Here is a 55,354-nt window from a genome sequence, read left to right as displayed (position 1 = left end):
GAAATATTATTTTAAAATATATTATATTTTACTTATAAGAATGTGGCTCTTAAAATAGTTGATTGATTTTCCATTTGACTTCCATGTATTTCATAATCTTCTAATACTATTCCTTTACAACTTTCACTCCTCTTTATAAAACTCTTTTAAGAAATTAATTTAAGTGTTAATTTTTATTATTTTTATTTTTAATTAATTTTGCATAAAATAGATCGAAAATAGATAAAAGAATGCAGAAATAGAAGATAGGAGATAGAACATGTTTGGTATAATGAGAATGGAAGAAGAAAGAAATAAGAGGTATAAGTTCTTCTATTAATTTTAATTTTTTGATAAACCGTTTTCATATCTCTCTTAGACGATAATTAACGATTCTGGTTTATATAATTTACTGTGATCTTATTTAGAGAAATCCATCTCTTAATATTTGGGAGAAAGGAATATGTTTTTAATTGTTATATAGAAAAAATAGAAACAAAATCCAACAAATGATGATAGAACGTCCATAACTCATCTTTGGCTATCACTAATTTGGGTTTAAATAAATAATTTTTTTTCTTTTTCTATTTCTTTTTCTATTTTTCTTAAACTAATATTTTGACCCTAGTATGTTTTTATTCGTTCTATTTTTAAATTTTAATATTTTCCTTTCTTTATTTTGTAATATATGTTAAGATATGTCAAATATTGTATTAGCTATAGTTCAGGTATTATTATATTTGTGAGTAAATCTGTGCAAATTTGTGTAGATGAGGAATCTCTTGTATGTATATATATATATATATATATATATATATATATGGTACCCTATTCTTTGAAATAATACATCAGTATTATTTTTTACATCTTTTCTATATGGTATCAGAGCCAAACACCGACATCCTGTATAATATAGGAAGAGGTGCTTCTTTATTTGAATATTTCTGATGGCACCTTTCGATAAAAATCAATCGGAGAAACTTGATTTTGGGACTTCCGCTGCTACCTATGCAGTGAATGTTGTTAGCCAATTTATGCATGATCCACGAAAGCTTCATATGGATGCTGTTGAGAGGATTTTGAGATATTTAAAATCCACTCTTGGAAAAAGAATTTTGTTCTCAAATCATAGAAACTTAAAAGTAGAAGGGTATATTGATGCAGATTGGGCATGTTCAAAAGATGATAGAAGATCTACCTCTGGATACTTTACTTTCGTAGGAGAGAATCTTGTAACTTGGAGGATTAAAAAGCAGCATGTAGTAGCAAGATCTAGTGCTGAAGCAAAATTCAGAAGCATGGCACTAGGTGTATGTGAACTTTTGTGGATTAAAAATGTGTTATCGGCTATAGCAATTGCTCACAATCCGGTGCAACATGATAGAACAAAGCATGTGGAGATTGATAGACATTTCATCAAAGAAAAACTTGAAGCTGAAATAATTTCCTTTCCTTTTGTAAGATTAGAATTGCAGTTGGCTGATGTTCTCATTAAATGAGTGTCAAGCAAAGTGTTTAATGAGTCTCTATTCAAGTGGGGAATGTGTGATGTACATGCACCAACTTGAGTGGGGGTGTTAAAATATGTCAAATATTGTATTAGCTATAATTTAGGCATTATTATATTTGTGAGCAAATCTGTGCACTCATTCCTTTAATAGATGATGAATTATAGCACTCTTGTATGTATATATATGTTACCCTATTCTTTGAAATAATACATCAGAATTATTCTTTACGTCGTTTCTATAATATATTTATTCATTCTTACAAAAATAAAGTTTCTCTCTGAATAAAATACACATTGAGTCCATCCACATTCTTTATTATTTATTATTAAGTTTGTTAAATGTTTTGTGATTTACACTAATGTTTCTTTTCATGCATTTTCTTTTATATACCTTAAAAATTTGTAGTAAATCTTAATGAAAAATATTATGGACAAATTTTTTTTAGAATGAATTCTACAACATATTAAAAAAAATTATCCATAATTAGATTACATGCTAAAGATAGAATTTTAAAATTTATATAAAATAATGTATATAAATTAATTGATGTATGACCTAATTTTAACCTACAGACAAAAATCTTATGTTTTCTTGTTTTTTCGAAAAGATCTTGTGGAGAGGATAGGTTAGATATATTTCATCAGTATCTTCTCTGCGCTCTTTGTATCTCTTTATAAATCAAATCTAACATTTATATTTATTTCTTTGACAATCAAAATTATTAGCACTATGACAAAAAGACTGAGGTTATAAACAATAAAAAATCATCCAATTGGATCTCTTTACTGTCATGTTTCAAAATATGTGATTAATTTAAAATATATGAAGAATTAAAATATATAACCAGATGATCTCAAGAACCCTCTGTGTCGAACCTCCTCCTGTTCCTCTCTGAACTCCTCCTGGATCTCTCTGCCGTCTGTATTTCGGGGGTGGGGGTACCTGCAGGCACTCCGACGCTCAAGTCAGAAAGTGATTGATATGAGGTGTAATTGCTTAGTGAGAAAAGCGTACCTTTACCTGTTCATTAGGTCTTAATTTATACTAATTTCTTAATGGACCTGTTATTATTATTTGCGGACCGTTCGTATTCGAGGATCGATTCTTTCCCTTTCCGACTGAGGTTGCATGCATCAGTTCTTTCCTTATTGGCTGAGATTGTTCTTCTGTGTCTTTGTTAAAGATCAGCTCTTTCCATTCTAAGATTTGTCCGTCTGTACTTTTGTTAAAGATCAACTCCTTCCTTTTTGGGGTTTGGCCGTCTGTACTTCTCAAATATCAACTCCTTCCTTATTTGGGGTTTGCCCGTCTGTACTTCGCCAAATATCAACTCCTTTCTTTTTGGCTGAGATTACGCGCTGCTCCTCTGTACCTCTGCACCATAATCCCATATTCTATGTGTCACATCATTGGGCTGGGATGTACACAGTCAAAAGGGACCGGGATATATCCGTCCATCACACTTATTGGGCCCCCTGTGTTGTGTTGGAGAAAAGGTGAAAAGCAGGTATCGGCGTTCGGGGGAGTCGAAACCCTTCGAGGGGCTGTTATTAGATCGATGTTCAGTGCTTCCTCCAAAATTCTGGCTCTGTTGGACACAAGGGGGGTGTACCTGCTGTATTTCGACTGCCTAGAGTCTTTGAACCTATGGCCGGATCGGGGAGCTAACGTTCGCTCTCTATCATGGTGCCTATTCTCCTGTGTGTCTAATCGAGTTGTATTGTGGAATTCTTTTAGTTGCTCCACCTGCATGAATTTGGTGGCCCTGGTCCGAAGCTCATCCAGATTGTTCACGAACTTCTTGCATAGACTGTCAACGAAAGGGCCAGGCTTTAGTGCTGTTATGAGGTGGTGCATGGTGACCTCAGGATTCAAATTAGAGATATTCAAGAATATCTTCCATAATTGTTCCATAAATTCCCGCAGAGACTCTCCTTTTTCCTGTCGTATATTTACCAATGCTAGAGAAGTAAGATGGTGTGGCTTACTGGTGGCGAACTGTATGCCAAAACGTGTGGCCAACGTATCGAAACAATTGATAGAGTTGGGTGGTAATCGTGTGAACCAATTGAGTGCAGGCCCTTTTAGGGATGTTGGGAAAACACGACAGAGGATTGCGTTATCCGAAGTGTACAATCCTGCTTGGGTGGTGAAGACGTTCACGTGCTCCTCTGGATCAGTAGTGTCATCGTACTGGTTCATAGTCAACCCCTTTCAGCGCGCGGGAAGTTCCACTTCCATGATCCCGTCCACGAAGGGGTGGCGTCTGGCTGCTCTGGGCCTTGCTTCTGTTTGGTTGGTGGTGGTTTGTACTCGGGACTCGTCTCGTCCGGTACCGTCCCCTCCATCTTCATTGCTACGGGATTCCTCCCTTTGTGGGGGATTCTGCTCAATTGGGCGAGAACTTCCCCTCGTGTTTTCGGGCAGCACTTGCCATTCGTCACACTAGATTTCCCTGGTGAAAAGACTTGGGTTTGATTTTGGTATTGTAGCGGTGCTGGGCTCTCAACTTGGTGTATGGGTCTTTCTCTCAAGCTGTCTGCGTAGCATTTGCGCGCAGTTGGCTGGTCTACATGTACAGTGACTATGTCTCCCGAAATTGACGGAAATTTTATAGCTAAGTGATATGTGGATATCACCGCACCAAGCATGTTCAACGAAGGTCTCCCTAGAAAAATATTATAAGAGGTGTGAGCGTCAACAATAAGGTATCGAATTTTTACCGTTCGCGTCGTTCTCCCTGCTCCGAATTTGGTGAACAAATCAATGTAGCCCTTTGTATTCACTCGCTCCCCTGAGAAGCCCATGATCGGCTCCGAGTATTGTTGGATTTCTACTTTCAAAATTCTTAACTTTTTGAAAGTGTCCCAGTACAGGATATCCACTGAACTATCCTGGTCTACCAAGGTTTTACTTATTGCAAAGTCTTCAATCTCCACTAAGATCACCATTGGGTCATCGGGCTGGGGGTCAATGGCTTGAAAATCATCATCACAGAATATGATGGGTGGCATGTGCCGCTAGGGACATGTAGATACGACATTGACATTTTGAATTGCTCGGACGTACTTTTTCCTCGCGGACATAGTGGCTCTGCCTCCTGCAAAGCCTCCTGATGTATAGTTGATCACCCCTCTCAATGGCTTCTCCCTCACATCATGTTCATCATCACACGACAAAGAATTGTGTCATCTGAAGTGTACAACCCTACTTGGGTGCTGAATACGTCCACGTGCTCCTCTGGATCAGTAGTGCCATCGTACTGGCTCATAGTCAATCACTTCCAGCGTGCAGAAAGTTCTACCTCCATGATCCCGTCCACGAAGGGGTGGCGTCTGGCTGTTCTGGGTCTCGCGCATGTTTGGTTGGTGGTGGTCTGTACCCTGAATTCATCTCGTCCTGTGTCGCCCTCTCCTTCTCCATTACTGTGAGATTCTTCCCTTTGTTGGGAATTTTGCTCAAGTTGCCTTCGCAACCGCTGGTTCTCCGGTTCATCTCTCGTTGCATCTCCACTGCTATTGTATTTTGATCAACTGCTGCTCTTGTCGACACCATCCTTCTTGAGAATTGTTTGGCCCCACGGTGGGCGCCAATGTTCCGATTTCAACCCAAGTTCGTTTGGCAGCCATCGTTTAGGAACAACCACCGCATTCCCGAGGTATTGTTCGCTTTGGAGAATTTTAGCTCCGTCACGGTTTTGTCCTTAAAAGGCACCTCATAGGGTGGAAGGAGGTAGGAGTATTGACTTCTAAGCGATGTGGGACTTATTGGGTGTACAGGAACAAGCCCCCCAGTCGAGGGCAAGGGAAGTTGAAGGGGGAGTTGTCAGTCCCCACGAAGCTAAAATGCTCCAAAGCGAACAATACCTTGGGAATGCGGTGGTTGTTCCTAAATGATGATTGTCGGACGAACTTGGGTTGGAATCGGAACATTGGCGTCCACCGTGGGGCCAGACAATTCTCAAGCAGGATGGTGTCGACAAGAGCAGCAGTCGATCAAAATTCAGTAGCAGCGGAGATGCAACGAGAGATGAACGGCCAGTTGGAGAAATTAAGGCGCAAGAACGAGGAAGAGTTAAACGCCCTAAGAGAGGAGAACCAGCAAATGCGAGCGCAAATTGAGCAGAATCCCCACAAAGGGAGGAATCCCGTAGCAATGAAGATGGAGGGGACGGTACCGGACGAGACGAGTCCCGAGTACAAACCACCACCAACCAAACAGAAGCAAGGCCCAGAGCAGCCAGACGCCACCCCTTCGTGGACGGGATCATGGAAGTGGAACTTCCCGCGCGCTGAAAGGGGTTGACTATGAACCAGTACGATGACACTACTGATCCAGAGGAGCACGTGAACGTCTTCACCACCCAAGCAGGATTGTACACTTCGGATGACGCAATCCTCTGTCGTGTTTTCCCAACATCCCTAAAAGGGCCTGCACTCAATTGGTTCACACGATTACCACCCAACTCTATCGATTGTTTCGATACTTGGCCACCCATTTTGGCATACAGTTCACCACCAGTAAGCCACACCATCTTACTTCTCTAGCATTGGTAAATATACGACAGGAAAAAGGAGAGTCGCTGCGAGAATTTATGGAACAATTTGGGAAGATATTCTTGAATATCTCTAATTTGAATCATGAGGTCGCCATGCACCACCTCATAACAGCACTAAAGCCTGGCCCTTTCGTTGACAGTCTATGCAAGAAGTCCATGAACAATCTGGATGAGCTTCGGACTAGGGCCACCAAATTCATGCAGATGGAGCAACTGAAAGAATTCCACAATACAACTCGATCAGACACACAGGAGAAGAGGCACCATGATAGAGAGTGAACGTTAGCACCCCGATCCGGTCACAGGTTCAAAGACTTTAGGCAGCCGAAATACAGCAGGTACACCCCCCTTGTGTCCAACAGAGCCAAAATTTTGGAGGAAGCACTGAACACCGATCTAATAACAGCCCCTCGAAGGGTTCCGACTCCCCCGAACGCCGATACCTGCTTTTCACCTTTTCTCCAACACAACACAGAGGGCCCAATAAGTGTCATGGACAGATATATCCCGGCGCCTTTTGGTCGTGTACATCCCAGCCCAATGATGTAACAGATAGGATATGGCATTATGGCACAGAGGTACAGAGGAGCAGCGCGTAATCTCAGCCAAAAAGGAAGGAGTTGATATTTGGCGAAGTATAGACGGGCAAACCCCAAATAAGGAAGGAGTTGATATTTGAGAAGTACAAACGGTCAAACCCCAAAAAGAAAGGAGTTTATCTTTGACAAAAGTACAGACGGACAAATCTCAGAATGGAAAGAGCTGATCTTTAACAAAGACACAGAAGAACAATCTCAGCCAATAAGGAAATAACTGATGCATGCAACCTCAGTCGGAAAGGGAAAGAATCGATCCTCGAATACGAACGGCTCGCAAATAATAATAACAGGTCCATTAAGAAATTAGTATAAATTAAGGCTTAGTGAACAGGTAAAGATACACTTTTCTCACTAACCAATTACACCTCATATCAATCACTTTCTGACTTGAGCGTCGGAGTGCCTGCAGGTACCCCCATCCTCGGAGTGCAGACGGCAGGGAGATCCAGGAAGACTCTAGGAAGGAACAGGAGGAGGTTCGACACAGAGGGTTCTTGAGATCGTCTGGTTCCACACCGAAATAGTATCGATCAGGTACATATAATATTTTCATCTTATCATTTAAAAAAACAAATATTTTTTTTATTATTTATCAATATAACTATCTAAAAAGGAAGTTTAAAAATAAAAATAATTTATCAAAATTTAATAAAAAATTGAGTCACGTAATTATTTGAAAGAAAAATATATCATAATCAAGTTATAATTAAAAAGTTATTATAGAATTTTTTTTTTCTTTCTTATATTCACAAAATAATTAATATAAAAAAAATTCATGAGATAAAAAAATACTATTTATTAAACTAATATTTTAGTAGTATACCAAAGATAGTAACGAAAAATATATATGATAAATAAGAATAAATAATATGAGTTTGTGTCTAACTTCTTATTTTTCTTTATATAAAAAAAAATATATGTGAGGAAGAGAATTTGTGAAATACAAAATTTATGTCTAACTTCCTAATTTTCTTCATAAATGAAAGAAGACATGTGAGTAAGAGAATATGTGAAAAAAAAGAGAACATAACAAATATCTCATTAAATTTATTTATTTTTGATTGTATTTAATTTTATGTTATATTATTTATCAACACTAAATATTATATTTTATAAAAAAAAAGTGTACCTATTTTAATCTTCACCAATACGATATATATATATATATATATATATATACTAATTTTAAATTTTTTTTAAAAAAAATTAGGAAAGTCATAACCACTTAGATGTAATTTGTTCTTATTAAAAATTTAAGTATGAGTTAAAAATTAAATAATGAAAAAACTGAATGATATGTATAAAAATATAAATTGTAGAAGTTAATGTTCCAAATCTTAAATTTTAAAAAAATTATAAATGTTTAGTTTAAAAATTTAGATAAAATATATTTTTAATTTCTAAATTCATATACAAAATTGTTTTTCTTTTATTCATATTTTAATTTTGTTCATATTTTAAGTTATTATAAACTTCAGAATGAATAAATATATTTATTTTTTCTAATCTGGTGAAGTTTTTATGTTAAATGATAATTAAGTTATTTACATTACTTGGCATGTTAAGATATTTTAAACATTATTCAATTTTTAAAAAAAAAATTGACATTATTGAATTAAAATAATTATATTCAATTTGAACATGAAAATAAATTTTAATTTCGTATTCAAAAGAATAAAAACACCATTAATCCTTCAAATTTTGTCTTGAAGATACTATCATGTGTCTTGTACGTTCAACTTTTGTATCATTAATAATTAATAATTAACATTCCCTGAATGTTTTCTTAGAAATTTCTCAAGAGTAGTGTGTCTGAAAAACACAACCATAATTTAGCTGTTTGCAAAAGGTTAAAGTATATTTTCCTTGTGTATGTAATAAGAGATATATTACTGCAATAACAATTATTCTTTAGGGTGAATTATAGTGAATCCTTCCAATTTTCAAGCAGATTAAGATGCAGAGATTGATCGGAGACATATACATCATCCACAGTTAAGGAAATAGTTACTTAATTTACAGCTTACAGTGGCAGAAGAAAAAGCATTAGCAACATTTTCATCTTGTTCCTCTATAAACAAAGTCAAAAGTCTCTAGGATCAACAAATATCACTGGTGAAGAGGATCTAGAAGTGAACCAATCAGAATTTTGAGAAGAAGCCTTGTGAAGATTCTTAATGCACCACATGTCCTCTGCCCATGAGAACTTTCTCCAATGTGGGACTGCGTCTCTCACCGGGTCCCTTTGGCCCAGTTCAGCCACAATGGCCCCACAACCACCACCATCTCTTCCCATGTTATGCACAAATGCACACAAACACTTCATCAGTTGAGCACCACACTTTCCCTCCATGTGCAATCCATACACAAAATAAACCCCAAATGGCCTAAAAACATCTGGGAACGAAGGTAGCCTTAGCCATGGCATCCATTCATCCAACAACCTCGTACCTACGCAGCACGCATGTGCCAATGGTGACACACCCTTCACCTGCAACTTAAACACATCTTTGGTGTTCCACACGCTCAATATGGCGTAGCTTGGAGGGAGAATGCCCCTTTTTGGATCACACTTTGACAAGTGCTTCTTGGGGATGGCCATGAAGGTCCCCAGATTCAGCTTGTTGCACAAGATCGAGTCTTTGTCTTTTGGGTAAAATTCTGAATTTGCAAACATTTTGTCATACATGGAGCCTGCAAGGCGTGGTGGAAGACGAAGCACAGCAACATTGGAGCTGATTGGTTTGTAGTGAGCATGCACAGGTTGCACCAGAATGGTTAGAGTCCTGAACTTTGAGTAGCCACATTTTTTTGTGAACAGATTCACCGAAGGCTCGTTGGTACAATCAGTTGCCATATATGCATACTTGGCCCCTTTTTGCTTGCACCACTCTTCTAAATGTTGAACTAGTTTTGTGCCAATGCCAAATCTCCTGCATATGCCAAGATAAGTCTTTTGAGTTTTACTTATTTTGTTGCCTCATCAAGCATCAGAACATTTATACCTACTGCTTTTTGGTCTCGGTGTGTTTTTATCTAGAAATAGATATGCAATTAAAAGTGATGATGAAACGGAAATTAAAATGAGGGTGGATCATGAGGAATATTTGAACTGAATGGAAAAGTAAGGTTTGTGTGGACCTTGGTGTCTGGATGAAGAACTTTGTACGAAATTCAGTGAGATGGTTGAATATAAGAATAAGACATCATATCCAATTGCAGTTTCTTATTAAAGTAGTCTTAGTGGATACATCATACATGTGTCAATGACAGGCTAGCTTAACCATACTTTTTTCACCTTTCCATGATACGAGGAACATTGCCTTCTCTTTATCTTAGAATCTAATCCTCCACCCCTTCTTTTTTTTTTCTGATTTTTTAGTTTCCCTTATTTTATAAGGCCCGAATGAGATTAGAACCAAGAAAGCACACAACTAGCTGAAGAGAAAGGGATTAGAACCAATGGCAAACAGAACAGAAGCAAAACCAGTTTCATAACTGACTTTTGCTTTTACAAGTTGGAGGAAAACTGATTATGACTCCTCCTTCTGGTATTTTATTTATCTGAAACAAACACATGCACATTAACATCAAAAGTACTCACTCTTTTGATGACTTTAATGTGCAGTGTGCAGAAAGAGATTGAAGCAAGCAAACCAATAACATGAGCAGAGTGGAATAGAACCTGTGCCGAGGGGAGACTCTGAGCCCCAAAATATAGGCCAGTTTTACATAAACCGAATTCCCTCTTGTCACTGTTTTCACACACCCCCTTATCACCCCAACAACTTCTCCTTCTTCTCCATATTCTGCAACCTGTTATTTTGACCAAATGCAACATTCATTAGCCTTTCTCAAAACCAGCAACAGATCTATCTGAAAACTATAAATCCCACTTCAGTTTTAAAGGAATGCATGCTGATTATCACACAATTTCAAAGTGTGAAACTGATATTATTCCAAACTCTCATATTTTTTGTGCTAAAATTAAAGTTGAAGACAGTGTAAAACTGAAAAAACTGAAAAGCAATGAGATTTTTAACTAGATTTGTAGCTGGTTACTTACGAGCATGACATGCAATTGAAAGTGACGGATTCGGCATATGGGGTCTCCCATGAGGTCAGTGACAAGAGATGGCTTTCCACTCTGCCCAACTTCACAAAGCCTCTCAAGTTTCTCTACTGCCACCTTATGTCTATCTTCATCATATTCGTTTACCACAAGCAATGGCTCCATCACTGTCTCTGATGGTGATTTTGGATAAATTTCTGCTGCTATCTTTAGAGACATGGTATAGATATAGATGATTAGAACAATCAGTAGCAAGCAAAAGAGAAAGAAGATCAATGATTATCCCTTGCTTCTTCTCACTTGTGCTAGCTTCTATCAGCTTTCGATGCTCATCTCTCTATCTGTATGTGCATATATACATCTTAGAAGCCCCAAGAATATGCATACGTGGCACCTCCCCAAAGTTTAGTGGACCTTGTTCTTTTGGCAAAAATGAAAAGAAAAGCATGGAAAAAAAATCTAAACTTGTATTCTGTTATTTCTATTCCATAATTCCATAATTCTATAATATTACATCATGTTCATATCTTCTTTTGTTTGTAGTGCGTGATCCAATACATCATGTACATATTGAAATTAAATATGCTCTGGTGCGCCTGTACACTTTTTGTGAGAGATAATAAACCACATATTATTTTCGATCACTATGCAGAGGGTTGAACTTTCAAATTTATTCAGCATTCACATTAAATGTGCACAAGGGAGAGAGAACTAACAATGATAGGTGCACTAACCAGTCTTCGCATTCACAATGTGATACATACACCCATATGAGGATAATGATGTCCTAATAATGATAGCAATAACAACAATAACAACAATGACAGCAATAGCAGTTTAAGGTAAAGTTTATCTGCAGTCAAATGTAGTGTCCTAACTATTGAATAATTGTCCCTGGTTCCTAATACAAGAGTAGTTATGTCATGACTTATCCCTATCCAAAGAAAAAGGCTCCACTCAAGGTTTGTTTTGGAATGATATCAAAGTATGTGTTTTTAGATGAGAAAGTGTGATTTAACTGAGTACAGGGTTACCATCTGTGTCCTCTGTGGTTAGTTCTGTCTTGTTATTGTTATTGATATTGAATGAAAGAAGAGTGGTGTGGTGGGTCATTGAGTGTGTCTTTAGAATCATGATGGCAAATGTTGTGCAAGATTCGCCCAGGTGTTTGAAAACTAGAAGCCTGAAGCATACACAAAAAAAGGCCTTATCTTATTACTTTCCTTTCACCAATTATTGGGGGAGGTGGCATAGAAAGCATGCCTTTCACCACGTTTTTGGTGAACATGTGGGATGCTACTGTGCGGCTTAAAAGTGGGGTTTTGATCACCATCATCATATGCACATATTGAGCTCTTTTTTCAATTGAAACCGTACCATTCCTTTGTTTGTTTATGTTCTAAAAGAATGGTGCCAAGTGTTGTGAGAGAGAACAAACAAACAACTCTTTCAATGGCTACGCACGTCCCTAGAAGCTTCATTCACCCCAAGCCAAGCCCATATCTTATTAGCTGATGTGTCTTGTTTCTAAATTTGGATGAAGTTTTCTCATTCATAACTGCTACACTGTGGTCCAATTGTACTGCAACTTACTTGTTAAGGAATGCAAAATTTAATCTAAAATTTTCGACACTTTGAGTCCTATCACTGGAACCACTTGCTCCAAATGATACATGCAAATGGTACAAAAGCTAAAAAGAACTCTCTCAACATCAAAAACAGAGTGCTCTGAATACAGAAGAAAGCTATGCATATACCAAGGTTCTGATTGGACTTGCATGATCAATGCACTATCACCAAAATGAGAAGCTGGTCAAGATAGAGTTGCAAATTCTGATTTGCCATATTAATAATCTATCCAAAGCATATACTTTGACATGAGGAAGTTGTGTTCTCTGTCCTTATACCAACAAAATCCTCAATCATCACTGTTTGTAACTTTGGTAATTCATAATGAAGGGTTTGGTAAATGGTCTCTTTTCTCTGTCCAACTTTTCAGACCATTATGTTTCATTCTTCTTCACACTTTTAGTTTTCTTCAATTTTCTCTCCAAAGGTTAACATCAGAGTCTTAATCTGAAAAAAACAAACACCTTATTATCAAAGCTACACGTATGTTCAAGTTTTGAGGCCATGGTTGCAGAAATTTGATGCCTAGAAAACATAGAAAAACTGATGTGACGCCATTAATGTTGCATATGACCTGCCTGCCATATCTTTGATACTAATTTTTCTTGAAAATATGTTTTCCAACAATTCTGTCAAAAGAAAAAAAAAAAACAAGAGTCTCAATCGAATCAATTTTATTCTTATTCTTTTCATGAAATGATTTTAGTAAAGTGGTGAATATGATCGAATTTGTATGAACACGCAAAGTTTACTTTTTTATCAAATTGAAAGCAAACCATATATACAAAAGGGGTTTGAGCATGAAAAATTTTCTACTTTAGGTATAATTTTAGCTTCATTCTTAGAATAAATGATTATTCCAAGAAGACATATTTTCTCTTCAGACAAATTGGTTAAAGTTATACAAGATTCTAAAAAAACAAATTTCTCAAGAAATAAAATATAGTTAAATAGATATTTAAACATTTTTCAATTACAAATTGTATTTTATATATTATCTATTTATTCTTAATAAATCTTCCAAAAATAACTGGTTTTGCATTTTTTTTTAGTGAAAATAGAGACAAAATAACATCATTATTCAATATATACTTTCAATAATATAAAAGTATTCCATCCGGTCTTGACTATAAACAAAATTATAAATCATGTTAATTACGAAATTTAATTAAGTATTTAATTTTAATAATCACATTTAAAAGATGTTTTTTTTGCCTAAACTGTCTTTTATTAGAAAAATAAATATTAAAAACAAAACCTCAGTGAAATGTGAAAGCATTAATTAAGATTAGCATACAAAACTTGTCGTACTTGTATTCAAATTTTAAATAAATAATAACTTTGTAAAGTTTAAGGAAACAATATGAAAGTACGAAACTAGATTTCTAGAAAAACCTTAAAAAATCTTCTGTGTAATCGTTGCACCTCTGTTACTACCAGATACGAATATATTGTAGTCGAGAAAATAAATTATATTCTTCTATCAGTATTTTGCTTAATTAAAAATTGATTAATGATTGAGATTCACGCAGTGGAAAAAATAACTGCAGGAAAATCTTGATCCGTTGAAACCAGTTTCACACAGTCACAGGTTTGATTAATTTTGATTTGTCTGTGACTCACCGTAACAATGCGTAATTGATTACAACATCAAATACGTTCTATTCGTTTCTATTTTCTGAGATCAATGACCTGCATAATTATATTGACTATATTCTCGTGTTCGTTCTTTGAGTAAATTAAGTTTAGAAATTGCAATAATTTTGGCACTCACCAATCTTTGCTGAATATAAGATTCAACAAAAATTAACATCAGTAATGCCTAAGTGGGCGCGGCTGCAGAGGAATTTATGCAAATTCCTTACAAAAAAGAAAACCAACTTTACATTATTAAATTTCATGGTTTATGTGTTGATTAGTTTTTCTTCGATATATTAGACTCTCGAAATCTCGCATAGAATACAAATAAGAAAGTTAAACAAGAAAAATTCATAAATTTATTGGTATAAAGTTTTAGATTGAAAATAGTGTTAATTTTTCGTAAAAACCAGACCCATGTTTTATTTGTCTTGTCTCAAAAGATCTGACAACCCGATCAGTATTAGAACTTCTCGAAAGATTGAATATTTCTTGAAAAAGTCTTACATCAACTAAAAATAAAATCAATTCAAAGTAAATAAGTAGGTACAAATTTTACTTTATAAATCAGTTGTGTATTTCATCGGCTATCGAACCATCTGGAATTATGAAATAAAGCTAAATTTATAATCCACTTGTTGAAAAGTGGAAATTTTCTCACCACAAACAATTCAAATTGCTGAAGAAGAAAAAACAAGATCAAATCCACAAGAGAAGTTGTTCCGATTAGCCTAATAAGAATAGGTGTGGGTGAGTTAAAGAGGCTATGATGAGTGAATCAAATCTTCCATAACAAAACAAAGGACACATAAGAGGTGTGCATGTTCAAAGAATGAGGCACTACATAAAGTAACATTCCAAATTAGAGATAGGCATGCATCTAGTTTCTATGTTCACATTAATTAGTAAAACACATGAAATTATTTACATTGTGTTTAAACAATTAATGCTTAGCTTCCTTTAAGTTGTGGCGTTTGGCATCACATGAACAAGGTGGTCCTTCACCTAAAAAGTAGGGAAAATATAAAATAAAAATTAAATAGGGTTTATCCCTAATCATTATACTAACCATACATATAAAAATATTCCCCCATTAGTCAAAAAGCAAGTTTAATATTGAAAGTGTGAGAATTAGAAGAAGAGGTACACTTAGGTAAATTTGTGTAGGGATGCATACCGACAATACTAACCATATAAAAAAATGTTAACTAAAGCAAATACCTTAAGTTATAATATTCATATTCATATAAATATATGATGATATTTTATTATCATCCAGGTTACGTGGCCTCTTATCATTGGCCTTCTCGTCCTAATGCATATAAACAATTAAGAATGTCACACTGCTTTTATATGAGTCATGAGTTAATTATGGAATAATAAATATATTCTTTTAATTTAAAGTACTTGATTATGGTTCTTAATATTTTTATATAAAGTCTTTAAAATTGAGAAAATTATACTACACTCTCATTTTTTACTTTCTGACGTGGTTTAACGTAGACCATTGATTCTTTCAAAAAAAATACAGTGATATATTAATCCATGACCCGTACTAAGTCATGTCAACCAAAAAATAAATGATAAAAGTAAAAAAATGAAAATTATAATATCATTATCTATTAAAATTAAACGAGTTTGTTTATAAAGAGAAGTGCATTTTGTAAACTCTAGTTCGTTATTTAGTATTTTTCTGAAATATTAATCCATATTATTTATTTCTCAAAATTTATATTTTCTTTTCCGGTTCCTTGTAATATCAATATAATAATTTATATTTAATTAGTAATTTAGTCTTTCTATTAATAATTAAAATCAACAAGTGTATTTAAATAAATGGAATTTGCTGAATAGATTAATCCACACAGCTTGAAAAAATGAAAATAAATTAAAATGACTATGGTTGAATCAATTGCTTGCATCAAGAAGCTCTCCTAGTTATTATCGTGACTATAGCTTATGGAGTCTTTTATTTTGCATAGATTTATGTGCTGTTTGTTGGGGACAAATGTAAGTAAATTTAAAAGACAATTACTAAAGTATTTGTGATATATATATATATATATATATATATATATATATTGAAATATCAAACCATATTAAATTTATTATATGTTTTTATTTTATTGTGTGTTTTATTTTTATTTGTGAATGTATTATTATATTTATCTATTGTGCAATTATTCTCAGCATATATTATCATTCTTATTTTACTATATACTCATTATAACATAATTAAAGAAGTCAAATAGTACAAATATAGAACAAAGTAAGCTCCTAAAAAGGGTGATGTGGTGTCGATTTTACATAGGCTAAACTTGTGATGGGAATTGTGCAGTTAAATTTTAGTTTTGATTTTTTTTTCTTATACTTTTAAATTCATCAATTTAATCCTTCAACTAATTTTTGAAATAAGTGTTTTCAATTTGTATGTATACTTTAACGTAATATTTATTACCGATTACTTATTAAAAAAACTAAATTCATATATATTTTAAAAATATTGAGGATTAATTAATTAAATATTGAAATGAAGAGACTAAAACCGAGTTTCACCACAAATACAATAACCAAAATCATATTCAATCTTAGTTTTTAATTTCGACCCTCTTGCTATCGTGATCTTTGGTCTTTTTTAATAATATCTAGAAAAAAACAAATCCTAAAGCATATCTTAGGAAAAATCTTATATTAAGTGAACAAGCTAAAATCAAGTCATAAATTCTAAAAACAACTCTAAACCCTAAACACCAATATTTTGATATTATATTTTTTTTACTATCATTTGATATTTTTTCATATTTATTTACCTTTTTTAAATATAAAAAGTTATCTTTTTTAAGATTATTTTATTTTTATAAAATTTGTTAAATAATTGTCAAATGGTGTTGAATAATTTTTTTCTTTAATTTATATTTTGATCTAGTTCATTTACCACCTTAGAGTGAGAATATATTAATGAGATGAAATCCATGAAACTTTGAATATAATCCATTAGGTTAGGATTCTAAAAAATGCATGCAAGTTTAAAAAAAAAAAAATGATTTGTTTAGTCTTGGTTGAATTAAAGTGCCCCATCTTTATGGCCTTCTTTTGAGGACTTAATAATTTGAGTGATGCAAATCTGCATTAATCATAAACACAAATATGGTTGCCGAAAGCCATTGATTCTCGAAAGCCACATTCCAAAATAAGATATATTTATTTCCTTTGTTTTAGTCACATTATTACTATTTGCTTACGTTCTTATCACTTTTATTGCCGCGCATGGCATCACAAACGTAGCAGTAGCAAAGGTGGTCCTAGACCTAAAAAATAATTAATGTACAAAACAAAGTGCTAAATCATTACTCATGTATGTAATAATTTCTTTGTAATAAAGTAATTAAAATAAAAAAATTATATTAAAATTCTCATTTTTTTACTTTCATCGTTTACTTTTTGACGTAATTTAGTATGAATAATTGATTATTTAAAAAAAAAATATAATGATACATTAATCAATAATTCATATTAAACCATATCAAAAAGATAAAAGTTGATAAAAAAATAAGAGTCATAGTATCATTGTTCTTAAAAAAAAATATTCATGTCATAGTATACTAATAAATACCAATATCTGTATCATTAGTTCAATATTTAACTAATGTACAATGTCTATAAAATATTTTTATTACAATAATAAGAACAACTTGAAAAAAAAATTGATAAGTTGTTACAAGAAATATCATATTATTTACTCCATTGTAAAAAAAAGAAAATTATTTATACCGTTTCTTTACATATATTTAAAAATTAAAAATGATAGTAATAAGAAAAAGAATATCATGAGATTCTATACTTATTTATGGAAATATGATAGATCAAATCCATGTTTTAAGAAAAAAAGTGTAATGCATTTTAGTCATAGACACATATATGTTGGTATTATTGTCTTCTCCATATTAATGTTATTGAAAATAGTTTTTCTTATAGAATGGTCAAACAATTGTTAGATTTTCCGCGAAGGTGTATTTCTAATTATTTTTATTTCGGTATAATAGAGGTAGCTGTAATCTTCTTTTAACTTTAACATATAAATGATAAAGAGATTATTAAACTATTTTTTTTACTTAATTAGTTTAGAGTAATTATATTGTATTTATGTGTAAAATGTATGATATTATTATAAAATAATAAATTTTATTCATTGCAACAAGTATTAATATATTATAACAAAACATAAATTATAGTTTTAGTGTAAGTGTTTTATTTTTAATCATTTTATTTGAATTCTGTTAATTATTAAGATTGCTACATATATTTGTTAAAGTAAAAACCATTATTAAGACTATAATTTTTTGTATTACGTTAATACTTATATTAATTATTAACCAAACTATTTATCTAATTTCTTTATATAAAATAATGAAAGTTCAATTTAAGAATTTAAGCTGTCATAAATTTCTTTTCCCTGAAATAACCGATTAATTTAATCTTCAAAATTAGTGAATTGATAACAATCACTAAAATACATGTTGTTGATATTTTGATGCTTAAACTCGAGTAAACATATACATTAATTCCTAACATAAACAAAATAACACCTAAATAATATTACTCAATTTCTGTTACTCAAAACTTTTATTTTTTAAAATGTATGGTTATATTTATTACACAATGAAATCAATATCCACTCTTCTCATCTTCTTTTCTTCATTGTTTTGTTTTTTCTCTGGAATTGAAATGGATGTTAAAGTAAAAATAATTATTAAGACTATAATTTTTTTGTATTATGTGATACTTATATTAATTATTAACCAAACTATTTATCTAATTTCTTTTTATAAAATGATAAAAGTCCAATTTAAGCTCTAATTTTAGATGTCATAATTTGAAATTAGAAAATTTAAAAACATGTTTATTATTCTATTATACATATATAAATATATGTCTTAAATAATTATAAAAATAAGTATATGAATAAAGATATATGAGGCCAAATATTGGGTTGGGGGTGCTACTTAATCTTGACGACCGTGTCTTTATACATTTATACATTGCAAAGGTTGTTTCTTCGTGATCAAGGTTAGGTAAGGACGATCACAATTTTTTTGTTTCATTTCATCTTTCATTTTAAAAGTTGTTTACTCTTAAAAAGCACCCATTCTCAAGTTGTTTGACTTAAACTTTTCTCCTCATAACCTCTACGTGACTTTGGAAAAAAATAAAATAAATAAAGATTATAATGTGAAAAAAGGTAGCAACATTAATGCTACCTATTTTAAATAAAATAAAAAATTACAATGTTCAGAAAAATAAGGTAGAAACGTTGATGTTACCTATTTTTTCACAATTGTTTTATTCTTTAGAATGGTTTTGAACAGAAAATGATTTTTTGGAATTTTATATTTAATTTATCTGATAAGTCAATTTGATCTAATGTATTTACAAGAAACATACAATTTCTTTGGTTGAATATCAAAAACTTATGATTGAATTTGTTTTTCTTTGGCCAAGACCTGAATCAGAAGATTTAGCTTGTATGAATCATTATTAGTTTAATATCAGTTGATGTGTTTATATATATATATATATATATATATATATATATATATATATATATATATATATATATATATATATATATATATATATATATATATATATATATATAACATTGAATTAAATTCAATAATATATACATTAATGAAAACGTATAAATTCGACAAAAACATTAACAAAATTATATTTTTATCTAATGCAATGTATATAAGTTTTTTTAATCTATCAAAACTAGTCTCTTCCATACTATGTCTATATATATCTAAATCGGATCGATTATACTATGTCTATATCTATTTAAATCAGATCGATTTTAATTATAAAAAGAAATTTCGAATTTATATAAAAAAATTTAAAATTATTGTCATTATAATTACTGATTAATAAAAGTATCTATAAAAATCGAGAAGGAAAAAGTTTTATTTTTTATGGTATAAAACATACATGTTATTTAACAAGAAAAAAGGAAAAAAAATCGAGATTGATTGAATTTCAAATATTTAAATTTATTAATAGAATACTTGCACATCTTGACATTTGAGATAATGGTGCAAACAACTCGATTCACACATCAATAAAATTTAAGAAAATGATTAAATGATAATATTATTTTATTCCTTTTTTTACCACCTAACGTAGTATTAGTTTTTGCATTTTTATTTTTATTTTGAATTTAATTTTAAGTGGTACATGCGGACAAAGAAAATGTAAAAACGGTAGATGCACGTTAAGAAAATTCTCATTCTCTTACCTCATCTTGTAAAAACAAAACCTATGTTCTCTTGTGCTGTGAAAATTTCCCATGGTCGAACCCTTCAATTTTCCATTCGTGGACTGAAAATTCTCCAATCTCGACATGGAAGCTCTCATTTTCGAACCCAATCCTATGCAGCCACCAAGGTTTTCTACTAGAAGCAATCTTATTGCAACCCCTTGTTCGTCTAAGAAGCTGTGATTCTCGAACCTCAACCCCATTCCTATGTACCCATAAAGGCTTCAACCCATTATGCGCGTTTGAGGAGGTTTGATTTTGCTTTCCCCTAACCTTTTGTTGACAACCTTTCTTCCCATAGAACTGTGCAACCTATAACCTTGACGTTTCAAAGATAACCTGTCCAATTATAAATGCATTTGTGGAAAAACTTTCCTGACACATTTTTAGATTTAACTTGCAACCAAAGACTAATTAAGTGGTAACCCACGAACAACTTCTTGCATAAAAATAAAATAATATATTTGAAAAGTGCAACTAGAAACACAACTCCCTTCCATACTTGTTAGAACTTAGCCTTTGCAGACCAATAACACACCACATCCCAACTCTTCTAAACCAAATATATGTGTATTTGGGAAAAAAAATTTGTTGACTCATTTTTAAATTTAACTTACAATCCAAGACCAATTAAGTTTTAACCCACGAGTGACTTTTTGCACACCAAAAAATTACAGATTTGGAAAGTGTATCTATAAACACAATTCCTCTCATACTTTGTGGACCCTATATTCAATGGAAATAATTTTTTGACAAAATTTACTTTTTTATAAATTTGACAAAATTTCCGTTAATAGTATTAAATATATTAATTTTTTTATTTTTAATCTAAATAAAATAATAAAATAGTTTGTCAATGTCAATATTTTTTAAAACTATCATTTTCCTTTATTAAAACCCTTAGTTATACTAGTACGTTAATTTTGTTAAACAATAATGGTTTGGCATACAATAAATGCTATATAGTCATTTCTCTATTTTTTTTTTATATGGTTCACATTAACAAAATAAAGATCATCAAATATTTATTTATTCAAACAGTGGAAGAACGAGTTGGGGAATTATTTTAGTTTACATGGTGTTCTTGAAATGTAATTTATAAAACCAAATTGCATATAATGAAGCAACAAGCGTGAATCAAACTTGCAAGAAATTGTTGTAATTTAATTTAATCGAATTTGATGATAAATTTAATGAAATGAACAAAGTTAAAAGACGAAAAAAACTAATGATAAATTTGATGGAATGAAGAAAGTTATGTAATCAAACTTTTCTTTTATAGACTAAAAATATATTTCAGTATTTCTCATGAATCAAATTTTATTATACACTTTAAAATATATTTATGAGTATTTGTCATGAATAATTTCATTATGCTAATTTTAAAGATAGGTTTTTTTTCATAAGAGAAAGTTAAATTATCTTATAATTTCTTAAACTGTTTGATTAAGATTCTCTATATTATTTTTTTTTTCAATCAGATAATTAGGTTTGCATTTATTTTTAAGTGGGCCTCTATGTCTAACTAATGTTACAAAAATCACATATCACACAACAAAACCAAAACCAAAATTAAACAAAAATATAATTCTCACAATCATGATACATAGTTTATCATTCATGTACTTTTCTTTTTCATAAAAATGTTGTCTTTCTTTCTCACCCACACAAATTTTGGCACCCACCTAAGTTAATATTTTTAGAAATCAATTTCAAAATAATAATCATTTTGGACCAACAAAAAAAACATGGACAGTGTTTTTATTCAGGGTTGGTGAGGAGCAAGAAAAAGACAGTATACGAGAAGTGAAGAAGCTGTGTGAGTTTCGGAAAAAGAGGATCTTCAGCGTTATGGGAATAGTGGCGGCTATCGGAGTGTTGTCACCGTTTCCGTTCTATTACTGTCTCTGGAATTGGCCCCAATCATGGGTGGAGCTGTGTGGTAGAGGTCGAGACCCTTCTCATGTTATGGCTCACGTTGCTCATTTCTTGAAGCTCGTTCAGTTCGTTTCTCTATTTTCTGTCTCTTCATTTCACTGGCCTCCTCCATTGTACTTTTGGCCCCTCTTCGCTTTTGGCCAATTCCTAAACTTCAGGTTTCCATCTCTTTCATCTTATTCCTGGCTTTTTTTTTTCTGGGTATGTTGCAACTTTCTGGATCTTATACTGGGGTTTATCAAGTTGCTTCCTTTATTTTCCTATACTAATGGGGCTGAAATGAAGCATTTTTTTTTAACTGGGTTGTTTATTTGATAGTATGAGGAGAGTTCGATGATGATCTCTGTTGGCTTTTAGAGAAAGGAGTTTGTTTTAGGCCACCTTTGGATTAAAGTTGGAAAAGTACTTCTGGGAATTCCAGGAAACCAAAGGAAAGAAAGAAAGTTTTGTACTTTCTTGAGTTAAAGTACTTTTGAATTGAACCCTATCAAACATATGGTGATAATTCCAGACTTCTAAAGTTTTGTCAGTCTCCCATTTTTGTAGTGTGTGCTTAAAAAAAAAAGAATAAAATCTGAAATTAGTTTATCTTTAAGTTAAAATTACTTTATGAAGAAACTCATTCTATGTTTCCAACAAGAAGTGCTTATGGAAAATCTAGTCCTAACAAATCTTGTATTATGCTGTGGTATGAAGTTGTGATGTCTCTGTTGGGGTGACTGTAGCTTTACAGAAACCAGAGTTAAACATATTCTGTGGATAAGCATTATCATGACTGCAAATGGCATGTTTTCATTGCTAAGTCTCATCATGGACACTAGATAACACAACTCCTATGTGTGAGTCTGATTAATAAAAATGTTAAAATAAATGGCTTTATTTTTCAAATTGTCAATCCAATAGAGGAAATACTGGTTTACAAATTCCCTGGATGAAATAATAAATGTAGAAATAGTTGGAGGAATGACATGTTTTCTGATGAAATGCTTCTAGCTTGTTCTGCCTTTGATTTCTATTTTGAAAAGCTTATAGTATTACCAAATATTCTCATGAGCCTTAATTTTTTTATCCTTGTGTGTGCCTTTCTTCTAATTAGGGAGTGGAGTTACTTGACTTTATTGTTTTGAAGTTTGTCTGTGCACAATGATAACATTGTCAAATAACAGGGTTTATCAGCTACTGGGTGAGGCTGGCACATACTATGGTGTACGGTTTGGAAAAAACATTCCCTGGGTTACTGAGTTCCCTTTTGGTGTCATCAAAGATCCTCAATACGTTGGCAGCATTTTGAGTCTTCTTGCATGCCTCTCGTGGGTTCCTTTTCAATACATTCTCCTTTGGGTTTTAGGTTATGTGTTTATGATGCAAGTGGAATCAAAGGAAGATCCATCTACACGTGCCAAGCCACTCCTCTGATTGAATTTCAGTAGGTTAGAAAGAACTTGAGGACTTGGCAGCACCAGAAACTCCAAATTCTTCAATGCTGCTGTTTCTTTTCACAGCTCTGGAATGAACATTTCTATTTGTGTGTTCTGATCCCATCAAACTATTTCTAAGGAACTGCAAACTTCTTTCTGGTTCTCTTGACAAATGTATTCAAACAAGCCATAGCGTTAAGTGATTAACTTTAATGAATGCAAAGATTTCTTTTTTTATCAGGGGTTTTTCTTTTGTGTGTGGATCAAAGAAGAAAATGATTTATCTTTTTGTTTTTCAATAGTTTTATTTCTGTGTCTTCAACTGTTTTTTCAATCCAATGTTTTGGCTTTCACTTTCATTTCTGTTTTCTCATTCAGAACACGAACTGAACTATAACTATGTAGATATACATTTGTCTGTATTAATTAAAAAAGACAGTTAATATAATCCCTTAACCAGAAGTACAGAACACTCCCCTTTTTCTCTCTTTCACTATACTAAAACTGGAGCCAAATTGAATGTTTGAACCGCGGTTTTTATGGCCTCAACATCAATATCTATCAACTTTCCTGTCTTGGATGATATTATAACGCATTTATTCTCTTCAGCCTGCGGAACAAACTTGTTTCCCATCTCTTCAGAGCAAAATAGTGCAATACTGCACAATAAGAGGAACAAACAAAACATGATCTGATTCTATGTTGCATGATTCCTTCAAAACTAATAAACAAAGACAACATAATTTATTTGAATGACAAAATTACCAAGGTTTCTCGCGTGCACTTGCAAGTTGAATAGCAGCTGTGTTTGTAGCTATCACTCCAGCAGAGTCATTAATAAGAGCAGCCAACTGAAGAACACAACCAAAGAGTGAAATACAATTAGTATGAGTGAAGATTCCAAAACTCATTGCTTTGTCCCTTGCTTGATTCTTGTTTCAGGATTTATCCACTTACTATTTGAGTGTTACATTTTGTCATTTTTTACTATCTAGATTATTTTTTCATATGTTTGGTGCTTGTACAATAACCAGGAGATATTTGAGTACCTGCCCAGGGGTGGTGATGAAGACAATAGAAGCATCCTCATCAAAGTTTTCCTGCACATTTTCCCTTTCCTTTTCATGAGGAATGACAAAAAGTGGCGTAACATCCCTGTCATACTCAAAATATTGTCAGTAACATTCATACCAGGCAATGATAAAAAACCAGCAAAAAATTATACCAGAGAACTTACTTATTGAACATTATTAAGAATGATACCACTTTACTTATTGTCCTCAAGTCTTATACATTAAGAAACAATAAGTAACACAAGTCCAAAAGATGATTCCATAGTGTTAGACTCTTTTATGACATTGAGAATACTTATAGTTCAGCACAAATTCCATTTGGTAGCATCATGTTAAAGTATTTAGATTTTAAACCTAATTCAATTTTATAAAATCGACGTCTAAAATGAAATTTACATTCATTTTCATAGTGTAAATTAATCTTATTTCTAATTAACGTGAACTTTCATCGCATTACATACCTTATAACATCAGCAATTTCAGCCCATACTTCAATGGGTAGCAAGCTATCAGGATCACCCCTAGACTGCATAGAGGCCTGTGAATCTGATTTTATCCCATGAATTACAACATATTTTCCTTTTTTCACACCAGCTTTTTCATATTTTGCCTCCACAACCTCCTTCAGCTTCCTTGAGATTGACACTCTAAGGGGTGGCACTGGTTGTCTTGGAAGGTCTCTAAATGGTCTTCCCAGCCACTCAACCATCTGGTGATACCTAGTTCAGCATATTCATTGAAAATGTTCTCAGTTGTATGACCCAAAAACTTCAATTCAGTTCAAGATTATTTTAGATTATAAGTTTAACCAAGGGCATCAAAATCTACCCAAGTACAAGGTATTTGTGTGGTACTGTATAAACTTACATATGATATCCTCCATCTGAGAGATTTAAACTATCCGGTACAAATGTTTCAGATAAAAGTAATCCTGCTCCTGCAGCATTCACATTTGGGTAGACGTAGCTAACTCTATCTCTGGCTGTTGTCATAAACAAAAATGCTGCATGGCCTAGGCCTGCCAATCTAGTGTTTAAGACCATGTCATAGTACCTATTCTGTGAGCAGAATGCAGCAACTTATGTTAGTTTTTAAAATAAATCACCATTGGAAGAAATGAGATTTTGCAGAAGCTTCTTTCTTATGTAAGCAAGAACGACCAAGGTTGTTTAACCATTAAAAATACATTTTTTTATGTCAAAAAGAGTTCTTGAAAAGAGACTCACTAGAGTGAAAAATAGAGAATTTTTTAAATCGCATGAGATAATCATCGAAGAGATTCACTAAAAAAATAGTTTAGAACTGAAATTAAGTTTTTGCAATGAAGAGGCTCTTAGGAATTAGCAAGCAAATGCAAAGGAATTAATTGTTAGATTTGGTTGCAGTATATGTACACCCAACCCAAGCCCCAGGAAGCTGCAAATTTCGTTAGAATTCAATCAAGATAGAGTGCTCTTTAAGCTTCTTCACGTTAGGGAAGGCAATCTTAAAATCAGAATCCTGTATTTGTCCATAAAATTATCACAATTTTGCGACAGTAACCTGTAAATCACAGCTTCTGCTGTCTGATAGAGTAACGTGTAATTTTATTCACAAATAGATTCATTTCACCCATAATCTAATCCTGAGATGATACATGTCTCTTCTTTTTTCTGTATCTGCATATGCATATAGAAAGTTTTCATGTCATCATTACTTTTGGCAATATGGATCAACCATCATTAGTGCCATGAAAAGTTGTTGATTCACACAAGATATTAAGAGAATATAAATTGTGGCCAACCTTCAGAATTCCAATCATATCAGCATACTCAGCAGGCTCTGGATCATCATCATCAGGGTCATAGACATTTGTCCACCTAACATTCTTATTCATTTCATAGGTCTGCTTCCCCCTCTCGGTCGCCACAACATCAATCTGAACACCAGGATACCTGTTCTTTATCAGCTGAATTGCTGGAAAAAACAAGAGATTCTCATAAACCCCACCAGATATCACACAGCAGCATCTCCTCACATCCCCTCTCACTTTCAATGCAAGGGACGCTACCTCCACAGCATATCCAGAAGGGAACTTCAAAAATCCATAAGGGTTGTCAGGGTCATCTGGGGGCCTAGGATCCTCCTCCTGCAACCCGTTTGCAAACAAAGAACCAGTCTCCATCTCAGGGTCATCCCCATCATCAAAAGGGTCTAACCAAGGATTCTTCTTCTTAGCATTGGCCTCAACATGGTACCCTCTTCTAGTGGAACAATGGAAGGGATAGTCCAATGAACCCAACAGTGAGACATGACTGGAAGGAATGGAAGGTAGGTTCCTAAGAAGAGTTGGGAAAGTTTTCGGACTTTGCAGGTTATAATAAGTTGCAGCCATTGAGCTTTTCAAAGTTTGGTCGTACTGAAGTGATGCTATATTACAAGTTACTTCATAGATCAGAGTTTAGCTCTGGTTCGAATGTGTGGAAAAGCGTTGGATAAGTGGGTCCCATCATCTATTGATACCCTTTTTCTTTTTCTGTGTGTGCACCTTATTGTTATATTATCCCCAACAATCTTCTTCTTCTGCTGCTGGCTGCTCTCAAACGACGACACCAATGGTTGTCGTTTTAATGTTGGGAAAAATACATAAACAGCGGCAAAGGGTGCCAATCTCCCATTTCACTCTCAGCAGGCACAGTTGAATCAACATTTAAGAATCCGACAAAAGTGTCCTACTGTCGAAAATTTCTCTTTCCTACGTGTCGCTCCATGAATGGTGACCCTTAAACTTTCCTCTCCCCTCCGTCTCTTTCTCTCGCACAACACGCTCCTTTGGATTCGTTGCTTTCACCACCAACTTACCATCAGAATTTTCCATTCACAAAAAAATAAAAAATTTCTTCCACCCATTAACTTTCTCTCACTCTCTTACTTTTCTCCGCAACTTTCTCAGCACTCTACACTCCCATTTCTGCTTCCATGACTGAACCACACAAACATTGCAATCTAAAGCTTCTACCTTTTTCAGTAAAGAGAGAGCGAATAGTTACCAGCACGAAGCAGCTGAAGGAGTTCTCACTCCCTCTAGGGTTTGCTTTTGTATTGCATTGAAATTGAAATTCAAATCCCACTACTCAAATTTCAAAATCCCAAGACTTCACTCATCGAAAAACAAATACCTTTTTTTATTCTGTCTGAGAAGGTTTGAATTTTGAATTTCGAATTCGGCATTGACCTGAGAGTGAGTTCGAGGAGAAGGGTTTTTGAGTGCAGGGTTTGCAATGTCGGGCCCACCCAGAGTCCGATCCATGAACGTCGCGGTCGCCGACCCCGACGCGCGTCCAGTGCTTGTCCCGGCAGGCAACAAGGTCCGACCCGCCGTCGACGGACGGAAGCCGGTGAAGAAATTGACGCCGGAGACAGAAAAGAAGACGGTGGCGCTTTCAAATGCGCCACCGCAATGCATCTCCGCTCCTCCATCTTTTATTTTGCGGCGGCAGGAGCGTCACCAGGCCGTGCTGAAAAACCTGTCTTCGATGAACGCTTCGTACTCCTCTGACGCGTCGTCGACGGATTCCTCCACTCACAGTAGCGGCGCGTCGTCAAGTGGGAAGGTGGCTCGTCGGGTTAGTGTGCAGTTGAGGAAGAAGCAGTGTGGTCCCAAGATGGAGAAGGTGAGTAGTGACAATGTGGGTGGTTCTGATGATCTCGATTTGAGTGATAGCTTGGAGGGCAAGAAACGGTGTGCTTGGGTTACACCAAATACAGGTATCTTTGTTTCTTGTTTTTTTGATCTATTGTTGGGTTTGACATTGCTGCATTGATTTCTAGGTGAGTGTGAATTTGGAAACTGAGATGGATTTGTGTTTATGTTTACCGTGTCATGTTTGCTGTGTATTCCCCTTTGTATGAGTGGGGAAAGTGAATAGAAATATGTTAGAAAACCTGCAGTTGCTTGTACACTTGTAATTGGCTGCATTGTACTAAGTGAGAGATTTCAGGATAGGAAAGTAAGCATGTTGGTTTTAGGAATTTTACTGTGTTTAAGCTTTAGTAAGCCACCTCGTCATTTAGCAGTTCAGCTAGTTAACTAGTCATTTGACTCGGAAATATTCTAGAATTGTCCTTTCTGTGTATGACTTGTATGACTGCTTGCATGTGTCAATGTCAAGATACATTCCTAATTTGGATAGGTTTGAAGCCTGATATGATTAGATTTTATTCCGTGTTTGAGTGAAGGGCATAATGAAACGGTATAATTACTAACTATTGTTTCATCTCTGTCATTGACTATGATTTTTTGATTGGATTTGTGCATTATCTGATGTTCATTTGTAATCAAACTACGAAACAGGTGTCCTAAAAGCTCTTTGTATAATGTTTCTTATTTTATTTATATAAAACAACTGATAATTTTAACATTAATATGCACTAATTGAAATTCTCATGATCTTAGTCTGCCAAGCATATACTAGTTGTTTTGGTTATTTTTATTAAGTGAATTTTAGTCTAACTAAGTCCCATAAAATTGATTTGTAAAGTAAGGTTTGCATCTGCTTTAGTTATAACTTAGTTATGTTTCTAGTCGATATGAGATCTCTAACCCAATCTTTCACATCAAGGACTGATCATCAAAGAAAGATTAGATATTTGTGGGTGATACAATAGTAGGTGGCACGATAGGCTCCATAAACCTTGATCTGATAGACTCTGATACCATTTTAGATAGTAGATTTTAAGCTTCACAAAAATGGTAAGGTGAGGTTTGCACCTACTTATATACTTATAGTTTGACCATATCTCTAGTTGATATAGGATTTCTAACAGTTTTCTTAACAAAGGAAACATATGTTACTCATTTGGATTTCCTCAAAATTTTCATACACATTTAAATTAAAACTTCTATGTAGAACTACATTTCTTATTTGTAAAACTATAAGTACAGCTAGCAAATGCATAAACAGTTTCATGTACGCACAGTTGACAATTCTTGTTAATTTCTTTTTGTACCAATACAAATAAGAATACCATGATCAGATCTAAATAAATGAAAACATGTTTTTATTCCTACAGTAATGTTTGCACAATATAAAACATCAATTCTCTCTATTGGTTTAAGATTTCTGTTTTATATTAACTTAATACTGTTTTTTCATATTGCATTATAACCTTGTCACGTCCTATTGCATTAGTGCTTTCTAGCTATATGGAAATCAATAACTTGGAGGTTAACATAGTTAGCTCAACTTATGATGCTACACATTATCTCCCAGAACTCCGGTCGCCCCATCTTATATTATTTCAATGTCTCGTGGATTGCATGCAAACTTTAAAGTATAAGCACTCGATTTTAGTGCTATTTATGCACGTCAGACAAGTGTTTATTACGCACACTTGTATGAAAGATTGAAAGCTCATCTAACACACATCTCTTAAGTTCCAATTTAAAAGTTGTTTTATTCAGCTCAAGTCCTTCATGGGCACATTGTCTTAAAATTTAAAGATTATTATTTTATTTGTACATTTATAGTTTTACCATGAAAAGTTTGTTTAGGAAATTTTTTGCAAAGTGTCAGTCTTGAATATGAATTATGAAGCTAATATATAGACTATAGAGAGATCAAATCTAGTGACAATGTGACAGGTAAGAAGAGTTAATAGTTGATTTTATAACCATGTATGGATGATTGAGATTGTTTTACTTAGAAATAATCTTAACCAACCATTTTGGGTTGTATGATCACGGATTACTTTCTCTCGTTAAAAGCATGCTCTCACCTTATGTGTGTCATACTTGTGTCCTACAATGTCTAGCATTTGCTGTACCCGTGTCATGTTTCATGTCATTGTTTATGTTTCATTGCTTCAAAGGGTTTTCCTTACCTTACCTTCTCTCTCTTATAGCTATGGAATTTAGCCCCCTGTCCTTACCATTAAACTCAAAGGTGGTTTAAACTGTTTGTGTTGCAGTGGAGTAGACATGAGTTACTGATAGAATATTAAAGGTGTATGTGAGAAGAAATAAGAACTGAGTTAGTTAGTTAGTTAGTCTGTTAGTAGGTTGTTTGGGAATGAAAGTTTGTTTTAGGAAAAGTATAAATAAGAAGGGGGGTAGTGTTGTAAAAGGGGGTATTCGTTTTGTTTTTGTAAGTGTAAACAGGAGTCATAACAGATCCTGTGAGGGGGGAATTGTTGTCTTTCCCTGGACGCATTCTTTGAGAGAATAATAAAAGTCTATTTCTGTTTCTTTCTGTGTTGGTGTGAGTGAGTTCTGCCCGAGTAGCTTGGGTTTCTAGCTCTAAGAAACCTAACAATTGGTCCGACCTGCCGGATCCAAGGGCCTGTTATCATGGAGGGAAGAGTTGCTGCGTTGGAAAGGTGGACCAGCGAGAATGGGAAGATTATCTTGGAAATTCAAGAAAATCTTCACGAAATCAGAAATATGATTAAGAATAGCAAGAAATCAGAAGAAGGGTCTGAGAAGAGTTCTGAAAATGGGGAGAATTCTGTTAACAACAAGAAAGGAGTTGTAAAGATGATCAGAAAGGAGGAGTCTGATTCTGACAGTGAAGAAGAGGTCCAGAAGCAGTGGATGAAAAGGGTAGAGTTACCAACTTTTGAAGGCAGTGATCCTATGGGCTGGATTGCTAGAGCAGAAAAGTTCTTTGAGATTCAAAATATTTCTCCAAAAGAGAAATTACGATTAGCATTCATAAGTATGGAAGGAAACGCTAGTCATTGGTTTAGCTTCTGGAAAAAGAAATCCAAGAACCCATCTTGGGAGAGTTTTGTCGAAGCTTTGAATAAAAGATTTGGAGGCAAGGATAGGAGTACAGTCTTTGAGAAATTAGCATCCATAAGGCAGAATGAGGGAGTAGAAGAATACGTACAAGAATTTGAAAGATTGGTGGCTCAAATTCCAGATTTATCAGAAGAACAACTACTGGGGTATTTTTTTGCAGGATTACAAAGCCGGATCAGAAGCCAAGTAAAGCCACATGATCCAAGGGATTTAATGAGGGCAATGGAGATCTCTAGGGATGTGGAGGAGTCTCTTAATGAATCATGGGCAGGAAGAACAAACACCTATCGGACAACATCAGCAGCAGACACCAGATTTCAGAGAGGAATGGGTGTGGTATCAAGAACTGAGACTTTTAAAGGGGCTGGAAACTCTCAGTCTTCTCCCAGCAATATGAGTACAGCAAGGAAAGAAGGAGGGGGAACCTCATCTATGGGCTCTAGGACAAGTGGAAATCCAACAACAGGAGGGAGTAAAAACAGGGCAGTCAGAAACTTGCCTTACCCAGAGTACCTAAAGAGAAGGGAAGAAGGAAGATGTTTTCATTGTGGAGGAGCTTTTGGGCCAGGCCACCGCTGCCCAGAAAAAAGCTTGAGAGTGGTAATTCTAGCAGAAGATGAGGAGAATAGTGAGGGCAGAGAGGAGGATGGAGGAGAGGAGAGAATTGGAGTGTTGGAAAACAAAAGAATGGAGCTATCTCTGTTCTCAGCAGGAGGCTTAACGCAAAATAATACCATGAAATTGCAGGGAGATATCAATGGGCGAAAGGTATTAATTTTAATTGATAGTGGGGCGAGTCATAATTTTGTTTCAGCACAATTGGTGACAGAATTGGGATTAATGGTGGAAGATACCCCTCCTTACTGTGTCAGATTAGGGGATGGACACAAGAAGCAAACACAAGGGTGTTGCAAAGATGTAGAAGTTAATTTGGAGAATCATGTTGTTAAAGAGACATTTTTCCTGTTTGAATTAGGAGGAGTTGATGTGATTTTAGGAGTGGAATGGCTAGCATCTTTAGGAGAAGTTAAGGTAAATTGGAACACCTTAACCATGAGTTTTAATGTGGCTGGAAAAGTGGTGAACATTCAAGGGGATCCCACTCTGACAAAAAGAATTGTGACACCACAAGCCCTGTTGAAGGAAACTGAAATTGAAGCAATCTCCTTAGTGTGGGAGTTGGGATTAACCAGTCACGAAGAGGAAGAAGGGGGGAAAGGATTGTCAGCCAAGCAGCAGGAGGAATTGGAGGAGGTTTTGCAGGAACATAAGATCATTTTCCAAGAAAAACTGGAGCTGCCACCAAGGAGGGGGATTGATCATAAAATACCTATCAAAGTAGGTGAAAACCCTGTCAATGTGAGACCATATAGGTACCCTCATCTGCTGAAATCTGAGATAGAAAAACAGGTGGAGGAAATGCTGAAATCTGGAATCATCAGGCCCAGCAATAGCCCATATTCCAGTCCAGTCATCCTAGTAAAGAAAAAAGATGGGAGTTGGAGGTTTTGCATAGACTATAGGGCCTTGAATAAGGTCACTGTGGCTGATAAATTTCCAATACCCGTGATAGAAGAGTTATTGGATGAACTACATGGTGCTACCTATTTCTCCAAAGTTGATTTGAAGGCAGGTTATCACCAAATCAGGATGTATGAAGGGGATATACAGAAAACAGCTTTCCGCACACATCAGGGCCACTATGAGTTCTTGGTCATGCCCTTTGGGCTAACCAACGCGCCAGCAACCTTCCAATGTGCCATGAACACAGTTTTGCAGCCATACTTAAGGAAGTTCGTATTGGTGTTCTTTGACGACATCTTAATCTACAGCCAATCATGGGAGGATCACATGGGTCACTTAAAACAGGTGTTGCATACACTGCAGCAGCAACAGTTCTTTGCAAATAAAAAGAAGTGTGAGTTTGGGAGACAAGAGGTGAAATATTTGGGCCACGTAATATCTAAAAAAGGGGTAGAGATGGATCAAGACAAGCTGGCAGCAATTCATCAGTGGCCTTTGCCAAAAAATCTTAAAGCCTTGAGGGGTTTTCTTGGGTTGACTGGGTATTATAGAAGATTCATCCGAGACTATGGAAAAGTAGCAAAACCATTAACACGTCTATTAAAGAAGGGATGTTTCTGCTGGAATGAAGAAAGCACTAAGGCTATGGAGGCTCTAAAGAAAGCTATAACAACAGCCCCTGTTCTAAAACTACCAGACTTCAGCCAACCTTTTTCCATTGAGTGTGATGCATCAGGCAGTGGGCTGGGTGCTGTGCTAACACAGGACAAACGTCCTATTGCTTTCTTCAGCAAAGGCCTATCGGACACTTCCTTAACTAAGTCCATTTATGAAAAGGAGTTGATGGCTTTAGTTTTAGCCATACAGCATTGGAGACCTTATTTATTGGGGCAAAAATTTACAGTATATACAGATCAGAGGAGTCTAAGGTATTTGTTAGAGCAGCGTATCACCACACAAAACCAGCAGAATTGGTTGGCCAAATTGATGGGATATGAATTTAATATTGTTTATAAAATTGGAGCATCCAACAAAGTAGCTGATGCCCTTTCTCGAAGGGGGGAGAATGAGGAGGATGACAAAGAATTGACTATAATGTCCATACCATTCTGGCAGAAGTGGAAGAAGATGCAGAATTACAAAAGATCATAAAAGGGCTGAAAGAGAATCCTGGGAAGCAGGGGCAGTATACTTTAGAACATGGAAGACTTCATCATAAAGGCAGGCTCGTGCTATCAGCCAACTCTGCTTGGATTCCAAGACTGCTGGCTGAATACCATACCACATCTACAGGAGGTCACTCAGGGGTGTTCAGAACTTACAGGAGGATAAGCCAATCACTATACTGGATTGGAATGAAGAAGATGGTAACAGATTTTGTGGCTGCTTGTTTGGTGTGTCAACAACACAAGTACCTAGCATCTTCACCACAAGGGTTGCTACAACCTTTACCCATACCCAATGCAGTATGGGAGGACATTAGTTTGGACTTCATTGTCAGGCTACCAAAATCCAATGGGTATGATTCAGTCTTGGTGGTGGTGGATAGACTAAGTAAATATGGGCATTTCATACCAATTAAACATCCTTATTCAGCCAAGAGCATAGCAGAGGTGTTTGCCAAAGAAATAGTGAGACTACATGGGATTCCTGCATCTATTGTTAGTGACAGAGACCCTACATTTTTAAGTCTCTTCTGGAAGGAGTTATTCAGAATGCAGGGAACACAGTTAAACATGAGCACTGCGTACCATCCTGAGTCAGATGGCCAAACTGAAGTCTTAAATAGAACCTTAGAAACATACTTGAGATGCTTTAGCTCAGAACAACCCAAATCTTGGTCTCACTTTCTCTCATGGGCAGAATACTGGTATAACACCAGTTTTCACGGGGCAGCCCAAAAATCCCCTTTTGAAATAGTTTATGGCAGACCACCTCCTTCCATCAGCAGATTTATTCCAGGAGAAACCATTGTGGAAGCAGTAGCACAAGATCTCATGACCAGAGATGAAGCTTTGAGCCAACTCAAGTTCCACCTCGCAAGAGCCCAAGAGCATATGACGAAATATGCGAATAAACACAGGAAACAATCCTCCATCCAAGTAGGGGACTGGGTTTTTCTGAAAATTCGCCCCCATAGACAGGTCTCAATGCCCACCAGACTGCACCCAAAGCTATCTGCTAGATATTATGGTCCTTTTCTAGTGCTGAAACAGGTAGGTCCAGTAGCCTTTGGATTACAACTTCCAGAAACTGCCAGGATCCACCCAGTATTTCATGTTTCACAATTAAAAAAAGCAGTAGGCACTCATCAAGTTGAGAAAGACCTGCCAGAAGGTTTGCAAGGCAGGACCTCTAATTGGTTCCCAGAGAAGATATTGGATAACAGATGGGGACCTATACCAGGGAAGGAAGATGCAAGACCGCAAGTCTTAATTCAGTGGAAGGATAAAGGGGTAGAAACAGCTACTTGGGAAGACGTCACAACTATCCAACAGCAGTTCCCTGACTTCAACCTTGAGGACAAGGTTGCTCAGCCAGAGGGGAGTAATGATAGAATATTAAAGGTGTATGTGAGAAGAAATAAGAACTGAGTTAGTTAGTTAGTTAGTCTGTTAGTAGGTTGTTTGGGAATGAAAGTTTGTTTTAGGAAAAGTATAAATAAGAAGGGGGGTAGTGTTGTAAAAGGGGGTATTCGTTTTGTTTTTGTAAGTGTAAACAGGAGTCATAACAGATCCTGTGAGGGGGGAATTGTTGTCTTTCCCTGGACGCATTCTTTGAGAGAATAATAAAAGTCTATTTCTGTTTCTTTCTGTGTTGGTGTGAGTGAGTTCTGCCCGAGTAGCTTGGGTTTCTAGCTCTAAGAAACCTAACAGTTACTGTTGCTCATTTTTCCTGTCAATTTGGTAAAACAGAGTAGATGTACTCTAGTGCCTGTTAGCATCACTAAATTACATTCATTCTTCAAGACTTCAACCTCGGGCACTGAGGTGAAAACTTTGCACATAACATATTACAATGAAATGGCTACACATTATATACTAGTGCGTCCGAATTTCAGTGAATGCATATGCCTTAGTTTTCTTGATTGATATTCCAGTACCTGTGACAGCCTAGAGTGGGAGGATAAATAGAATGTTTAAACTTTGGAGTTTGAATTTTAAATAGGAAAAAAATGGTACAGTAGCATATAATTGTAAATTTATTTTTACTTTTTATTTCTAACTAGTTGTGTTTTGTTTCAGAGCCATGGTATGTTGCTTTTCATGACAACGAGTGGGGAGTTCCTGTTCATGATGACAGGTACGTGGGTTTGCTTCGTTGAGGGTAAAGTCTTCTGTTTGGTTCTCAACTTCTAGGTTGAAACTGTCTCAATGCTGAAATTTGGTTTTTGCAGGAAACTGTTTGAGTTGCTCAGCTTCTCTGGAGCCTTGGCTGAGCTTACGTGGCCTACTATTCTTAACAAAAGGCAGCTATTTCGGTATTGATATACTGTTCTTTTAAACATATTTTCTAGATTTAAATATGTTATTGTCGTATTAGACATACACATAAAAAAAGGTTGCTCATTGAATAATTGGCTCATTATATTTCCTTTCTGTGCTTCATTTTGTTTTTTATGATCTTTTGTGTGGAATGTGCTCTAAAAATGTTTGGGATGTAGTTTTGGATTAACCGTTCTAGCGTATTCATGAATACAGGGAAGTCTTTTTGGATTTTGATCCTAGTGCTGTTTCTAGAATGAATGAGAAAAAGATAGCTGCACCAGGAAGTCCTGCCAACTCATTGTTATCAGAACTCAGGTTGCGATCAATAATTGAAAATGCACGTCAGATGTGTAAGGTGAACACCTCTCTGATAGTTTTACTTTTCCACTCTTGTGTGTGAAACTTGCAATTTCAATTTCTTTATATATTTTTTTTCTGAACCAAAAAGGCTCTCGCTGAAGTGAAGCAACCCATACACTTACCTTGATTTTCAAACTTTTCTGCTACCTGCCTTGGAAAATATTAAGAAAAACGAAACAAACCTGCTTCCTGACCCACACACGAATATTATGAGAAGAAGACTTGGGAAAAAGAAAGACAAACTTGTTTTAAGGGGCGGTGGTATCACTGGTATCATGATTTTTCCTTAGTTTATAAGTGTCAAACAGTGACGGCTTTACTAAAGTTTTGTCTTTTAACTGTATCTTTTTTCCATGCACAGGTAATTGAAGAGTTTGGATCTTTTGACACATTTATTTGGAACTTTGTTAACCACAAGCCTATAGTGAGCCAGTTCAGGTACTCACGCCAGGTACCTGTGAAATCTCCAAAAGCTGAATTCATAAGTAAAGACCTTGTAAAGAGAGGTTTCAGAAGTGTTGGACCAACAGTTATCTACACATTCATGCAAGTGGCTGGTCTAACAAATGACCACCTTATCAGTTGCTTCAGATTCAAGGAGTGTACCTCCAATGCAGAAGCCATGGTCAACGAAAGCTCCCTCAACTCCAAGCTCAAAGAGAAGCCAAATGATGACACAACCGATGTGGGCCTGTTACTGGCTGTGAACAAAATGAATTTCTCTTCTAAGTAGTACAACAATGGCTTTCATTAAGTAGATTGTGGAGTGTACAAAATCGATACATATGTGAATGGAATAGCCAGAAGGTTTAGTTGTATTTGAAGAAAAAAAATGAGTAAATGACCTTTGGCATTTCTTCTTCAAGTTCTTGTGTATTATTAAAGATATATTATATTAAGTAGCCATAGTTGCACTTTCTCTATTTTATTTTGTGGCCATGAATAGTTCCTTTTAGGTTTTTATCCTATGATTGGGACCAGACCAATCCCCTTTGAGATTTTTTCTTCATTTTGGCACTTTACTTTCCAAGTCTTTGCCGTCTTACCGTCAACTATGCCCGGCATTACCTACTTGGTCAGTGGTCATCAAGGGACAGTGATGGACTTTTTTTAACTAATTTTTGAATACTTCAGGATTGTCTGCAGTACCTATTACTCTACCCACTACCTAATTTCAGGAAATCAGACTTAAAATATTGCATTGGTAAGCTCAAGACTTTCACTAAGAAGTCTCAAAATCACATTTGAAATCCTTGTAACCCATAATAATTCTTTACCATATTTTATTCAAATTTGAAACCCCAGACAGGTTCATCCTAAAGGGTCTTCTGTGCTTGGTACACTGTTATTTCAGTAGCATCGCGCACCAGCATAGATACTTCTGAGAATCTCAAAGTTGTGTTTTTATCCTTTGTATAAATGACCTTTTATAGGGTGTTATCAGAATTATATCATCAATTTAAAAGAGTCTAAAACTGAATCGATTTCAAATTCAATTATTAGGTAGGAATCACAGCTAAAAAATACCAATCATAGTCCAAAACTCTAATCATGCAGATTTCTTTTCTCATTCCTCCATGTTTCGAGTGACAAACTATCACTTACAATACTTGATCAACATATAAGACAATTTCTCGAAATAAAATTCTCATAGGACTAGGATCCTGAGTCTGTACAGTTAAACATCGAGAGAAATTCAAAATCCGTAGAGATGCACTGTGAAATATCTTTCAGAGAGAAAAGGCCTGCTAAATGTTTACTATCATGATGAGGCAGATGGATGGTGCAGAGCTTGATTTTTCTGTTGTTTAATCAGCTCCACATATACTATCCTTAGCAGAACTTTATTTCCACTTGAAGGATCAAAGATCAAAGATGTAGCAGCCTTCCATGTTCTATTTACACAGAGAATCCTATGCTCTAAAGAATGATCTCTATTTTATGGAATATACTTAAACATTGACACTAAATTAGCTACACCAACCAAAATTTCCATTCAGTTATTGTGCAACAATCTTCCTGAGATGGCAGCAACAAGTGCTGCTCTGAAGTTAGGATCCGTGGTCAAAGAAGTTGCCATCTGTTCCACCAAAACCTGCTGCATTTTAGGTGTATCTACTTTAGTTTTCGTGCTCTTGGAATCGTTGCTGCCCTTAGAATTTTTCAAGTCAAGAGTAACAAGTGTTTGAGTGGCAGCTGCACAAGGCACTGAAGCAATGGTCACACTACGGCCAGAACCTGATGTTGCCTCCATTTGTGAAGAAGCTTGGGGATGGTTGTGCTCCCCTTCATAAGTAGCCACCAGAACAGATTGATCATCCACACTTCTTTGCACCTTCTTTTTTACAGGGCAGCTTGGAGCAAAAGAGCATTTGAAATATGCTCTTGGACAAGGGTTATCTCTGGTCACTTTTTGCCCATATTTCCTCCATTGGTATCCATCTTTCACAATCTGAAACCACATACAATGAAAAACATGTCAAACAGTTACTCCTAATATTTTATGCTATTACCTATATGCCTAATAGGAAATGAATGTAAAAAGAGTCTTACAAGAGTGGTGTCAGATGCTTCGGTCCTCACATAAACTCTTGAAACTTTTGGTTTCATGGTTTCTTCCCTCGGTTTCTTGCAAGATTCTTCATCAGTGGAGCTGCTCTCGGAGTTTCCATTGTTAGTTCCCATCACACAAATACTATTGTTGTTGCTGCTCTCGGATTTCCTTTTCTTTGATGTCGGACTGGTTTCTTTTTCGCCATTTTTCCTCGTATATTCCATCAAATGGCTTCGCAAAGTGTTGTAGTTCTCACACACCACCGACAGCATTTCAGCCAACTTCTTGTTTTCTGCTGTCACCCTCTTCAGCTCCTCCTCCAAGTCACTAGACTGAAATGTCGCCAATAGCATCATCCATGTTAGAATCATTCACAGAATTTTAACCTCAAAACCCGGATCTTTGTCTCAGGGAACATCATCAAACACATATATGTACTTTCAAATTATACTTCTATTTTTACTTTTAATTCATAAATTTCACACCTTTTTTAATCTGTTCTTCGTTTCAAAGCTCTATAAAAAGGATCTCGAAGGAAGTTAAAAAAGAAACAATTATAACTGACTGAACTAACCTCTTCTTTGACGGGTCTTTTGGATTCCCAACATTCTTCCACGTTAAACTTGGGCATTCCCAAAGAGAAAAGCTTGCTTTCTACCTCCTTCTGAAATCAACACACGACAATGAATGAATTGCTCCCATGAATATATCAAACTATAATCTGAATAAAACATGTCCCATAAGTGCTTCTTCTTCTGGGAATGCTCACATATGTTATATACTTACGGGAACTTCTTCATGAACTCTGAGTGGATTAATGTTGAGATCCAAGGAAGTGTTAATCCATGATGAACAATCCATCTTTGAACAAAACTCAAACAAGTAACAAAAAGGGTGTTGCTGAAGGTGTTTGCTTTCTCTTTGTTTGTAGTATTGGAAGAAGATAAATGGCTAAAGTTTCAGAAAGTGGAAGGAAAATGAAGCATATATATAGAGTAGGTAGCGGAAGCAGCACTACAAGGAACTCAAGTTGAGGAAGGAAACTGAGTGGAAAGAGACACATGCGAAATAATAAGCCACTTGCTTATTTAAAGATCTGTCCCCAACATTAATCAACCATGAAGCTCTTATGTTCCTGTTATTTTTTATTGATTATTTCTTTGTTTTGTGTCTACTTTTAACACGTAGTGAGAAGTACTAGAAGCAGAAGAGATAAGAACAACGTGCGGATCCATGTGTTGTTTTTAAATTAGAATATTATTATGTATATGACGAGGTGAATTCTTCGTAGGGAAATCAAATTTCCTAGTCAAACCACACCTCTTCGGAAAATCAATTCATAATAAATTGTGGGTTCGAGTGGGCCAATGTGTCACCTGAACACGATTACGATCTTAGCATATGTACCTGTGTATTCATTGTTACGGTCTCGTTTAAAACATTTTTTTTTCTCTATGGTAAATCCATTTAAAAATCAATTTTCAAAAAATAATTTTTAAATGGATTTATCGAAAGAAATACGGTTAAACTTTTATATTGAATAAAAATAAAGTAAATTTATAATATATAAATAAGTATAAATTTTATTTTATAAATCAGTTTTGTAAGATTGAATTAGACATAAAATTTATTCTTTAAGATAATATTATTATCCTGTTAGCCTAAAAATAAGTTTATGAGAGGATATCTAACCGGCTCTGCCAGATTTATATTCTCATCACCTTATTTTAGAGGGTTTTATTAATTTTTCACCTAGTTTTCCCCTTTTTATCAAGCCGGTTAGATATCCTCTCATAAACTTATTTTTAGGCTAACAGGATGATAAAAAGGGGAAAACTAGGTGAAAAATTAATAAAACCCTTTAAAATAAGGTTATGAGAATATAAATTTGGCAGAGCCGATTAGATATCCTCTCATAAACTTATTTTTAGGCTAACAGGAAAGTAAAAGCAGAAAAATAAATTTTTGTACATAAAATGTTTTTAAGCCTTTAAATGATTACTGCATCTTTTAATAAATATTACTCAAGGCATCCGTAGATGCCTAGAAAGAAACTACTCCATAAAAACTCACTTAGATTCCAAAGGGAGGGGGGAGAGATATGAAATTCCTCGTTTATTTATGTTGGAAACAAAGTATACAAGAGAGGAAAGGTGAAGAGAGACAAGAGATAGATAAGTAGAGAGAAGGCAGAGGTAGAGCGAGAGAGGGGTAGAGAGTTCTTGCCCAGCATAAGGGACTTAAAGACTCTTTTATAGTAAAATTTTGAAACCTGTAACTTGTTGAACCGGTTTTTAAGTGACCGGTTACCTAAAGTCTAAGTCATCTGGTGACGTGGTCTGTACTTGAATTGTGTGTTTTTACCCTTCAGTCTATTACTCAGTTATGAGTAAAATTACTGTGTCACAGGTAAAAACATTTTATTGTCCTCTTTTGGAGACTACCGTAGAAATCAAGTCTTCGGGATCTTCTTCAAGTATTTGGTCTGAGTCTTCGTTGTCAGAAGGGAAAGAAGATCCAGGGGTTCCTTGTCCATGGTTTCCTGTTTCTTCATAAATTTCTCTGTATATCCTTTCTTTTTCAAATCTTTTAACCAGTATCGGACTGGCTTCTATAGGGAAAGGATGAAATTTGTTTCCCATAAACTTTTTCCAGTATATTTTGGTGTTTATGGTTTCTTTTAAAAGGATATATTCTGTATTGTCCTTTCTGGAGAAATTCCAATTTGATCCTTCAATGTAAGCTTTCCAGAGTTGGTACTGGTATAGCTTTTCTTTGTTGAGTGACAACCCTTTCAAAGAATCGTGTTCTAGATGGACATGGGCTTCTGGATTTGACTCTGTGAATAGTTTTATGACATGTGTTGCCACACTATCAGGGGTTGTGGCGCTTTTTGGAGAGGAGGTGATTTGTAAGCAGATATTGGTCATATATTCAACCCGTATTTCATTTACTACCGAGTTTATTTCCTGGGTTAGAGAATTGAATTTTTCAGTTGGTGGGATAAGAAGTGTTTGGAGGCATCCTGCCTCTAATAATAGTGAAGGACATATGACTATGTCTCTATATAATTGATTTTTAAAGGTTTTTAAATCATTTTGAGCCTTTCTAAAAATGAATTTTATTTGGCATGTGCACTTTGTGGTTACTGTTTTGCAATAGTCCGAAGACTCTTGGCATGGTGTTTTAGTGTCAAAATAGGTCTGGGGTTTTACAAATAATCCAGTGTAATTTTGTGTTTTCGCATGGACTTCAAACAAGAACTCTTGTATGACCTCAAACTTTGCAAGGAAAATGTTTGGGTTCATTTGTGGTGAGAAGCTACAGGAGGTAGCATAGGTATGTGTTTGGGTCCTTGGCTCAAATGTCAACCCTATTTTTATTTTTTCTTCATCAATGGTTCCCAGTTTTAATGCCATATGGGCTTCTTCTAAAGAATTAAAGCCTTTGTAAGTAGACCAAAATTGGTCTTGTTTTGCCTCAGAGAGATCTTTGAAGGAAGTATAAACTCCTTTATTTGGCCCTGTAATTAGGGCATAATGTGTAAATCCTTTCCCAGAGGGAGAGGCTGGTGAAGTTAACAGAACTCCTTTGTTGTCTGCGTTGCAGAAATTGTATAGTGCGCTAATGATGCTTTGTTTCACCTTAGTGACTTGGTGTTCATTTTGAACTGTATATTTTGGAATATTCCAAATGTTGTCAATTAAAACATTTAATTTGACGTTTGTATTATCTCTACCAGGAAAATGGTAGGTATTCGTGAGTATTGGCAATTCTTGTTTGCCATACTTTGTGTATTGTTCCACCACAAAGGGGGATTTTACTGGTTTAGGACCTAAAGATCCTTTCTTTGTGCTTTGTATAAATTCCATTTTGGAATATTTGTACCTGCAATATAGAAGCAAACAGGTTAAGCAACAAAATGTCTGAGCCTTTGTAGATGATACTCCAAAACTCTGATGTTAGCTTTGTAGGAGGCAAGTGTAAAATAATATTGAAAAGGATTTTGTTGGCATAATTCTGTTTTTTGTAACCTTAGGCAGAATATCCTTCTTTTAAACCTTTTTATTTGTTTAGTGATTTTAATGGCAGGGTTAGGACTAAAGACAGGACTAATCTCGAATGGTTGTATTCGTATTCTGACTCGAAATCCAGGAGGGATTTCAGGATCTTGAATATGCAAGATGTTCATGTATTATGGTTGTATAGAAGACTTTTTGAGTCTCACTTTTGTATGATGTACCTGGAAAGGATATCAGCAAACATATTGTCAGATCATTTGATATGTTCAAAATTTATAATTTTTCTAGAATTTATGTAGTCTCTAAAAAGTAAGCACCGTCTGTGAGGTTTTTTGTCATTATGTATTTGGTTTTTTCCATAAGAAACAATTGCTTCACAATCAGTTCTAATGGTTATTTCTAGTTTATTTATCAAAAATAATTTAAATGCTTCTAAGGCATGTATAATTCCATTGACTTCGTAGTCAATGCTGGTCTGGTAAACCTGTGGTTTAACAGTATATTTTCCAGAAGCATATCTGCATATTTGTTCATTATCTTTTGACAGATATTTATTTATTTTTCTTTTTTAGGATAGCTCCCCATACTGATTCACATCCATCACATTCAACTACTAAGTAATCTGAATCTAATGGTAATTGTAAGGTAGGTAATTTGTTTACCTTTTGTTTTATATCCTGAACCAATTTTATATCTTCAGAATTAAACTTTCTTTCTTCTTTTAGAGAAGTTTTATTGTATAAAGGGGCAGTGTATTTTCCCAGATCTGGGATAAAACTTCTAGCATAATTTAAGAGTCCTAAAAAGAATCTTAGTGTTTTTATGTCTTCCATTTTATCAGGAAAGTCTTGGATTTTCTTAGAAATGTGAGGTTGAAGTTTTATGGTTCCATTACCTATTTCTGTTCCAAGGAATTCTATGAAATTTCGGTGACTATAGTTTAGACGACTCCTTCTATCAATGTTAATTTGAATTTTACTTTGAAAAAAAAATAAAAAAGTAAAACATTATTAATTTTTTTATGGTTGAATTAGACTTAAAATTACTTAATTTCACTCTGAAAAGAAAAAAAAAACAATTTAATAAAATGTTTTTATAATAATAAAAATTTATTTTTAATAATGTAAGAAAAAGGAAAATTTAGAGAGAGTTGTGTGTTGACCGAAGGCAAGCGTTTTGTTGTTTGGCTTTGTTATCTGATGAACTGTTTTGAAGTAGTGTGTGTGGGTGCTCTGTATGTGGTCCCGTTTTCACTTTAACCATTTCAAACATTTTCCACGTTCCATCTATTATTATAACCTATTTTCTATGTCCACTCTTTACTTTCTATTCTTTAAGTCCCACACACGTGCCATGCAATTTTTTTTATAATAATATTTTGATCGATTTTTTTTAATTCACTTTTAATATATTACTTCAGTCACTTTTTATTTATCACATATGATTCGATATGTGTATTGGATATGACACGTATCTGATATCTGATACAGTGATATGTTTATTTTCAAAATAATAGAATACGATATGTAATAGATATGTGATATATGAATATTGAAAATTTTACAATAATTTCTAACAAACATAATAAATATAAGATTGTTAATGTGTGAATCCAAATTTTCTAATTAGAGACCAATTATTTTGGTAGCCAAAATCTAATATCTAATATTAGTGACCAATTTAAAAATCAATTCATGATTGAAACTATTTTAATTATCAGTTTAAAGACGAATTATAATTTTTTTGAAACTATTTTAGTTATTAAATTGGTCACTATATAGTGACTAATAATTTTTTGTATATTCAAATATTTTATTGTAGTGTACTGCAACTTTATAAATTAAATATTTCATTAATAATTATCGTTAAAATATACTAAGATATCGGACATGATACGACGTATAAATATGTAACCTAAATTGAAATATTGGTGTATTATAAATCATATCATACCACTAAATAAAACAAAATAAATAATTAAAAGGATTATAGTAATAAGTAAAAAATATAAAAATATTTTTTTTTTCGCTACAGTTATGCGAAACATAGCCGAGTCAGTTAAAAAATTGAGTTACTTTTTATCCCATTTTCCAAATTGAATTTCTCGCTAAGTGGAAGACTGCATATATTTCTCATTGGTTGGTGTTATATCTGATTATTGGTGGAATTCAATTGAATCTAGACATAAAAAAAATTATCTGACCAAAATCAAAGACTAATATTTTTTTTTTCGAATATTTATGTTTTCGGTCAAGCAAATTTTTTAATCCACAATTGATTTTTGAATATTAATTCACAGCATATAAGATAAATATATTATCCTATAATAGTAATATATAAAAGAAATTATTTTATAAAATATCAAAATTTAAATTATTTTATATCACTTTATTTATTTATTTTATTACAATATAAAAAAACAAATATATGTATATAATAAAACATAAAATTAAAAAATATGTATTTTATTTTAGTTTTTTAGATATTTATTTTTTATAACATTACATTTAATTATATAGATTTATTTTATTTATCATTTTAATATTTTAATTTAATTTTATCTTATTTTATTATAATATAAATAGCAATGATATAATTATTAAATAAAGTGTAATTTATATAAACTTGAATAATAATTAAATATTTATATACATAATCGATTAAGTTAGTCTAATATATTAATAAATCATTAAAATCAAGAACCTAAAAGATATTTTATTATTTTATGATTAAAAAGCTCGAATCGTAAACAGTAATCAGTTAAGCAAGTTTTATTTTATAAAAAATTATCTTTTATAAAAGTTTGAATTGGTTTTATAAAAAAATTGATTTTATAAAAAAAAAAATGATGCGTACAAAAAACGCATAATAAAAATTTGGGATAAAAACCAATTAATGAGAGTTTGTTTTTATAAAAGATAATTTTTTTATAAAACCAATTGAAGTTGCAATTCTATCTAGTTTTTTTTATTAACTTTCTCATTTTATTCTTAATTTATGAAAACAATATTTGAATGGATAATAAAAAAAAGTAAATGGACAAGGTGTAAAAAACGTAGAAACATCAGCGTCAAATCAAACTGTTTGTTACTTTTTTTAGATATTACTCTGTCAATAAGGATATATATATATATATATATATATATATATATATATGACCTTTCAATAATTATTATTATGTCAAATTAGTCATAACAATATACCAAGTCATGTTTGGGGTGCGGCCTTAATTAACTATGTCCTACACTTTATAAACAATACTTTAGAAAAAAAAGATAACCCCTCAAAAAATTATATAATTTATTAAAAAATTTAAATCATGTTTAAATTAACAAAAACAGTTCAGTGAAAGTATTATATATGTGATAATAATAGTAATAATGAGTATAGATGTTAATGATAATAAAAAATTAGCTGTTAATAATATATATATATATATATAGCTAATTTTAACTTTTTTTAGATTATATATTAAAATGTAATTTTTTTCTCACCGTGAATGTAACCATTTAATTTCTACACAAAAACTAAGCTTAGGAAATGATTAACACAAGAGTGAATAAAATGATTAAGTAAGATATAAGAAATGGTCCATTAAGAAATTAGCATTTAAAAATTGACTTCCTGCATGATTTTCATGCGAAAATCGCTTGGGAAAGAAGAAATCGGGCACAAAATTTGGCATATATGTGATTTAATTCTTAACCAACTCATATTTATTATTAATTTTTTATTAAATTATTGGCATTTATTTTATATTTAATATATTTTCTGTGTGTGAATATGAGATCTTGTCTTTAAAAAACATTTTAAGAATAAAAAAAAATATTTAAATCGTCTTCATTTCGATCATAATAGACATTAAGTCTGTATTCATTTAAGTTCATACCTCATCTAAGTTTATATTTGAAAAGAGAAAATTTTCGAATCAGTAATTTTGTGACATTATTTTAAGAAAGATTACACAAAGTCATTTGATGATTATGTTCGATTCATTCACGTGCAATTGTTTTATAAAATGTGACAAAATGATGCAAAAACACATTTTTCATAATTGGCTCGATTTCTTCTCAAATTTATTATATGTTTTGTTGTTAAGAATATTTACTTAGTATCTTTTTTATTTAAATTAATTTTAAAAAAATATTTATAATTTTAAAAATATCTTTTAATTTTAGAAATTAGTTATTATTTTAAAATTAGAAAATCAAGATTGAAATATTATAAATATTTTATATTTTATATTTTCTTCCATTTTGTTATATATATATATATATATATATATATATTTATATAATCTTTAAAAATTTTAAATATTTATAATATTTTATATTTTATATTATAATTATGTGATCCATAATGTTTCGTATTGCAGTTATATGAGTCTTAAAATCTTGTAAATTCGTATTCCAATTAAATATACATTACTCGTCATATTAATATATAATATTTACTATATTAAATTAAATTATGTGAAATTATTGAATATTGTAGAAGCGCGTGATGATATAATATTTTAGAAGCGTTATTCGATATTAAATAAGAAAAAGAGTGTGATAGGTTCATAGGATAGATCGAATAGAAAGAGTGAGAAGTGAGAGACGTGTTAGAAAGTTTAGAGACCTTTGTGATGGACCATGACCGAATTAATAACAGTGAAGCTTTGTCAGCTTTTGAGACAATTAGTCAATCCACTGAACCGAAGCCAGAAAATCAAAATCCAGAAATTTCTTGCGGCACGTTCATATGTCTACGTCCATTTAATTACAGCACCCAATTATAGACAATTACTCCTCTTTGAATTCAAATCTCTCTGGTCTCACTTCTCAACACACACGCCCTTGACAGACAAATGGATCCGTTCAACTTCAACCACAACCTCTTTCTTCATTTACTTTCCATCAACCTCCAATTTACCAATTACACACACACAAAAAAACTGAGATATGAGTATATTTTATATAATACTATTTTTAACTCAAAACCTAAATGGATTTATGAGTTCTTTTCGTTTTTCTGATTCAGGTAACATACCAGCATCACTTTTATTATAAGAAAAATGATATTTTAACTATTAATTTTTGATAACTTTCTTATAACATGAGGTGACATTTTTTTAAGTGGTTTTGAAACATTGAGAATGAGAAGATACAAATATGAAAAACCACTTAAAAAGTGACACTTAAGGTTGTAAGAGAAAGTTGTCAAAATTTAGTAGTCAAAAAATCATTTTCCTTATTATAAATTAAAATGAGTCAGAACCAATAAGTTTCTTAATGAAGAATATTTATCAAAGAAATACAAAAGTCAATGAAATATCACTTATCTTCAACAAAAAATCTTAAGACAAATCAGAATTGATATGTATTTCAAACAAAGATTTACCAAAGAGTTACAAAAATAAATTAAATATGTCTCTATTTTATACAAGAAATTACTTCACCTTCAACCTAAAACCTTAAAACGAGTCAAAATTCAGAGATAGTTTAAAGAAAGATTTATCAAAGAGATAAAAAATCAATAAGATATAAATTTACTATACATACATAGGAGATTTATTTCACCTCTAATCCAAAACTCTATCAAGAGAGAATTAATGATAGAGACACAAAAACAAATAATATTTTTCAGCTAACTCTAATTTAAAACTTTAAATTTATATTTTTTTTCCTTCTAGTTCACACAAGAAATTAATGCTACATTCGATCCAAAATATTTACGACTTTTTTTATTATATAGCGTTCATTTTTCTCATTTTTATTTAATAAGAAATTTGGATGAACACTAAAATATTCCAACAAGACCAATAGCTTCAAACAAAAAAATTTAAGTGGATTTGTTTCACCCCCACAAATCATTATAATTAAATTGTAATTGTTTTTATAAATTAAAATTATATATATATACACGGATGGAGTTTTATCCAATGATTTTGGTTGAATGCTTGACCATAAATACATACATGGAGAATAAGTGGTGCGTTTGACTCCTTTGGTGGTTTGGTTTGGATCACAATAGAGATTTGATTGGTGCAGCCAACATGTTTTGGTTTTCAATTGAAGGAGAGAAAGCTAAGATGAAAAATACTAAAACAATGGGAAGAAGGAACAGCGAAGAATCACACATTATTTGACTTGAGAGCGACTTCGTAGATTCATATGTGACTTTGTCAACTTATGTCGGCTGTTTCATTCATTCCCTCAAACTGTATCATCACCATATGTAGCCGCGTCGTGTTCAAACTCTCTCTCTTTTTTTTTTTTTTCTCTATTTCTGCATATTAATCTACCTATAAATACAGCTTTTTTATAATTCAAGGTTAATTTGATTCATTTTTGTAAAAAATAATTAATTAACTAAAAATTTACAAAAATAAAACAAGTCGTGTCCTTACAACTTCTAAAATAAAATATATGACTTCTAAAAGTCCTATGAGAATGACTTTTCTATAAGTATCGAAAAAATTAAAGTCATCATGTACTTAACGATTGTTTTAGATGAAAAAAATATAAAATTAAAATCGTCATAGTATCTGACGACTTTTTCATATTTAAAGAAATATATAAAACTGAAGTTGTCATGATACAAATACCAAAAATAATTAGATATCATTGATAATCTCAATTTTTTTAAAAATTTATAAATAAATAATCTTCCTACTACATAATGACTTTATCTTAAAATTTATTGGGATTTAGCCTGACTTGTTTATTTTTTATAAATTTTTAAATTAATAAAAGTCTATAAATGCTTATTTTTCTTAATTTTTAACGTGTCTTCTCGTAGAAAAAACAAAACTGAACAATGATTCATTGTTTATGTCATGAATTGTTTTTTAGTGTTGATTAATTAAATATGGTAAATAGACGTGAGTGTGTGTGATTCTGTGATGTATATATAAAGAAGAAAAATGGTATTTAAAATCTGTATTGTAATTAGAAAAAGTGATGGCATGGATGACGTTAGAGAAACATATTGAACGCAATACCCCACACATTATTGTTCATAGCAGTCACCACTTCATTTTATTCTTCACGTTTTCTCTAACATCTTCCTTCCACCTATTCCTATCCTTTCTGACCAATATAAAAAGGTTTTCCATTCAGTTAATACTCCATAAACAAAATCGCACATTTTCTTTATCAATACCCTCATTGGCCATTCATATCGTAAAATAATGGAGAATTTAATAGCGGATAAAATAATAGACACAAAATAAATAAATATATATATATATATATATATATATATATATATATATATATATATTATATTTGTGTATCGTAGAATTCAGTAAACAACAATTTTTATTAAGATATATTCTGAATAATATAAATATAATTTAATGATACAAAATGATGAGATGTGAACTTTAAATATAATTTAATAAATGGTGAGAATAAACTAGAATTGAAATTCACTTTTTAACGTTTTACCCCACAATATTAAACTTAAATTTTACCATTTAAACATCGACCTACTTTTCTTTCTTTTTAATAGACATATAATCATGAGAGCGTTGAAATATAAAAACTTAGTTTTTAAGATTTTTTTTTTCAAATAATCATATAATAAATATAAAAACGTATTTGACCTAAATTTGATTATAAATAGATAAATAACCAGTGCCGAAAAGGGAACAGTAACGGGCAAGAGTTGGCTCAGCCAACATTAATCACACAACAACAGTAGAATTTTATTTATATTTATTTATACGCACGTGGGCCTACAATGTTTCTATATACAGCACGTCACACGTTTCTATATATACACGTGCGGTCGACACCTCTTCAAAGTCTTTAAATTCAACCAAAACAATAAAATGATGCAAAATCTTTTTTTTTTCTATAATAAAAACAAAACAATGATAAATTAAGACATTTTATTTGTGATTTAAATTGTCGTGTTTTTATTTTTTCCAAGCTTAAGTACTCCGACAAATATTTTTTACTCCGCTCCTAATGCACCTCACGTAACTATGCAACGGTATGTTTTATTTTATAAAACAATGTTGAAGAAATCAACATGTTTATCACACCTGAATAAGGAACACAGTGTGAACATAGATTCACTTATTATTCTATTCAACTAATGAATCTGATTTAGATTTGTGCAATTGCTCATGTGGAAAATGAGGGTAATGGTGGACATGTGTTTAAGGTATATTTTTTAGTATTTATTCATCTTTATATCCAGAAATGATACAAATGAAGCCCAATAATTGAAACATTTGAAGGTTGTTTCTTTTTACACCTTTTTTTTTTCTTTCTGTACGGTTTAAAAATTCATAAACCCAAAAAACATCATGAGAGAATAATTGAAAGCCCGTTATTGGAAGCAAAAAAATGGAATAATTGAAAGCCCGTTAATAGAGCCCAAAAAAAACAATTGGATCGAAACGCGCGCACAGATACACACTAAACACTCTCTTTCTTGATCATTGTCTCTGCTGTGGATCTTCATCGGCAACTTCCTTCCCTGTCTGACAGGTAAGTCACCGGTTACACATTCAATTAGTATTTTCCCAATTCAATTTCTCCGATCACGCGAATCGTCGTGCGCGTTCGTCGATCAGATCTTGTGTTCGTTGAAAAGCAAGATGTCGGGGCAAACGCAGCGTCTGAACGTGGTCCCCACCGTGACGATGCTGGGAGTGGTGAAGGCGCGTCTGGTGGGAGCCACTCGCGGCCACGCGCTCCTGAAGAAGAAGAGCGATGCGCTCACGGTGCAGTTCCGCCAGATCCTGAAGAAGATCGTGACCGCGAAGGAGTCCATGGGCGACATCATGAAAACCTCGTCGTTCGCGCTCACCGAGGCCAAGTACGTCGCCGGCGACAATATCAAGCACGTCGTCCTCGAGAATGTCCGGGAAGCCTCCCTCCGCGTCCGCTCGCGCCAGGAGAACGTCGCCGGTGTGAAGCTCCCGAAGTTCGAGTACACCTCCGACGCCGACGCCAACAAGAACGACCTCACCGGACTGGCGCGGGGCGGCCAGCAGGTGCAGCAGTGCCGCGCCGCCTACATCAAGGCCATCGAGGTTCTGGTGGAGCTCGCCTCGCTTCAGACCTCGTTCCTCACTCTCGATGAGGCTATCAAGACCACGAATCGTAGGGTTAACGCTCTGGAGAATGTGGTGAAGCCGCGGTTGGAGAATACGATCAGTTACATCAAGGGCGAGTTGGATGAGCTCGAGAGGGAAGATTTCTTCAGGCTGAAGAAGATTCAGGGGTATAAGAAGAGGGAGATTGAGAGGCAGATGCTTTTGAAGAAGGTTGAGTCTAATTTACCTGTGCGCAAAGCGGTTTCTTACAATTCCGCTAATCTGTTGGCTGTGGGTGACAAAGATGAGGATATTATCTTCTGAATGTGATTCCATCCGCTGCTGCTTCTGCTCGGTGAGACTTCTCTGCTATTGTTTAGGCACAGTTTTCTGTATCATGAATAAAGGTCCTTAGTATATGTTTATTTATTTCTTTCTTCATTAATTCGAGACGTCATCGTTTTAAAGTATGGTTCTTATCATTCGATCTTGTGGAAGCTTTTGAACTTGCTGTGAGTAGCTGTAATTTCGTTTTGAAATATATTACATCTCCATAGAGTTGTGGCCATTGTGGAAAGGCATATTCTAAGTTATCTTTTGCTTGTATCAGAATTGTTATTATTATTATTTTAGCTTGCGGGTTGCATTTTACTTATATGTGTAAACCATCGATGATGACAGAAGTTTTTATTTTTGGATTGGATGAAGAATGGGGTTTTTAAAGATGTGGTCTTTGGAATATGAAATCCTTAGGTTTTGGTCTTGGGGTTGGAGATAATTTATTCATTGAGTCTTGTTTTGTTTGATTACAGAAATCTAATGTAGTGATATATTTCAAACTTAGGAGATATATTGGTGGAAAATGAAACCTATCCTTCAATCAACTTTTGTACGTTCATCTGCACTATCACAACCAAACCCAAGCACCCAGGCTAAATGTAGCTGAATGAAAATTGGAATGAATAACTTAATTAGTGATAATGTTAATCTATCTATGCTTAAAACTCTGCTTGGAGTAGGTAGAGAGGTATATATATTTTTTATCCAACTTGGACTGTGAAGGCTTGAAGGAGTTGGTAACGAGATCTGTCAATTCAAGTTGAGTTTTCATGTGAAGTAGTTTAAGAAAGCCCAAGGCAACATGTTCCTAGATAAAATGTGAATTCCTGTCTAATTGTTTAGATTTCTTAGTGTGTCCTGGATTTGTTGCTAAGTAAATAGTTAATGGCTGTCATAAAACACTATCGTCAATGGGATTGTGATTCCCAAGTGGCAGAGGAGTCATCTGAGCCATAGCGGCTCCAAGTCAGTTCTGTCAATATTCTTTATTCCACCTCAACTGATAAATGTGAGACTATGGGTTGTTTCATGGATTTCCACAAATCGGCCTTGTAAAAGCTTAATGGTATACAAGACACGAAAGAGGCAATGAGGGAATGATTTATTCAATGAAGAGTGGTGGCTTATATAAGCCTTTACAATAACTGTAAAACTGAAAGTGCCGCACTGCATGGCAGTAATGTAGGCACGAAAACAAAAAATAACAACCCAGTTCAACCCCTGTTAACGCGGAGAACTTTGTGAGCACGTCCTAAACAAATCTCAACAACTTAACATTCCCTCCCGTAAGCTAAATGGTTACATTTTTAGCTTATTTCAGTAACTGATGTAACTCCAAGCATGCGTCGAATTTTCTCAAACTGATCAAGCTTTAATGCTTTAGTCATTATGTCAGCCACTTGCTCATTTGAACAGCAGTACGTCAATCGAACAACTTGATCATTAACCAAATCTCTTAGAAAATGAAACCTCACTGCTATATGCTTGCTCCTTCCGTGAAAAACAGGGTTCTTTGACAATTGAATGGTAGAGCTATTGTCACATAAAATTTCAGTTGCTTCCTTTTCTGCTGATCCAAGGTGTTCTAAAATTCTTTGGATCCAAATACACTGACAGGCACATGATGCTGCAGCAATGTACTCAGCTTCGGTGGTAGATAAGCTTACCACAGGCTGTTTTTTTGACATCCATGATACAGCTGCACTTCCAATCAAAAAAACTGCACCGGATGTGCTTCTTCTATCATCTAAGTCACCTGCATAGTTTCTGTCACTATAAGCTACGAGACCAGTCTTTGTTTCCTTTTGATAGAACAGACCATATTCGAGGGTTCCTTTAAGATATCTTAATAGTCGTTTTGCTGAAGCCCAATGTGACTCTTTTGGGTTTTCCATGAATCGACTAATTAAACTTACTCCAAACATTAAATCGGGCTGTGTCACTGTTAGATACATGAGGCAACCAACAACCTGTTTGAATTTTGTAGCGTCAACCGCAACACCTTCAATATCCTTGGAGAGAATTGTGCCTGGTACGATTGGATTCCGCACCGAGTTGCTTTCAGTCATGTTGAATCGTGCTAGTACATCATGAGCATATTGTTTTTGACAAATGAAGATTCGTGTGTTACTTTGTATAACTTCAATTCCAAGGAAATATCTCATTTTGCCTAAATCAGTCATATCGAACTCCCTCTTCATTGAGTTTTTAAATTCATCACACATGTATTTGCTATTGCTTGTGAAAATCAAATCGTCAACATAGAGACTGACAATTAGAATATTACCGTGAATCCTTTTGTGAACAAGGTGTGTTCACTGGTGCATCGTTCAAAATGTTCTTTTGCAAAGTAAGCCTCGATCTTACTATACCAAGCTCGTGGAGCTTGTTTAAGCCCATATAGAGCTTTCTTGAGACGATAGATGTGATCTTCTCTCCCTTTCTTGACAAAACCTTCAGGCTGTTGAACATACACTTCTTCCTAAAGTTCACCATGTAAGAAGGCGCTCTTGAC

General features: G+C 33.8%; 7 protein-coding genes across 8 annotated transcripts; 3 read left to right on the top strand and 4 right to left on the bottom strand.

The window, feature by feature from the left end:
• Nucleotides 1–2,761: 2,761 nt before the first annotated feature.
• On the bottom strand, nt 2,762–3,692 carry LOC114165669. Its single transcript, XM_028050238.1, has 2 exons — nt 3,103–3,692; nt 2,762–2,864 (listed from the first exon to the last, which is right to left on the bottom strand). The coding sequence occupies exons 1-2, from the start codon at nt 3,690–3,692 to the stop codon at nt 2,762–2,764; spliced, it is 693 nt and encodes a 230-aa protein (XP_027906039.1).
• Nucleotides 3,693–8,599: 4,907 nt separating this feature from the next.
• Nucleotides 8,600–11,063, bottom strand: LOC114166368 (probable N-acetyltransferase HLS1). Its single transcript, XM_028051087.1, has 3 exons — nt 10,714–11,063; nt 10,333–10,463; nt 8,600–9,580 (listed from the first exon to the last, which is right to left on the bottom strand). Exons 1-3 carry the CDS (start codon nt 10,936–10,938, stop codon nt 8,731–8,733), a joined length of 1,206 nt encoding a protein of 401 aa, XP_027906888.1. The 5' UTR covers nt 10,939–11,063; the 3' UTR covers nt 8,600–8,730.
• Nucleotides 11,064–22,018: 10,955 nt separating this feature from the next.
• LOC114166693 (phosphatidyl-N-methylethanolamine N-methyltransferase) lies at nt 22,019–23,898 on the top strand. Its single transcript, XM_028051463.1, has 2 exons — nt 22,019–22,398; nt 23,407–23,898. The coding sequence occupies exons 1-2, from the start codon at nt 22,154–22,156 to the stop codon at nt 23,654–23,656; spliced, it is 495 nt and encodes a 164-aa protein (XP_027907264.1). The 5' UTR covers nt 22,019–22,153; the 3' UTR covers nt 23,657–23,898.
• A 101-nt stretch (nt 23,899–23,999) lies between these two features.
• Nucleotides 24,000–27,310, bottom strand: LOC114166690 (photosynthetic NDH subunit of subcomplex B 1, chloroplastic). The gene is made up of 6 exons (XM_028051458.1): nt 26,515–27,310; nt 25,599–25,789; nt 25,193–25,450; nt 24,708–24,813; nt 24,424–24,509; nt 24,000–24,317 (listed from the first exon to the last, which is right to left on the bottom strand). Exons 1-6 carry the CDS (start codon nt 27,103–27,105, stop codon nt 24,152–24,154), a joined length of 1,398 nt encoding a protein of 465 aa, XP_027907259.1. The 5' UTR covers nt 27,106–27,310; the 3' UTR covers nt 24,000–24,151.
• A 176-nt stretch (nt 27,311–27,486) lies between these two features.
• On the top strand, nt 27,487–37,882 carry LOC114166691 (probable GMP synthase [glutamine-hydrolyzing]). Its single transcript, XM_028051459.1, has 5 exons — nt 27,487–28,478; nt 36,282–36,339; nt 36,434–36,517; nt 36,738–36,879; nt 37,246–37,882. Exons 1-5 carry the CDS (start codon nt 27,992–27,994, stop codon nt 37,615–37,617), a joined length of 1,143 nt encoding a protein of 380 aa, XP_027907260.1. The 5' UTR covers nt 27,487–27,991; the 3' UTR covers nt 37,618–37,882.
• A 537-nt stretch (nt 37,883–38,419) lies between these two features.
• On the bottom strand, nt 38,420–40,486 carry LOC114166692 (probable WRKY transcription factor 40). Of its 2 annotated transcripts, none has more exons than XM_028051460.1 (4): nt 40,225–40,486; nt 40,013–40,102; nt 39,438–39,770; nt 38,420–39,336 (listed from the first exon to the last, which is right to left on the bottom strand). In XM_028051460.1, exons 1-4 carry the CDS (start codon nt 40,297–40,299, stop codon nt 38,881–38,883), a joined length of 954 nt encoding a protein of 317 aa, XP_027907261.1. In that variant the 5' UTR covers nt 40,300–40,486; the 3' UTR covers nt 38,420–38,880. The 2 variants fall into 2 exon arrangements, with proteins under 2 accessions (XP_027907261.1, XP_027907262.1); XM_028051461.1 differs by having other exon boundaries at nt 40,013–40,099; nt 40,225–40,415.
• Nucleotides 40,487–51,681: 11,195 nt separating this feature from the next.
• LOC114167196 (V-type proton ATPase subunit D) lies at nt 51,682–53,155 on the top strand. Its single transcript, XM_028052203.1, has 2 exons — nt 51,682–51,949; nt 52,036–53,155. Exon 2 carries the CDS (start codon nt 52,060–52,062, stop codon nt 52,822–52,824), a length of 765 nt encoding a protein of 254 aa, XP_027908004.1. The 5' UTR covers nt 51,682–51,949; nt 52,036–52,059; the 3' UTR covers nt 52,825–53,155.
• The last annotated feature ends 2,199 nt before the right edge of the window (nt 53,156–55,354 follow it).

This window comes from Vigna unguiculata, chromosome 10 (genome assembly GCF_004118075.2).
Source record: "Vigna unguiculata cultivar IT97K-499-35 chromosome 10, ASM411807v1, whole genome shotgun sequence".
Classification (NCBI taxonomy): Eukaryota; Viridiplantae; Streptophyta; class Magnoliopsida; order Fabales; family Fabaceae; genus Vigna; species Vigna unguiculata.
This window is presented reverse-complemented; position numbering and strand designations above follow the sequence as displayed.

Excerpts from the sequence above, each read along its gene's own strand:
- LOC114165669 (XM_028050238.1), bottom strand. The coding sequence starts at position 3,692 with ATGAACCAGTACGATGACACTACTGATCCAGAGGAGCACGTGAACGTC. Across the intron at positions 2,865-3,102 it reads AGGCAGTCGAAATACAGCAG|AGGTACAGAGGAGCAGCGCG; the intron begins GTACACCCCCCT and ends ATTATGGTGCAG.
- LOC114166368 (XM_028051087.1), bottom strand. The coding sequence starts at position 10,938 with ATGTCTCTAAAGATAGCAGCAGAAATTTATCCAAAATCACCATCAGAG. Across the intron at positions 10,464-10,713 it reads TTCAATTGCATGTCATGCTC|GTTGCAGAATATGGAGAAGA; the intron begins GTAAGTAACCAG and ends TCAAAATAACAG. Across the intron at positions 9,581-10,332 it reads AGAGTCTCCCCTCGGCACAG|GAGATTTGGCATTGGCACAA; the intron begins GTTCTATTCCAC and ends TGGCATATGCAG.
- LOC114166693 (XM_028051463.1), top strand. The coding sequence starts at position 22,154 with ATGGGAATAGTGGCGGCTATCGGAGTGTTGTCACCGTTTCCGTTCTAT. Across the intron at positions 22,399-23,406 it reads GGCCAATTCCTAAACTTCAG|GGTTTATCAGCTACTGGGTG; the intron begins GTTTCCATCTCT and ends GTCAAATAACAG.
- LOC114166690 (XM_028051458.1), bottom strand. The coding sequence starts at position 27,105 with ATGGCTGCAACTTATTATAACCTGCAAAGTCCGAAAACTTTCCCAACT. Across the intron at positions 25,790-26,514 it reads ATATGATTGGAATTCTGAAG|AATAGGTACTATGACATGGT; the intron begins GTTGGCCACAAT and ends TTCTGCTCACAG. Across the intron at positions 24,814-25,192 it reads GAAATTGCTGATGTTATAAG|GGATGTTACGCCACTTTTTG; the intron begins GTATGTAATGCG and ends TGAGTATGACAG.
- LOC114166691 (XM_028051459.1), top strand. The coding sequence starts at position 27,992 with ATGTCGGGCCCACCCAGAGTCCGATCCATGAACGTCGCGGTCGCCGAC. Across the intron at positions 28,479-36,281 it reads TTGGGTTACACCAAATACAG|AGCCATGGTATGTTGCTTTT; the intron begins GTATCTTTGTTT and ends GTTTTGTTTCAG. Across the intron at positions 36,340-36,433 it reads GTTCCTGTTCATGATGACAG|GAAACTGTTTGAGTTGCTCA; the intron begins GTACGTGGGTTT and ends TGGTTTTTGCAG.
- LOC114166692 (XM_028051460.1), bottom strand. The coding sequence starts at position 40,299 with ATGGATTGTTCATCATGGATTAACACTTCCTTGGATCTCAACATTAAT. Across the intron at positions 40,103-40,224 it reads GAGTTCATGAAGAAGTTCCC|AAGGAGGTAGAAAGCAAGCT; the intron begins GTAAGTATATAA and ends TGTTGATTTCAG. Across the intron at positions 39,771-40,012 it reads AAAGACCCGTCAAAGAAGAG|TCTAGTGACTTGGAGGAGGA; the intron begins GTTAGTTCAGTC and ends GCGACATTTCAG.
- LOC114167196 (XM_028052203.1), top strand. The coding sequence starts at position 52,060 with ATGTCGGGGCAAACGCAGCGTCTGAACGTGGTCCCCACCGTGACGATG.